The following is a 71273-nucleotide window of genomic DNA, read 5'->3' on the forward strand; positions in this document are numbered from 1 at the left end:
TTGTATGTTGGTGGAGGATATTCTTGCCACATTCTCGTTATCCTTAATCCCCATTGTAGTCGATATAATGAGTGGGGTGTCGGTTGGGTCTCTATTGCTTAGTGCTGGGCATAGAAAAATTACGTTGTTGCCTCGTTCATTAACAATTGGTCATTGACATTCATGGAACACCAATAATGCAATGTTTTGCAAATCCTTAATGAAGGATTAACTGTCATTTATTGAAAAGGAATACAGCACTGTGTTTGTAGAGGGTTGGAGGTGGCTCCCATATATATGTTTCATCCGATTTCATCCTGACATGCTTAATATGCACTCCAGAACAAGGATATTTGATACCGGATATCAGATACGGTTTGAAAATACCTCTGCCAAATTTTATCGAGATCGGTTGAGATCGAATATACCTTCGATATATATTTTCATCCGTTTTTATTTTCCATTTGATGAAACTCGGAGCGATAAATAGCTCCAATAAATATATATTAAGTTTGTCATTCCGTTTGTAACACCTCGAAATATACATTGTAGACCCCACAAAGTATATATGTTCTTGATCAGCATAAAGTTCTATGTCGATTTAACGATGTCTGTCCCAAAGTCCTTCTGTGGAAATCACTCTAGCTTCCTAACGAAATAAAGAAGGTTGATACAATTTTACTCAAATGTATATTATGTCTGCAGGACTTTTGGTATTGAAATGGGTCATGAAGGTCCTCGTTTTGGTATAGCCCCATATGATGGCACCTCCCTATTTTCGGTATTTTGTTTATTTAAGCAACATTATTCACCGGAACTGTTTCAAATTTGGTATTTGAAGTTCGTAATAGACACTACAGCCTATGACAGGCTGTATAGCCCTATGACGATGCCTCCCGATATTCGGTATTTTGATGATTTTAGAGACATTATTTACTGGAATTGTTTCAAATTTGGTCTTCGTCTTCGTATAACCCCAATATAAAGGTACCTCCCTATTCGGTATTTTGATGATTTTAGCGACATTATTCACCGATTTTTTTTTAGTTTCGCATTTGAATATTGTAATGACTTATGACAAAAGCTGCCCTTGCAGGTCCACGTCATCGTATAGACCTTAATATAACGGCTACATTCGGTATTATTAAGATTTTAACAGAATTTTTCATATATTTTATTTTATTTATTTATTTTTTTTCAGAAATTGCTTAATTCATTGCAAATGGTGGAGAATATTCAAAGTTCGGAACTTACAGCTTTTTTACATGTTCAATATAATTCTTATCGAAATCATATCATGCACTATGCAGCAATCTTCTTTAATATTAGAGGTACAAAAGCTTTCGTCAAATTTGTTGAAACCCGATTCTGAGTTGGATAGCGTTCCCAAATTGTGACTACTCTAAAGCCATGATAGGCATTCAAATAAGGTTCATAGTTGGAATGATCTACTTCACATAAATTCTTAATATAAACATTTTTTATTACGGGAGCTCTACTAAATACGCACTGTGGTGTAGGGTATCATTATACCCTACACCACAAGGTGGTCAGTGTATTATGTCTTTGTGCATTTGTTTGTAACAGGCAGAAAGAAACGAGATAGACCCATAGTTCCTTTTGATGATCTGCATAGAATCACATTCTGAGTCGATTTATGCATGTCCGTCCGTCCGTCTGTCCATGTATTTTTGTAAACAAAGTACAGGTCGCATTTATTGCCCGATCCAGATGAAATTTTGCACAGATCATTTGTTTGACCCAAGGACGAACCCTATTGGAGATAATCGGTCAAAATTTAGATATAGCTCCCATATATATATTCGTCCGATTTGCTTTTTATTGTGCACCAAACGTGTAATATCAGCCCGAATTGTATGGAATTTTGCATATACACCCAAATTAGGCCTGGAAATATGTATGCCAAATTTGATCGAAATCGGTTCAGATATAGCTATAGCTCCCATATATATTGTTCATCCGATTTGTTATTTTTGTCCACCGCCGCCGTAATATGCACTCTGCAACAACAATATTTGTGGAAATATATCAAATACAGCTCAGAAATACATTTGCTAAATTTTATCGAGATCGGTTCAGATTTGGATATAGCTCCCATATATAACTTCGTCCGATTTGCCTTTTATTGTGCACCAAACGTCGAATATTTGTCCAAATGGGATGGAATTTGGCACATACGAACAAATTGAGTTTAGAAGCTAGTATGCCAAATTTGGTGAAGATCGGTTCAGATATAGCTATAGCTTCCATATATATTATTCATCCGATTTGTTATATTTGTTACCCACAACCATAATATGCACTCCGTAACAACGATATTCAGGGAAATATATCAAATACAGCTCAGAAATATTTTTGCCAAATTTATCGAGATCGGTTCAGATTTGGATATAGCTCCCATATATATATTTATCCGATTTCAAATTAATTGTGCACCAAATGGGCAATACAATTCCGAATTTAAAAGATACAAATGCTTCGGCATACTTAGTCCTTTGAACTTTAAAATATAATTATAATCATAGTGTGTATGATTGAATTCTCCCATAGAAACTTTTAATTGTTATGTGGAGCTCTACTTAATTAGCAAAGTTGTGTAGGGTATCATAAAGTCGCCCCCCCCCCCCCCCCCCCCCCCCCCGACTTTAAGACTTTCTTTACTTGTTTTTAGTTGCGATCTGTAGATTGATTACAAATTAGCATGGACAGACGGATGTACATAATTGAATCGATTCAGTTTATCTTGATATGATAGTAGTGAACATGATTGGTCAAGGATCAATATTTCGAGATACTACAATCTTTTTGGCCCAATCAAAGTTTCCACAGGGTGGTGTACGATACACCCAGATTGGAAATAATAACTCTTTGTACTAAAACCACCTTTTTATAAAAATTAAAAACAAAACATTATGTATTGGCAAGTTTAGTTTTCACATTATATATTTTACCGATCTTTCAAAATACATGTGTTCCCATAATTCAATTAATTCGACCTTTCACATTTGAATTATAACATTCCTGAAAATATTTCTAAACCTCAAAGTTTAAGTTTTCCCATTTAATTAGCTTTTCTTCGCTGTTTGCCGCAAATAACTAATGCTGGAGGCGCTGACAGTGGTGGCTATGATACTGCAATGGCTGTCAATATCGTGTGAAACTTTAAATGAATTACTTCGGTTCGGAACACTTTTTTCTCCATCTCCATCCACTTTGCTACCGTTCGATGCCAAAGACTCCGATTTTCCTTGTGCGTGTGTGAGGTTGTGTGTTATATGATACTTGTGGGCGTAACAGCTGTAGTGTGCACTTCAATTAATACATGTCAAAGAGGCGCTGTGTGTGTGTAGTGGTTGGTGGGTGTGTATGTGGAAGCTGTGGTCTGGCAATTGATATCTGTGGCCCAAGTTCATTATTTATATATTTTATTTAGAATTTATTGATTCAGTAATTAAGCAATTACCCTTAATTATTATTCATCCTTGGGGTCTTTCTGTTTTCCGATATGAATATTGATTCCATGTGACACAAGCAGAAACGAATGTGAGTGTGCGTGTGTGTGTCACATACAGACATCCTTGTGTGCAGAGACTTTTAGGAAAAGAACATCAATTGTAGAAGAAAGTCTGTGTTCGATTTTTATTATCCATCCATGGGATAGTCCACACAAATCATCTGACAAATTCTTGGCTACATCTATGTTTGGCCATCTTGTCTGGCTGTCTGTCTGCCAGCATATCTCCATGTGTACAACAGATCATAGATAGTGTTTAAGTAAATGTACGTACATATGTACCTACATATGGATGAGGTTAAGTCGATGCGTTCATTTGGGATTTCTTGTGGATTTAATTTGATATCGAATTGAATATTCGGTAGAATCAATGCCTTCCGGTCGGTCATATGTTCTAGTTCTGAACAGCTTTAATGCCAACACACAAACGTAGAGAGTAATCTTGTACTTTGCGTAAAGCAAATCAAAATATTCGATTATTTTAATTTGTGTTCGAATGATTCCCAGATTGTGTCAAGGAACAGTTGACAAAAACAAAATAAAATAAATGAAGTTCAAATTATTTTCTTTGCTCCGAAACCAACCAACGAACATGGTGTTAGTATTTGATGTTTATCTACGCAAATCTGTATGGGAAAAATTGATATATATTCCAATCTTTAGTATACCACCAAATAACAGGGTACTTTATCAATTTGTTCTTTAGTTTAAATTGAAATTTAAAAAAAAATGTGTTTTACAAATCCTATATAGATTAGAAGTCAGACACGTCCTGATATTTGCCTTTTTTTATTTTTCAAGAAAGAAGCTGGAGTATATCTCGCACTTCTTCGCAGTTTTGAGAAAATCATGATTTTTTCATTAAAAATAATATAATACCTAACTTCTTTTATGAGATATATATATATTTTCTAATGTCAACCCTAATGTTGACCTTGTACTGGATGGAGTGGTCTGGCATTACTCATTTTCAAATATAAATATTATATTAATTGCAAAGTTTGGTCTTAACAGAAGTGTGAAAAGACTTATCATGCGCACAAACTAGGCAAACAAAATCTGCAACAAAGTCAAACGCCATAATTTTTACCTTTTTTAATTTTATTGAATTAAAGCAAAAATTTCGGAAATAGCATCAAATATTAGAAGTTTAGATTTGTTTGAATTGGTCACCTTTGGCACCAATTATAGCCTTGGGCCTTATTTTGGCCCATTCCCGGCGAAGCGCTTGCTTGTGGTGATCGACACTTTGGTATTTTTTTAGTGCCAACCTTGCTTTCCAAAATACTCCAGGCAGAATAGTCGAACCGATTGGTATCCGGAGATCTTGGTGGCCATTGTGCACAGGAAATGAAGCGGGAAACCTCATTTTGTAACTATTCTTGGGTGGCGCATGCTGAGTGCGATGGTGCTGAATCCTGTTGGAATGTCCAAGGTCTGCGGACAAAATGTTTGCGTGCCAAAGGCTTTAATACACCCTCCAGAATATTTTCGCGATACTATTCGGCATTTATTCTGATGCCACGGTCGATTAATACGAGCGGAGAGCGATCATCGGCTGTTATGACGGCCCACAACATCACCATGACCGGCGCTTGAGTTCTGGTGGACAACCGAAGGTGCACATTTTCAGCTGACCTCTTTGGAAGTAAAAACGATCGGTTTGTTTGTTTACAAACTGCTGGACAACGAATGTCTTCTCATCGAAGAAAATTAAATTCGGCAGTTCACCACTTTCGGCCAAGTAAAGCTACTCTTTAGCTCTTTTGAGTCTATTTTATTTTTGTTGCGTTGTAAGTTAAGCACTTTTTGGAATTTCAATGGCTTTACCCCGAGCTCATTTTTCAATATTCGCCGAATGGAATATTGCGATATGTTCAGCTCACGAGCCATTTTTCGCCACTGCGACGCGGGTTTCGATCAAGTCGCTTCTTTACTTTTCGAACCATTTCTGCTGATGTTGCTGTTTTCTTCCGTCCACTTCCTTGACGTCGGGCTACGCTACCACTATCACGGTAACGAGCGATGGTACGAGACACAAAAGATTTATTCACATTTAAATGCTGGAGTGCTCTAACGATAGCCACTTGTGGTTTTCCGATATTGACCATTTTACACTCCTAAGCTAAGCCTGATAAAAATATTGCGATATACCAAATTTGAACAGAATCCTACACTCCCTTTACGTTCTGTATACATTTTTATACCCTCCTCCACGTTTGAAACTCCTCGAAATGTTTATAATAAAACCTTAAGTATTTATATTCTGGATCAGCGTAAAATTCTAAGGCGATCGAGGGATGTCCGTCTGTCTGTCTGTCAGTCCGCCTGTCTGTCGTAATCACGCTATCTTTTGAACGAATTGAGAAGAAGGCTAAAAATTTGCAGTAGGCAGGTTAAGTCCGTAAATCGGTCCACGTTTTCGTATAGCCCTCATAAAACGACAGTATTTACCAGAATTATTTCAAATTTCATATTTAAAGTTCTTAATGGGTACTACAGCCTATGACAAAAATTTTTGGTTTCTAAAGTTAGTAATGGGTAGTACAGCCTTTGACAAAAATTTCCTAAGTAGGTCCACGTCTTTGTATAGTCTCCATATAATAGTTATCATTTAAGTGACAATTTCTGGAAGTTTTTTGAAATTTTTTAAGTTCCTTCCAAATGGTGGAGGGTATTAAAAGTTTGGCCCGGCCGAACTTAGCCGCTTTTTTACTGGTTAGTATATATGGGGGTTCTAAAATGAGAGGAGTGGTTCGATATTACCCATCGTAGAAGTTGATATAAGTTTGACAAAAAGCTTGGACCTTCTTTCAAGAGTAATCATGCTCTCAAGAGTAATCGTGCTCGCAAGCTAGTCAGACAAACATTTTTTTCTAGTCATTAGACTGAGGGTATAAAAATATGACTTTTACATATGGCGCCGATAAAAAAAATCTACCTTATTTCAGTACACAAGAAACACCAAAAAGGTATAACATCTAACCGGAGTGTGTGGGGAGCAATCCAAAACAAATCACTTAAAGTCATTGCTATTTTCCTCCATTTCATTCTCTTCTTGGCTTATGTAAAGAAAGTCATGACTTTTAGCAATGAATCACTGCAAGGCAGCAGAAACTCCACCCTAACACGAATAACATTCTGCAGCATCAGCCACTGACTTCTTCCTCATCAGAATAATGGCTGTCAGTTGATGGCTGCTGCTTTTTAAAATTTCACTTAACGCCATCATCGAGTTAAGGCGTTAAGCCGTGACAACAGTTGGGGTGGGAACCGGGGGTTGGTGGAAAAACGAAGGGAGACTGTAACCACGTAATGAAAATTGCATGGCAACAAATTTGGCCAAAATTGCAGCAAATTGCATCTTCAAATATGTCATTGGCCATTTTTGTGCACTTCTTTCGTCATCTCCTTCGTAGAGCTTATATGACTTTAAGTAAACTCTGAACATTTAGGTCCCCCAAAACATGTATATACATGAATGTATTTATTGTGTGTTGGTATTGAAAGGATTGCCCAAATGCCGAACCGAGCACATCTCACACTTGCAAACAACATTAAAGGGCTACAGTTATGACAATTACCAGTCAGGCAAGTCAAGTTCACTTGACTGGAGTCGGATCAAGTCAGTGTTGAAGGTTACCCAAACAGAATGCGAAATGACTTTGAATGACTCCGTTGACTTATGGACAAGTGAAATCATAGCAAACTACAATGGTGTCATAGTTTGCATATCTCGTAGATTTATTTTCACACTAGAATTACAGCGATACCGATGCAACAGACATATCTAGTCATATGGTGAAGCTAAACATGGGTGGATTGACATAGGGTGTTCCAAGGATAATTATTTCAAATAAATCTGATATCAGTACTTGGTACATTTGCTTAAAACTAGGAGTTGTTTCGAAAAGCTTTTTCACATGACAAAGGATGGCTACTGTAAGCTCTGCTACACAACCATCATTTATTATTAGCTATACTCATCTAGTCTCATATAAACAAAAAAAAATACAAAACTACATTCCCTACAACCTAATACATTTTGGTACAAAGAAAATACATATGTACAAATAAATACATATGTATGTGTCTCTTATTTATGGAGTTAGCATGACCTGGCACAATGGCATTCGAGTTAACCCCCATCTCTAAGTGGCTTTCATTGAAGAAATATTCTGCATGCCAGCTCGGAGTTTACTTCCAAACAGTACTTAGCCAACATGCTTGGCTATTGTTTCTCCCACCAAGGGACGATGAGAATTCCAACACTTCGTTAGCCCTATTTTTCACATATCTAAGTATATTTATCGTTGTGGACCAGCAAGATGTGCAGCATATGTTGATTCAGACATGTCCATGCAACAGAGATATTCTCTACATGACATTTGTGTGTACAAGAATAGACTTGGAGAACATCCTCATTTGGATGATGCACAAGCATTGAGTGGGCCAGAGCCCTAACCACCACATCAGACCAAATGAAAGTAAAGATTTCCACAGCAATTTTGTGGGTGATTATGCAGATGGATATAGTGGCCATGATGATGATGAGGATGTTGTTGAGGATGTTGCAGTGTTTGGTTAGTTGTCTCTGTTTCGTCGTCTACGTCGTCTACGACTGATGAACTTATAACTTTAGAAACGGGTTATATGTGGAATATGTACAAACACAGTTAAGGACCTACAAATATCTGATGCTGTTATGTCAGGCCTCAACAAAATGTTGTCTGATATATAATTTAGGTCGATCCCTCTAAAAGTTAGACTTATAACAACAAACCGACAGACCGAGATGTGTAAGTCATCTTATGATTTAGCTCTGATAAAGAATACAGAGTCAGATGGAAATCTGCAACCAACTTCAGACTGCTGTCATTTTTAAGCCACTCGTACGACAGCTGTTAAAATTATTCCAGTGACGGCTCATTATATTTTTTACAAGCTTACAAAAGCATTTTAGTGAATTTCCAGAAAAAAAGTTATTCGTGATGGAATTCAAGCGTGAAGAAAATAAACTCAAAAGATCTAAAGAGTTGCTTCGCTTGGCCGGAAGAGGTGAACTGCCGAATTTGGTTTTCTCCGATGAGAAAACATTCGTTGTCCAGCAGTTTGTAAACAAAAAAAGTGATCGTGTTTACTTGCCAAAGAGGTCAGCTGAAAATGTGCACCTTCGGTTGGCCACCAGAACTCAAGGGCCAGCCATGGAGATGGTGTGGGATATAACAGCCGATGGCATCAGAATAAATGCCGATTATTATCGCGAAAATATTCTGGAGGGTGTATTAAAGCCTTGGGCACGCAAACATTTTGGCCGCAGATCTTGGATATACCAACACAACTCAGCACGCGCCACCAAAGAATGGTTACAAAATGAGGTTCCTCGCTTCATTTCCAACGCACAATCTCCGGATACCAATCCGATGGACTATTGTGTCTGGAGTATTTTGGAAAGCAAGGTTGGCACTAAAAAATACCAAAGTGTCGATTACTTCAAGCAAGTTTTTCGCCGGGACTGGGCCAAAATACCGCAAAGCAACATTCGGGCAGCGTGTGACGGTTTCGTTGGCTGTTTGAAGGCAATAATTTTGCCAAAGGTGACCAATTCGAACAAACCTAAACATATTCTAAAATTTGTTGCTATTTCCGACATTCTTTGCTATCATTCAATAAAATTTAAAAAAAAAATAAAAATTAAGGCGTTTGAAGTTGTCATTCTTCCATTCAAAATTTCAATTTTGAGAAAATAATATTAAATTCACAACTCGTCATTCTGGTATGCTTTGACCCCAATGAACCGATTTCCACCTTCATCCAACGGCGTATTGAACACAACCAATCCGAAACTTTTTCCCAGAACAATAGCAACAAACAACTTAAATCAACAACAACAACGGCAGCAACGAAACGGGAATTAAGTTAGAAATATTAGATGTAAACAGTTCATTCGTGCAAATATCGTAAATCACCGTAAAATCAAATAATACGAACGAAAGCAAAACCAACAAAACGAGAAGACGTGTCGAAAATCAACAAAAAGGTGTGACCGACGACCGTACCCACGGTAATCCTAATCCTGCTGTTGTTAGCAGTTTAAACTTTTCGTTCTAATTATGTGCAAACAAAAGTGAACGATAAACGTTGAACGCAGGCGATGCCAAGGCGTTGTGCGGCAAATCGAGAGTGTAAAAATAATAATAATTTTGAGACAAGATTCTTTTGAGACATATTTTGGTCTAATATTTTATTTATCGAGTAGAACATTTATATTGGGCATCCTCGAAAATTGTGACATCACAAATTGATAACTGAAGGCCTCAAAACGCATGGCCAAAACCACAATTTTTGGGCAGTTTCAGCTTGACCTATGTATATTCAAATAATTTCAATTACTTCGGCTGGAAAATATGGTCTACAAACCCCTTAAAACATGCCACTTGAGCCGACATCAAAAATTATTGTGGCTAAAAATCAGTTAAAATTTCTCATAAAATTCTAAGTCGATGTCCATGCCCAAATGCAGAATCGACCCCATCTCACACTTGCAGATAACATTAAAAACTACATTTATGACAAATACCAGTCAGGCAAGTCATAGTAGGTCATTCCTTGTGTATTTTGTCAGTAGGCAGATTAAATGGGTCTTGTAGGTCCATGTTTTCGAATATCGGTCATATAACAGTACGTCTCAATATTCGGTATTTTGAAGATTTAGAATAAATTATTCTAAGAGAATTGTTTAAAAATCGGTATTTGAAGTTCATAATGGGTTCTACCTCATGTGGCACAATATTGTTTATATAGGTCCATATTTTCTTATAGCCCCCATATAACGGTTCCTCTCCATGCTCAGTATTCTATTGATATTAGACGCACTTTCTAATGGAATAGTTTGAAAATCGATATATAGAGTTTATAGTGGTTCTACCCCCTATGAAAGAACATTGTCTATATAGATCCACGTTTTCCTATAAACCCCATATAACTGCACCCACTAATATTCGGAATTTTTATTTGGATTTCTGTGATAGAAAATTTTCGAAATAGGTTCATAGGTTCTCAGTTTCTAACGTAATGGTATACAAGTCGCTAGTCACTGCTCAATCATGTTTTCGTATTGTCACTGTTCATTCATGTTTTCCGATATTTCTTGTTATTCGATATTTTGGCGATTTTAGTCAGATTTTCTAACGAAATTATTTAGAACTCCTTATTTGGATTTTGTAAATGGTTATTTACTCTTGAAGAAACAATTTCTATGTAGGTCAACAATTTTTCATTACATCCTCCTGATTTTCGGTATTTTGATCATTTTCGGCCACGTTTTTATAGAATTGTTTGAATTTTGAATTGTGTGTTTTTACTGACTGAAGTGACGCATACCCCTCGAATACTGGAATGTCGGCATTGACTGACTTATTTTTACATGAGTTAGTTTTGTGGAGGGCATTGTTTTCTCCTTGCATCAGGTGATGAATATAGCTAAACCCATAATCACCAAAGTATCGTAGATAGGTATCGTATGAATAAAAAATTCCGGTTTTACATTTGAGGTAAAAATGTTTCTATATTTCAGTATTTTAACTTTATGTGTAACTTATAACCTCCGGCAAAAAGGGGACCCCCAAAAGCCCACCCAACAATGGCTATTCTCGAAGTCTTATTCTTATTTCTAGTATATAAGTACAATGCTAGTTTTTTTTATATCCGTATAAATTTACCTCAACGTTTCGTACGTTTCTCTCTATCAGAAACAAAACAATGCAGGCAACAATTCCAAACCAACTTTGTACAAAATTTGGCGATTGCGGCACAGTGTCAGGTCTTGTCGACCGTTGTAATGAAAAGTTGACCAATATTCCGGTGCTCAAACAAATTGATAACAAAAATCCAATTCTCCGGGACCATCAACATTTCGTCATTACCATTGAAATTGCCATTGTGTCCGTTACTTGTCAATGGCATCTTTGAAATCCAAAAACACGCCACCATCAGCATTATCGTCCGTCAACCGCCAACGACAACATCATCGCTGTCATTATTGCTTCAAATGAATTCATTGTCGTTTGGCAGTCATCATTGGTTTCCAATTGAAAAATTCTGAAATTGCGTTGAACGTTTCTCTTTGATTTTTAATCTCCGTTGCGAACAGGGTCGTAGTCGTCGTCGTCTGAAACTCACAAGAAACTTTTCGTGGCTGTTGGGGTGTGGCACCCCGAGGTGATTCCAAATACCAAGAAAACCCCGAACTACTATCTACGTCGCTGATACATCCCATTTGCAATAAGCAGTTGACGTTAATTTGCTTTTATTTGTCATTGCAATTACAGTTACAACGAGAGTGACTCTTACAGTCACAGTCATAGCTCTTGCAGGAATCGTCAGTCGTTCGGTCGCTCCGTCTCCGGTATTATACAAAGCTTCCATTGTAATCGATTTCCATTGCCATCGCCAGGGTGGTTCAGCTTCTTCTGCTGTTGGCTTCTGTGCAAATATTTACATACATAAAACGGCAGTCAAGGGAAACATCTTCATGGCACGGAGCTGAATCCAACTGCTGCCTGCTGAAGGAAGAACAAAAAGGCTACGCTGGAATAATTGCAGACTTGAGAAAAGAAAACATTTCAATAAATTTTGTAAATACTTTTGAATTAAATCTGGAAAGTCTTCTTCGATACTTGCCCTCGCTCAGTTTGCTCAGCGAGCACAGCAAATACATAAACAATTACTTTTCATTTTCCATTCACTGCAGTACTGCTATCACAATTATTGTCTATCTCTCTGTCTGTCTGTCTGTCCGACTGTCTGTCTGTCGGGCTGTCTGGCTATATTGGCGTTGTTTACTCTTCAAAAAGATTATGGTTGCAGGGACGACAGCCAACATTGTCGCTGTCCTGGTTCGCTATCAAAGAGAAGGAGGACTACAGCCAAGGAGAAATTTCGAGGAGATCCCTTGAAGAAAATTTAATTATGGACAAACAGCAGCGAAGGAATCGAAGGAGACTTCGTAGGGAAATTTTGACACACACACACACGGACGACGAGAAACTACTTAATACTGCGATGCAGAAAAACTTAAGAACTGAAGGTGGGGGCTGTGTAAAATCCATAAATTATTTGCATTGATTTTGGACAGCAAACAGAAAAATTATGAAATAGTCTTTCAATTGTGACCCAGTGGGGAAAGGATCTAAAAGTGATGTACCAGAGCTTTATACACATTATTGAAATATCATTAATGCGAGTTAAGTAGGTTGCAAAACACTTAAAATCTGGGATTGCGGGATGAAATAAGTATAGAAATTGTCACTTTAAATGTAGCATTTTATGCAGCTGTTGGGGAGTACCTGAGGCGGGATTTTTAGAGATTCGTACAAAAGATATTAAAAATACTAACAACTGTCTTTTCTGGGATTAAGTTTCATACCTTAAACTATAGACTCTTTAACTTTCTATTGGTCTTAAAGATGAGATAAAATTTTGTTTTTAGGTATGCAAAATGCAATATATGATACCACATTTATTTTATACTAGTAGGAAACCATTGAACTGTTATTATAAGGCCACAATTTATTTCAACAATATTCCAAAAAGGGATTTGAATGAAGACATGTTATTGCAGAAATAAACATTAAATGCTGCAAACAAATATATAGCGATATTTCATTATGCATCGTATCAATTAGGTAAGCATGGGCTAGAGTTTGACGATTTCTGCACTTTTTGAATAATCATCATTGATCTGTAACCGATATTTTCCAAAAACATACGATTGGATCGAAACCACGAAGTCATGCACATCTACGTAGCATTTGCCCTATACAGGGTGAGATGAAAGAACTGCATCCAACTTCAGACTGCTGTAATTTCTAAGCTACTCGTCCGACAGCTATTAAAATTATTCCAGTGACAGCTCATTACATTGGTTACAAGCGTACGAAAGCATTTTGGTGAGAATTTTCCATAGAAAAGGTTATTCGTGATGGAATTCGAACGTGATAGTGTGATTTCTTAATATTTGGCTGGAAAACCTCGTACCATCGTTACCGTGATACTGGTAGTGTAGCCCGACATCAAGGAAGTGGACGGAAGAAAACAGCAACATCAGCAAAAATGGTGCGAAAAGTAAAGAAGCGACTTGATCGAAACCCGCGTCGTAGTGGCCGAAAATGGATCGGGTTTACTTGCCAAAGTGGTCGGCTGAAAATGTGCACCTTCGGTTGGCCACCAGAACTCAAGCGCCGGCCATTGTGATTTTGTGGGCCGCCATAACAGCCGATGGTCGCTCTCCGCTCGTATTAATCGACCGTGGCATCAGAATAAATGCCGAATATTTTCACGAAAATATTCTGGAGGGTGTATAAAAGCCTTGGGCACGCAAACATTTTGGCCGCAGACCTTGGACATTCCAACAGGACTCAGCACCACCGCCACCCAAGAATGGTTAGAAAATGAGGTTCCTCGCATCATTTGCAGAGCACAATGTCCACCAAAATTTCCGGATACCAATCCGTTGAACTATTGTGTCTGGAGTCTTTTGGAAAGCAAGGTTTACACCAAAAAATACCAAAGTGTCGATCACTTCAAGCAAGCGCTTCGCCGGGAATGGGCCAAAATATCGCAGAGCAACATTCGGGCAGCGTTTGACAGTTTCATTGGTCGTTTGAAGGCCATAATTGGTGACAAAGGTGACCAATTCGAACAAATCTAAACTTATTGTAAAATTTGATGCTATTTCCGAAAATTTTTGCTTTCATTCAATAAAATTTAAAAAAATGTAATAATTATGACGTTTGACTTTGTTGCAGTTTTTTTTATCCCACCCTGTATAGTTTTCTATGTTTTAGTTTAATATTTGGCATTATGTTGTTCGATATTTCTTGATTTAAATCTTTTTGGCCAAGAGGTCATTCTGAATTGGTAAGAATTATCAAAATCCGTCCAACTGTTCTTGAGTTATAAGAGGTCTAATTAACATCCCCTTCTTTGATATATGAGATTGTATATATTTTGCTATATATGCGTATATTTGTGATTCCGCAGAAATTTAAAATATTCGCGTATTTCTCACATAAAAGTTATGGTCACATAAAAGTTATGGTCACATAAAAGTTATGGAATTTTCTGACCAATATATACAATCAAGGATTTTCATCCCAAAAAAAAAATGATTTTCCGTCCCCCAAATATTCGGCACTCCAAAAGCTCAGAATTAAAAGGTTTCAACAATTTCATCCTAGTTCCTAGTTATATCATCAGTAGTCAAAAAATAGTATTCTTTAATTATCAACATCTTCAGAAAACATCCCTAGTTTCAGATTAATTTAAGACCGTTAACATATAACATATGCAAATAGAAAAACACACCATAAAACACATAACCAAATGAAAACGCGCAACAGATTAGGCCAATTTGAACGTTCCAAAGTTAACGTCTTTGTTAGCATAATTCGCTTACGCATCCATTCGCTTTTGTATTTGTTATCCCTCACAGCGAGCAATGTCGTTTCACGTTTTCCTTTTTTTTTCGCTTCACTACATTTACATCACAGAACACGTCTGCATCAGGACTGCAACGTTTTCAAGGAGAAACAAAGAAAAGAAGAAAAAAACACAAAAATGCTTTGACATGCACAAATGACCATTGGATTATTCTGTTGCAAATCTAAATCCCCCAGCAACTTGAGGCAACATCTGAAACTATGTCGCTGGAATACAACAACAAAAAATTAGTCTAACGTGATGTTGTACAAAACGGAAGCCCGGCTTTCTCCTCCAACCTGCGTTGCCATTTTCAACCCTTCCGCTCGGAACAAGTGTTTGTCTGCACTCGACGAAGTGTGATTGAAGCAATACAGCCATTCCGGCTATTGTGAACGTAAAATCTGGAAGTGAATGTTTCCCGGCAGGCAGCGTCGTGTGAAACAACAAATCTGTTGGGTAACCTCCAAATGTCACTAACACGGGAACAAAGAAAGAAAGAAAGAAGGAGAGGGGGAGTGGGGCATGACAGCCATGGTTGCAGTTTGAATGCCACGGCCAAAGTGCCAGGATATTCTGGGGTGGGGTGTTCAATGTGCTTGTTTGCTGCATGATTTGTTGTTTACGTGCTAAGGGAGGCTTTCTTCCCGACAGTCGTTAACTTAACGTTTTCAAAGCCGACATTGTAACGTTCAAAATAGAACAAAACAACATCGAGAATTAATGGGACTGTGAATGGGAAACGTTACAACTATCAGGTGAGCCATTCAGTCGATAGACGGACACACCGTTTTATCTGCAACAATTTCTATAACATTAATTGTAAATCTAAATGAAATCTAGGTATTAAACAAATCTATGGTGGTAATCCGGAGAGAACCCTCTTGGAATAAATTCTATCAATCATCTGCCCAGAATTTTTTAAAATGTTGTGATTTTTAAATGTAATCCTGTTATGGCCGACCAACTGTATAGAACTCAATGAATACTTTACTAACTTGAGTTATTTGTCACGCTTATAAATTCCAGACCTACACCTACAATCTATGTGTGTTTGTGTATTCAAATACAAGGTTATTTAGGCGAAATTCCCGTAGGCGATCAATAAAATCGAATAAAGAAAACTTTAAATTTATTACAAACTTTTTGGCAAAACACACACACACACACACCACCGCCGCATCGCTGCACCAAACACAAGCTACACACAAAGACTTGCTACAAGTTGGCTACAGCACACAACTGAAACCTAATTCATCCAACAAATCAATGAATGGAAATGCAGCCTTTACATTTGTTGAAATAAAATTTAAGGACATTGCCCAGAAGGCCAAACAAACCGGGATCGAAGTGACCTTTAGATGCCAGTCAATTGAATAGAATTCCGTAGGAATCGAGTGACCTTTTTGAAAAGTGAAACTTTTACTCTGCTAGCTCACGACTAGCTCACTTGAGGTTGGTTGACACCGCCGCACAAATAAAATGCTCATTAAATGACAATGTAAGCCGCAGACAGTAAATACGACCACTTTTTGAGGATTCTGTTGAAAGTCCGTTTTTTTCTTATTTTCAGACTTCTACGAATGGAAAATATTTCATGGCTCGATTGTCATCGCTGTCTAAGAGGATATTTAACGAAACGAATGGAAAACCATTGATGTGTATCGGACAGTTCAAAATCGTCGTGTTAGAGAAATGCGTTTCTATTGAAAATCTCCATTTTCCCTGAAATTAGTTGTTGTTTACAGAATGATTTATAAACCAAAGTAGGTATTTGGAACGGTGATTTGGCCAGAGATTAGCATGTGTTATTATTGCTCATGTGTTGAAAAGAAATAAGCGTTACAATTTCCAACTTTTATAACACTCTAACATAATAAACAGTCACATTTAATTTTTAACAAGTAAAAAAGCTGTAAGTACGGTCGGGCCGAACTTTGAATACCCTCCACCAATTGTAAAGAATTTGGCCATTTAAAAAAAAATAAAATGTGTTAAAAGTTCTGTTAAAATCTTAAAATTACCGAATGTAGCCGTTATATTAGGGTCTATACGACGACGTGGACCTATATAGGCAACTTTTGTCATAAGGCATTACAATATTCAAATGCGAAACTTGAAAAAATAGGTGAATAACGTAGCTAAAATCATAAAAAACCGAATATAGGGAAGTACCATTATATGGGGGCTATTCCAAAACGAGGACGCGCACAGACAATTTTCTGTCTTAGGCTGTAGTATCCATCACGAACTTCAAATACCATATTTGAAACAAGTCCGGTGAATAATGTCGCTAAAATCATCAAAATACCGAATATCGGGAGGTACCGTTGTATGGAAGCTATACGAAGACGTGGACCTGCATGGCCCATTTTCAATACCAAAAGTGCTGCAGACATAATATACATTTCAGTAAAATTTTGTCAACCTGCTTCATTTATTTTATTTATTTATTAGGATGTATATAATATATAAATAATATATATAATATATACTTTTTTTATTAAATAGACAATGGTTTTTAATAAACCGTCTGTCGTATCTGATTACAAGTTAATTTATGTTTATACTGAGTTGTATTCAAATATTAGAAATTCTCTATAATTTAAACATATTTTTAAATATATGACCAGCTGTCTCCAATAATGTGCTTCACGACCATCCAGAATGTTAATCACATCTTCTTCGGATAGTATTGCGGATTGGAAAAAACTCGTCCTAAATTCTGCCAGGATAGGGCACTCTCCAATGAAATGCTGCAATGTTTCATCACGAATCAGATTACATAACGTACATTTACGTTCTGCATTTTCAGTGTTAAATCTGGTTGCATTCAAATTGATAAGTCCACATCGTGCTTTAAAGATCCATGAAATCTGATCGCTAGTAAAAGAGTCAGTAAAGTACATTTCTCCCATTCTATAGTCTAAATGTTTATAAATTCTATCTTGGCTTTGTTGTTTTAGCCTCAAGTTTTCCTGTAATAAATATGTTTTTTCTTTACCAATAATGCATTTGCTAAATAATGTCCATTCATCTTCATTTGCGGTATTTGGCCATTGAACGTTTAACCGATGAGCCATACTTTTAATATTTGCTACCCAGAATCCTTCTTTTTCTAGCAATATATTGGTTAATATTGTCGGTAACCGATGTTCTTGGTATCTGTACAATACTTGATGTATATACTTTAGATTTAGTTTGAGTGTATATAAGTGACAATTTTCGACATTGGTCTCAAGCATAAGAGCGTAGTTAGGTGTAAAACTTGGTACTTTGAGGATTTTCTTTAAAAAGTAACGCTGCAACTTATCGACCTCGTCAAAATACGAATATCCCCATACTTGTGCAGCATAAGTTTGTACTGATCTACAAACAGCCTCATAGACCTTCCATTTCATTTTCATATTTACATCTTTCTTCCCCAGGAAATCAATCCATGTAGAGTTTATTGCCATCTTTGACTGGCTAGTTCGTTTCTCAATGTGTTTTGAAAATGAAAGTTTCGGGGTAAAGGTGACTCCTAAGTATTTGTACTCATTTACATTTTTAATTTCATTTCCATTAAACTTCCATTTCTCATTTCTGCCCAGCCTTCCTCCTTTTCTGAATATGAGTATTTCAGACTTGCTCATATTGACTTTCAGATTCCACTTTTCACAATAGCTTTCCAGGTTTGAGATCATTTGTTGTAGCGTTTTTATATCATCTGACAAAATCACAATATCATCTGCATAGAGCAAAAGCCTAATGTTTATATTGTGAATATCAATACCTCCTTCTAGATGTTCGTGTAGATCATTTATATAGAGCGAGAATAACAATGGCGACAGGAGGCAACCTTGTTTCACTCCTGAACTGGTTTCAAAGTAGTCTGACAGTTCTTCGCCTGTCCAAACCGCATACTCTGTGTTGTTGTATACACTTTCAATCAGTTTTAGAAATTTATTCGAAACACCAAGTCGAGCTAGTTTATATATTAAGGATTTTCTGAAGACATTATCGAAAGCGGCTTTAAAGTCCACAAAGAAAGCATATACTTTCTTATTTTCGTTTTGTTTAATATTCACAATTGATGCCAGGTTATATATATTATCCACCGTCGAATAGCCCTTTCGGAAACCTGCCTGGTATTCGCATAGCACTTGATGATAGTCTACCCAATCATATAGTCTCTGATTTAAAATTCCCATCATTATTTTAGCAATACTATTCATAAAAGCAATTCCTCGGTAGTTTGATGGTTCTGACATATCTCCTTTTTTGTGGATTGGGAAAATTATGGTTTTCTTAAAAGCATTATCAATACATCCTTTATTTAAAATTGCGTTATATCTCCTGATCAATTGTTTGTGAAAATCATCAGTTGCGTATATAATGTGTTCATATGAAATTCTATCCTCTCCTGGCGCTTTGTTTATTTTCAATTTTCTCAATATACTTTTTAGCTCGCACATGGTTATTTCACTGTCTAGAATTGGATCAGTTATAAAATTTTGAGCATAGCTTATCTCAAGAGCTTGATGCGGGGGATTCAACAGACCTTCAAAGTAATTTTTAAAACTACTTGAGGATATTGACGTACTGATTTGATATCTTTGGTTCCTTATCGTTTTCACTGCTTTCCACCACTGTTTTGAGTCATTAACATTGTTGATTGTATCTAACAGGTATCTGTTGTAACTTTGTTTGTTGGACGTGCATATAGTTTTGTATTTCTTTGTTGATTCTATGTATTTTTTCCTAGTCTCAAGTGTGTTGCTTTTCTTATATTTTTTTAGTAAAGAAAACATAATTTTACGCGCATTATGACATTTGAAATCATACCATGGCTGCTTTGGCGTGAACACTTTTCTGTTCACTTTAGATTTTACTGATGCTTTTATTATGTTTCCAAGCTCGTCTAAGGTAACTTCATTTTTCCTACTCAGAGTTTTATTCAAATTCTCTTGGATACATTCTTGGTATCTGTTTATATTATGTTTATCCCATAAGAGCTTAGGCAACAGGTTAAGATTTTTGATGTTAGTGTTTTCTGTAGTAAATTTGAGTTTGAGTTTTATTGGTAAATGATCTGACCATGTTTGATTCTCTACTACAAATTCCTCCACAAGGCTTAAAATTTCCTGGGATACTGCGCATATATCATTTACGGATTCTCCTGTTCCGCTTATGTATGTAAGATGGCCATCTTCGTCTCCACGAGTTCTGCCATTTAGAATGAGAAGGTTATTGTTGGTGCATAATTCTATTAGGAGGTTCCCTTTTCTATTTGTAAGTTTGTCCCGAGATTTTCGTGTGGCCATACCTGCAGCAAATAGTTCTCTATAAATTCCACTCAAATCTTGTGTCAATTCACCAATCCTTGAATTAAGGTCTCCGATTAGTATTGCATATAATATATCATTTTCTTCGAGAAGTTTACGGATCTTTTTGTACTCGTTGTCCCATTGAGCGGGCCTCCAGTATTGAGGAATAATGGTAAATAATGGTCCTTGTTTGGAGTGAAACTGATAGCAATTGGTATTATCATACTGTATGACTCTATGCGTTATGCCCAATTTTGTAGTTCTTTCGTTGACCTGCTTCATTTCGTTCGGAGCTAGTGTGATAGAATTTTATGCTAATCAAGAATATATATACTATGCCTCCAGAAATTTGGAATAGGGGCGATATTTGGAGTGCAGATATGAGAAAAATTACCAAATAAACTCACAATTAACATTGATCGATCACGATATTGAATCTCGAAGGTCAGTCGTGTTTTAGAAAATTCGTACTAAAACTGTATGAAAAGTCCTAAAAATTAAATACTTTGGTTTGTGCAAACAGAAGGAAAATTAGGAATTTAGAACTTTCGAAGGTTACGAAAAGTTCTAAAATGGTACTAAACTCTTAAAATGGAACCATTTGGTATTATATGAACGAATATAGCTAAAAATTTAAATTTGTATGAGAATCAAGGTTAAAAAGTAAGTTTAACAGTGGTTTTGAAAATCTGTAACAGCTTGCTTTAGGATAAAAGGATAAATCTGGAATTTTGAAACGTTGTGTCGAGGTCCCTGTTTGTGGTATTTTTGTGATTGATAGGTGGATTGGGAATGTGTTCTATAAGTGTACGGAAAATGCTATATTTGGTACAATTTGGGATTGGGTGAACAAATAGTGCTTGAAATGCGTAATTTGGTATTAGGGTACTGTTCATGTGTAGCCTGGACATAAGAGGTGGTTTCGGAAATGTGTACCATAATTATAAAAAAGTACTAAATGGTACTATATTTGATATTAAGAGAGGGGACATAGATGAAATTCTGAAATATAATATTTAGATTAGTGATGGTATCTATTTTTTGAGATTTGGCGGTGATTTGAAAATGCACCCTTTATTTGTATGAAAAGTACTGAATCGTACTAAATTTGGTATTGGGTGAAGGGATAGGCTGTAAACCTCAAATTTGATATTAAAGTTCCCCTTTGTATCTAATGGTAAGATATGGTGTTTAGAGCACAACATTTTTAGCCACCAAATGCTGCAAAACGAAATTAATGTATCTCTTCAAATTGATGTCACTTTCAATAGATTTTGGTTGAAATTGATGTGTATGTATTTGCAAAAAGGACTCTATACACATATGTGCTTATTTAAGAAACATGTATATTTATGTCTCTCTTCGATGTAATTGTGCAATTAAATTTACCAAAGGCCAGAGTCCATTCACCGAATGAATGCATTGTTGTTTATTTTGTCAACATAATAAACGTCTAATTACTCAGTTCAAGAAATTAAATACAAACAATTTTGAAAGGATTTCAATGTTGACATACTAACAAGTGGCCGCAAGAATGCCGTCACCAAAAAGAAGCAATGTTGAAAATAGAAATAATTTTTGTTTTGTTACAAAGTACCAAATGTCAGCAACAAATTTGAAGGCCATTGTCCCCTGGTAAACAGAACCACAACGGCTGCCTTGAGGTTTAAAAGTTTTCACGAAACATCCACAGGCAACAAATTTAATCTACAGCTGATAGACGCCGAGACTTCTTCGAAGTGTTTGCCAGAGTTTGATTTTGAGAGTGACACCAATGAAATACAAAGTCGATTATTAATTTTCGCAGACAGCAAATAGAAATAGCTGTTTGCAGATTTCATTGACATTAATGGTTTTTGCATTCATGGTGATGGAGCGCGCCCAAGCTAACACAACTCCATCTAGTGTGTCAACTGCAAACGATGAGTGGATTTTATAGCATAAAAACACCCCCGTACTAAAATGATAGATTATAGCAGAGACACATTTCCACGTGGGGGTGGAAATGCTGCCATAAAGTTCATTCAAGCTTCGACCAGACGTAGCGGTATTAATATTATTACAAGTTCCTTCCAGTTTCATACTAAAAGCTTTACACATTAAAGCTTTATTATAAATGTTATGTATTTGTCTGTGCTAACAGAAAAATTCGTATGGCGAAAAAAGGAAAAGCTTCTGAAAGAAAAAGTGTGTGTTTCCCTTGTAAAATAAGTGTGAAAATTAGTCAAAATTCAACACGTTCTCATTTACGGAAAAAATCTGTTATTAAGTTCGGAACATTGAATTATTTTGAGGGTTCATATACTGTAGGCATTTCGTGGAGTTGTTTCAAAAATCTATGATTGAGGTCTCGTTATATAAAAAAAAAGGTATAGACGAGATATGAAGAACCTACGAGCAATATTGTATGAGTTATAGACTGTTTATACTCTCAGTCATATGGCTACAGACGGTATACAGTCGACATTTTGAATAATTTTAACTCTTATAAAAAGTGAAATGTGAAAGTCCGATTGGCTTCAAAATTCGCAAATCCGGTATGAAGTAATAATAGAAAAGACCATTCCTTCTGGTAACTTCCCCACAACGGGTCAAAATTTTGAATAAACATAAAGCTCATAAAACGTGAAGTGAACATCCAATTCCTTTCTTCCAACACAAGATCTGATGTGAAGATGGATTATATCGAATAATTATTCTGGTACCTCCCCCAAATAGGGTCAAAATGAATAAAATATAACTCATAAATGCGCAATAAGCTTCCGATTCTTTACAAATTTCACAGATACCAATATTTTTATTAACACCAGATATGTTTTGAAGATGGGATATATCGATCCACCTCACAACGGACAAAAAATGCGAATAACCATAAAGCTTAAAGAACACGAAATGAGCATCCAAATCTTTTAAATTCCGCACATCCCTATATTTATTCCAAGATCTACTATGAAAATGTGATATAGCGTTCATAAAATGCGAAATAAGTATCTGATTCTTTCTAAATTTCACACATATCAATATTTCTACTACCACAAAATCTGTTCGGAAATGGAATTTATCGGAACACTTCTTTTGGTATCTCTCTCAAAACACTTCCCAATATTTCTGCCCTTCTACACAAAAATGTTGAATAATTTTAACCTTTATACATGTTAAAAAATCAGACCTCGTGTATCTTAATATAGATCTGATTTTAACATTTAGTTCAGTATTATCAAAAAACAAACAATTTTTATACCATCCACCTTAGTATGGAGGGTATATTAATTATGTCATCCCGTTTGTAACACAAATTACAGTGTGAGATGAAAAACTGCAACCATCTTCAGACTGCTGTCATTCCTAAGCCACCCGTCCGACAGTTTTTATAATTATTCCAGTGACAGGTCATTATAATGTTAAGAAGCGTACAAAAGAATTTTGGTGTGCATTTTCCAGATAAAAGTTATTCGTGATTCAATTCAAGCGTGATAGTGTGATTTCTTTACATTTGGCTGAAAACCACAAGCTATAGTTAGAGCCCTACAGCATTTAAATGTGAACAAATCGTTTGTTTCTCGTACCATCGCTCGTTACCGTGATACTGGTAGCGTAGCCCGACGTCAAGGAAGTGGACGGAAGAAAACAGAAACATCAGCAGAAATGCTTCGAAAAGTACAGAAGGGTCTTGATCAAAACCCGGTCGCAGTGGTCGAAAAATGGCTTGTGAGCTTACATTCGGCCATTGAAATTCCAAAAAGTGTAAGAACTTACACCGCAACAGAAAGAAAATAGACTCAAAAGAGTTGCTTCGTTTGGCCGAAAGTGGTGAACTGCCGAATTTGGTTTTCTCCGATGAGAGAACATTCGTTGTCCAGCAGTTTATAAACAAACAAAATTATCGTGTTTACTTGCCAAAGAGGTCAGCCGAAAATGTGCACATTTTGTTAGCCACCAGAACTCAATCGCCGGCCATGGTGATAGTGTGGTCCGCCATAACTTAATTGGCATTCAAAAAAATTTACATGCAATTCAAATTAGAAGACAAATTGAAAAAAATTATAAAAAAAATGGCAAAAATAAAAAAATATATGACAAAATGTAAAAAAATTATTCACATATTTTTCTGCATATTTTTATGCGATTTTTTCTGCCAGCAGCACTTTCCGTATTGGTGCGAATTGTCATAGTCAGTACAGCCGTTCCTTAGTTATAAGTGTAGTAAATAAAGTGGTCGTGTTCAATTTTTGTTTCCATAAAAGCATTAGTTGGGGAATGACGAACATTTGCAAAAAAATATCCAGATATGTCAGAACGACTTTTTTATACAATTCGATCAAAAAAAGTATGGCTTTAGAATTATTATTTATAAAAAATTAAAAAAAATAACTTATCTTTTATATATTTATTACGAATTTGGGCACCCTTTTGTTCGATTTCCCAAAAACTAATATTCTCATGCCTTGCACAGTATCCTAGCCATGAAGTTAACTGAATATCAGGTGGTACCATAATATGAAGATTTAATGACACCGTATTGCTATCAAGACATGAAAGGTTAACAATATTTTTCCGTGATATTGCTTTAAGTTTTTTTTTCAATTTGTTTTTCGATTATTCAAAAGCCGTGTCATGTCGTTTCTTATAACAGAGAAAAAGTATTTACATTGCAACTTAAAATTAACTCTTAAAGAAGTTGAAAATATGCCAAGAAAAAGTTGAAATACATATAAAAAAATTAGTTATATTTATTTTATTGTTGTAACACTGTCCGAATCAGCCCGCTGGTAACGAATTATAAAAATAATTAAAAAAGAAATACGATCAAAACAACATAAATTTATTTTACCTCCCATGCCATGCATAAAACTTTATGGGAACTATTTGATGTTGTTTCACGTGTTCGGAATCAAAGGCCGTCACGCCCACATTGTTTTTGACTGTAGCACAGTGTGGTCGATTGGAACATAAAGAGATTGCTTCACACTCGTGTCTCGTGATCCGCACTATGTATTCACTGCTCTCTGCCGATATGCTGTTATTTTTTGTTTTCGTCAAGAAAATTGTTGGCAATAACCTATTGTGACATGAAAATTAAATGGAAAATTTGGCCTTCAAACCGATAATTGCTTAACATGTTCTATAAATATCCGGGTGGCCAAAAGTTCGTTCCGAACAACACATATATTTTTGAAAAACAAACAATAGGAGATCGTTAAAAGAATTTATGACAGGAATATTGAAATCGAAATTTCAAAGTCTATGATGTTTTTGCCAGAACCATCCACATGACATAAAGAATGACACAAAAAAAAAACACTTGTCTTTGATCCGTTGTAGGTATTTAGAACAGGTCTGAACATAAGTACATTCAAACTGTCTGGAACTTTATTCCACAATCTTGTATGAACACTACATATATTGCTTCAAGATATAATTTAGATACACCACGACAGACACCTAGGTGCTCGTGCTAATTAATACTAAAGTTAATGTCTATGTATGTATGTATGTATATATATTTTTCTATCCTCGTTCACTCGTTAACATAATTAACTAGGTCTAAATTTACTAATGTATATTTAATAAATATAACTATTCTAGGTCCATAAGATCGAAACAAGTTAGCTCTGATAAAAGAAAACTCTTTCCCATCGGGTTTCACTTGCGACTTACAAATATAGTTCTTAACACTGTACAGTGATAGATAGGTAGGTAGATAGATAGATAGAGAGATATAGTTGAAAGTAAACATAAATATTCTTGATATACACTTGTATGTATGTATGTCTCTTTGTTTGTTTGTCTGTCGGTTTTGTTTGTATGAGTATGAGTATATAGGTTGTCAATTTCGCTACTTTTTATCACATGAGTTTCTGTTATTCCTGTTAATACTTTTAGATCTTGTATTGCCAGTAGATTTTGTCGATTTGTTTGAAGCCCAACTTTTCAAACATGGCGCTCGAAGCAACATTTCCATCCACGACAGTGGCCGTTACTTCCAAATCGTTTTCGGCCAAGAACTTTGCCATCAATCTCACAGCCAGCGAACCAAAGCCTTTGCGTTGGTGAGTGTTCTCGACCTGAAGTAGGCCAAGTGATCCCAAGGGTCGTCTGTGAAAAAGAGAGTTGTATTTAGTTTTGTTTTTAGTTTTTAGAATTAACCCTTACCTCAAACACCAAGCCACCAGATTGTCGCCCTCAAAGAGACCCACACTTTTGTGCAGCCGTATTAGCATTTTGACAAAATTCTCTGATCCGTCACATTTGTGAGGCCACACATTGTTAACTTGTTCGGCATGACTTTCATCTAAATCTTTGGTAGTTATATTATCAGGTAGCCTGTAACGGAATTAGAAACCATTACTATGAAGTTAAGATGCAACTACAACAACTGTCATACTTAATGTCAAACTTTAAGGCTTCTTCTCTAGGAATGTGGTACCAAATGGTGCAATATTTCTCAAACTGTTCCCGACTCAAACCTGAGTCAAGGAAGTGTTTGTCTACGGCCGGTATGAGGCGTTCCTCAAAGCCGGCAACAATATTTTCATTGTCAAAACAGTTCAATATGACAATCAGGTCGTCTAAATTATCCTTCAGGGTATTACAGAATAACTGTTTGTAGGCCTGTTGAGAGAATAGAAGATATGACAATAAATACAATTTGGTAGATGGTTATGGTTACACCAGGTACTCACACTTAAATGGGCCACATAAGTTCCATTGGTTTGCCATTCATCGTTGAGGGAATAAATCCGCAACGGCAATTCCGGTTCTTGAGTGATCCAATGGATAAACGACTGCAGCGTGCTGTAGCATGATGCCCGATTTTTGTGATCCACATACAAGTCACGCAGCTGGGGCCATTTCTCCGGGGGTATCTCTAATAATTTGTCCATTGTTTCCCGTGTCGTTGGATCGCCACCAAAATCGCCAGAGCTCCTCACCTTGCAAAATCTAAAACAGTACTGGACAAAATAACACATATGCATAATGTATTGGGGTGCGTGCATGCGTGCGTGTGTGTGTGTGTGTAGGAGTAGTATTTTTCCTATCTATTTTTCTTTAGATGCTTTATTCTCTCTCTCACTCTCTCTGTCGCTGTGATCAAGAAATATATGCATTGGCATTTGAATTTTACTCTCTAGGGACTTCTAATGTCCGGTACGGATCTTAACAATATCATCTGCAGCTGTTTGAAAATTGTCTTCAATATGAAATATTAGCCCAACACATATAGCCGAAGACACTCAAAGAAAAATGTATGAAGTTTTTTCCTTTTTTTTCGGTTCAACATAAATTAAATGCTATCCGATGTTGGAGTGGCATAGATTTTTATTTCTTATTTAAATAAGATGAAGAAGCAATTAACACTCTGGAGTCTACCAATAGAGGCCTAATCTAAGCTTAGGATGACAATAATTCTGCGAATTGTTTGTTAATGTTTTTCTAAAAATTCCAGTATATTTGAGTCCGTGTTATTCAAATTCCAATACCACAACTCTGAACACCAAACGGCAAAAAAAAAAGAAAATAATTCCCAGAATTTGAAGGTCTCCCTGGAATATATAGTATTCATTGGGTACTATTGTAGGTCAACCAAATCATGATCCATAAATAAATTGAGATGTTTAGCTTCTGATGATCGAAATTATTTTTAGGTTGATGATATTGAATGTTATACAAAGTAAAATAATATTGAATATAAATATATTCTTTTATAAAAGGAGTCTGGTTAATTAGAAAATGATATCACTGATAAAATGGAAAACTGGTGAAAACTTTTTTAAAAAATGAGAAAAAGTTTTGAATTGAACTACCAAAAATATTAAGGACTAATAATGTCGACTGCTGAGAGACAACTGACTCTTTTGACATCGAATGCAAAACTTTTCGAGTGTAATATCTTAAATAATAACGATATTATTTTTTTTTTTGAAAAATGTCCAAAACACAGACGCACGTTTATATGTTGTTTTGACTTGGTTGTTGACACACCTCCTTGACAACAATTTCTTTTGTATTTTTCATTCGTTCATCGTCATTTGTGTATGTAATTATATACTTGTAGCATACATATGTACGTACATGTGTCCCCGGTGGAATATTTAATAGACGAAATGCTGCCAGTTTCGTCATTGTCGATTCGTAGTGACGATATATTTGTTGAGGCTTGTACACAACCAGGCAGACGTCTAGACAAACAAATTATATTTGTGTGCGTCATCGAAAACTCAAAACAAGAAGATATTCTATCATTATATTCTACATTGGAAAGAGTAGGGTAAAGATGGATCATTATATAGTGTCCAAAGTCCACATTTCAATGTCCTCAAACTGGGAATCTAACGGAGTTTTTTTAATAGGAAAGAGACTCATTTAGATGTTATGTAGGTGTATAGAGAGACTTGTTCTCTGTGACAAGAACAACCTCCTAGAAAAATGTGTTTGGAAAAAATTGTATCTGATATGAATATCAAAAAAAATCCGAATTCCGAGTAGTTTTCAATGTTTGTGGATTTTTGTAATAACCTCGGGTTAATCAAAATATATCAAAAACCGTATCATTACAATTTCTAGGATGTATTACTATTAAAAGATTGAGCTATTAATTTTCAAGCTGAAAATAGCATAGTAAGGTTTTGTCAGAGGTAACTATGATATTGTCACCAAATAAAGTCTTTATCAAATTTTGAAGATCTTTCTTTGGCCCAAAAGTAAAAGTCCACACCTTGTGGGTGTTTCCTTAACAGAATGTCTCATTTTCATGGAACTTCCGAAATGTTTTTGGGGAGCCTTAACTCTAAACACATTCATCATTGTCTTTTCCAATAAATAACATTTATCTTAAAATGTTATTTAGATTTGGGAATATTTCCAATGACATTGATAGACAAAGGAAGCAATAAATTAATATACACTCACACACACAAATACATTCAATTCAAGTTATTACAAAAAAAACTATTAATTAACAAAGGTCAATTAAAGTCAAGAACATTAATGTGAAATTTATTAATTTCACATCATGGAAAAAAACAATATTTGAATAACAAGGCGATGGCAGACACTTTGTTTGGGCAACAAATTATAGGGCTCGGGGATATTACTTGACATTCAGGCAAGAATTTAACTAAAATCTTTAAAATAACTAGATTCTGAGGTATAATAACGTCAAAACATATTCAAAAATAAAAAACGGTATATTTTTTAATTCAATCTGGCAAAAAATGGAATTTTTCTTAAACATTTGAATTTTGTAAATTGTATGGAAGTTGTTTGGAAATGATATGTCACCATTTGAAAAAGATTTTGATATCGTTTTGTGTTTTATAATTTCCTTTAATTTTATTTCATGTGGTGCAGCCCATGCACTTTCACAGGTATTCCAAATTACTCAAATTAGCCTGTAGTAAAAAAGGACCTGTAATTTTGGCTTAAAATGGAAAATATTAATTTACATGGCAGACAATTATTATTATACTTTTTAACCTCGAAATAGAAAAAATAAAAGACAAAAAATACTGGTAAAGATTTCAAAATTTAAAAATCCCTTTATGGGTATCTCTAATAAGAGTTGATATAGATTTTTGCTTTAAGAAAGTGGGAGGAAACGTCGGGGAAAAAATTTAAATAGATAACAAAAAATTCATATTAATTTTTGTAAGTAAACACTAAAAAAACATTAAGTTCGATATGAATCGGATTTGCCGACAGTTGTATAACACCAGTCGATGATACATATCATTCCACCTTTGTCATATAAACATATAAAGTATTAAGATATTCGAAGCGTAAAGAAAGAAAATCGGGACTCGTTTTATATTTTATTAGAATTAGGATTATTAAGCATTTTTTCATAAAAAAGCTGCAAGTTCGGCCCGGCCACAATTTGAAACGAATTTGGCTGTAGTACCCATTGCAAACTTCAAATACCAAATTTGAAACAATTCCGGTAAATAATGTCGCTAAAATCATCAAAATACTGAATATAGTGGGGTGCCATTATATGGGGACTATACCAAAACGTGGACCTACATGGCCTATTTCCAAAAGTCCTGCAGACTTGAGCATTTGAGTAACATTTTATCAAACTTCTTCATTTCGTGCGGAAGAGTGATTTCCACAGACAGATAGAAGGACAGACGGACGGACATCGCTACATCGACATAGAATTTTGTGCTGATCAAGAATATTTATACTTTGTGGGGTCTACAATGTATATTTCGAGATGTTACAAATGGAATGACAAACTTAATATGCCCTCCATACTATGGTGGAGGGTATAAAAAGGTAACAAAAAAAGTATTATATTAAAATTATGATCTTTGACTTTGTGGTACCTCCTAAGGAGTGGACTTACATATTCCATCTTTACACTAGATTTAACGTTGTGAACTAATTGTAAATGTTGATTCCACAATGTAAAAAATCCAACCAAATCGGATAATGACTTTCTATGAGAAATATGATTTTCCGTTAGTTGGTAAGTAAACTTAATTTGATTTTAAAAATAGCTAAATTCGGCCAGGTCGAACTTTTAATACCCTCCACCCCTTGGAAGGAACTTGTAAACTGGAATAAATCCTGTTGTAATTATTATTTTTTGGGGGCTATGCGAAAACGTGGAAAATTGAAAAATGTAGCTAAATACTTCAAAATACAGAATATAGGGAGATACCGTTATATGGGGACTATTCGAAAGTGGGGATTTATGCAGACATTAGGAACTCTAAATTCCAAATGTTAAACAATCCCGGTAAAAACTGTGACAATAATCCTACAAGTAAAGTTATATAGGATCTATACCAAAACTTTGACTTTTATGCAAGGATGTTTCCTACTAACTGGAAACAAATATCTCCAACTTACAGCAAATTCGATTTGGAAATTGGACTTTACCATACAAAAAAAATTAATTCTGTTGCTACACTTATATGGGGTTCATACCAATATATAGCTCGTTTTCAATACTAAAAGTGCAGACATAAAACATATCTGAGTAAAGTTTTATCAACCTACTTCGTTTTGTTTGGAAGCTAGAATGATTTCCACAGACATAGCTACATCGACATGAAATTGTATGCTGATCAAAAATATACTTTGGGGTATTTAAAAAATATTCCAAAGCAGCCTAATCGGATGGAAATTTTAGCCGGGACTAAAGCACATTAAATCGGCCAGTACCATTAGAAGCGTCATAGACCAATTAACTTTTCGTAGAGTGGATCACATCCAATGAAACCACAAAATCTTTGAAATGTCAGGAGGCACAGCCATATGGGTACCAATGATAAACATTGTTGGCAGGGACGGTTTATATCCCCTGAGAACCTAAAATACCATATTACAACAAATTTGGAAAAATATATGTCTGAAATCTTCAAAATACTTAAAAAATCAAACAATGGACATATAATGACAATTTTCTGATATTTTCAGCGCCAAATATTATACGAGTTCAATAGAAGTCTATACCAAATTTCATTAATTTATCCTAAATTTTTTGACCTATCTATTATTACGAAAAAAGGCCGTGCAGATATCGTTAACTCGATTCAGAATTGTATACACTTAATGGGGTTGTCGACGAATATTTCAAGGTGTTGCAAATGTCATCTTATGGTGGAGGATAAAAACATGTGTTAGTCTCGATATATACTTCAAAAAACGATAAATTAAAATTCAATGTAGCACTGGTGGACACTGTGTTCCCAGAGATTAACTATATGCGTTGCACTCATTCGGATTTGGTTCCTATTAAATAGTTTAGACAATTGTTTCCAAAATATAAAAATATTCAGCATTCGAATGGTTTTGAATTCCCTGACAACGCATTTTATATATAGTGTATTTTTAAAAAAAAAAAGCCACACTCAGAATTGGAATCATTCCGCTTTATATGCCAAATTGTATTAGCAAATGTCGATTAAAAGAGCCAAATTGATTTCAGACCATTTTTGCGTACCTTCTTCTAATTAACGTATCGATTAACTAAAACAAATGTTGTTCTTTTTTTCTCCTGTTTCAATTTCACTTATGCTGCATTCACTGTGGTGTTTGTAGTTTGCGCCTTGGCTGCGAGCATATCTACAAACATGCATACATACATACATCTTTTGGAATGTCATATATTTTGATAGTGTGCACGTTTAAGGCTACGTGTTTTTTTCTGGACTGCAACATACACAATATGGTCAATTTGTCTAGTTTCTTATATAATTTTCATAAAAAACACACATTTCTACACCCACCAATACAGAATCGTGCCAATAACGGTAAAATTTACATACAAACTAGCCTTGTTGGGGGTCAGGTTATCATCGATATCATAATTTTTGTTTATTTATGTCTGCCGATATTTACCAAAATCCATTCAAAAATTAATATTTGAATTAAAATTTCCAAATTATTTTGTTTAAAATAATCTGTGACATTTCCGTAGAATGGGAGCCATTCCTGAGGGGCGTTCTTTCACGTTTGCACTTGACATTCAAAAATCCAGTTTATGCTCTTTGCCCTAGAAACGTGTGTTTTGCACTGTGTGTATTTGCACGGAATCTTCGCAAATGGTGTTTATTTTCTTTTTAAAAAACGAATTTGTGAATAAGTTTTTCACTCTGTCTCCACTCACCAGCAACGGTTAAAGGAAAAATCACCATCACCGAAATTAATTTTCCAAAATAAACATTGATTAATTCAAACTTGGGGTAAACAACAAAAAAAGCACTTGTCTCCTGTGGAACGAACTGCCAATTGACAAGGGAAAATCATTCGGGTGGCAAAGAAACCTCACAGGCGCTAATATCGACCGCTCGAAAATAAGGGATGGAAAATGGAAAATGTACTTTTCTTTTCCTGTACATTTATTTACACCCATAAAAGTAACCCTTATTCGCCGAGTTGCCGGAACCGCGTGCACTGCAAGTGGGGTGGAACGTATGAGAGATACATGAATCCGTATCGCTTATACGCATCTGTCAAACAGCCAGGCATTCACAGCATACAAACTCAACATGTTTATAAACGATGTTGATGTTTAACATGTACACATTTTGTGGGAAAAAAGTAGCTAGTCTTTGTGTCACAAAATATAGATGGCATTGCAATCAGTCCTGAAAATGCGTATACATATGTTTACTGCCTTGCGTCATTTTGTTAGCGTTACGTTTACGAAACTTTTTAATTTTGATTTATTCACAAGCAAGATTCCAGCCCCTGATCTTTACACAGCTATCGAAAAGAAACTATATTGCCCAACATACGGTTTGTGTTGATTCCACCCTCTCATATTATCCTATGTTTATTTATTTTACTCATAATTCCTGTGAATAATTTGAATGATTTTAGCAATCATCAAAATACCGAATATCGGGAGGTAACGTTATGTGAGGACTATACGAAAACATGGACATTTCAATACCAAAAGTCCTGCACTCATAATATACATTTGAGTAAAATTTTATCAACCTACTTCATTTCGTTCGGAAGCTATATATATTTGTGGGGTCAAAAATGTATAATTCGAGTTGTTATAAACGGAATGACAAAACTAATATACCCTCCATATTATGGTGGAGGGTATAATAGAAAATACTGGATTATCCTAAACATCCATTGTAATGGCCGCCTTACATTTCATTTCATTAGATAGTAATATCAAGTGCAATCTATATGTTATGCAATAAGTTTGACATGTTCAAAAGGTTCCCATTGACATGTAAAATGTCAATTTTCTTGAAATAAAATGGGTTCTTAAAACAAAAAAAGTGATAATGTTATGTTTTTGTCATAAACCTTTGCACATCCCCTATCTAGATGAATAAAGTAAAACAACAACAAAGCACATTCAAATCATTTACTGAAAATTATTATTTTCCGCTTCTGGATTTTTTTTTTCATAATTTAAATTGCCAATAAACTTTGTCGACTTCTTTGAAGCCTAATTTTTCAAACATAGAACGTGAAGCAACATTTTTAACGACAACTGGAGCTGTCACTTCGATATTATTCTCTGCTAGGAATTTTGACAACAGTTTTACAACAAGTGATCCAAACCCTTTACGTTTATGAGTATTTTCAACTTGCAATAGACCAAGGGCTCCAAGGGGCAGTCTGTTTTTGTCAAAAGAAACATTAGTCAGACATCTAAATATACCAAATATGATACTTACAACAAACACCATGCCACCAATTTGCCATCTTCGAAAAGGCCCACGCTTTTGTTCAGTCGTATGAGCATTTTGACAAAGTTCACCGAACCCTCGCTGCGATGAGGCCACACATTGTTTATTTGTTCGGCGTAACTCTCGTTCAAATCTTTAGCTGTTATATTCTCAGGTAACCTATGGGGAAGAGAATTTATTGTTTTTTTTCCTAGCAAATGTAAATTAAATTTATTACTTGGTGTCAAAATTTAGAGCTTCATCTCTAGAAATGTGGTACCAAATGGTGCAAGTATTTCCAAACTGATCCTTGCTCAGCCCCGAATCAAGAAAATATTTATCAACAGCCGGCAAGACCCGCTCTTGAAAGCCAGCTATCAAATGACCGTTATCAAAACAGTTTAAAATTTCAGTCAACTCATATAAATCATCTTTCAGCGTATTGCAGAACACTTGATTAAAAGCCTTAAAAATAATAAAAATATTCATTGAATAAATGTTAACTTCAGTCGCTTCATGCTTACCATTAAGTGGGCCACATATGTTCCAGTCATCTGCCATTCACTGTTTAGAGAATAAATCTTGAGGGGTAAGGAAGGTTCCTGTCTGATCCAATCAATGAATGTCTGTATGGTGTTATAGCATGAAGCTTTATCTTTATGTCCAGCATATAAATCACGTAGCTGAGGCCAATTCTCTGTTGGTATCTCAATTAATTTATTCATATTTTCTCTTAAAAAAATCCAACCGCAAAATGTCAGAGTTCCACACGTTACAACATCTAGAAGGAAACTAAATTTTTGCACTAAAGCTCTCATATTCAGTGCAAAAAACAGAGCGGGAAAGAGAGTGTCTAATCACCTCTGTTTTTGTTGTTAGTTTTAATAAAAAAAACTTTTATTGTCTACAAGTGGCGGAGTGTAATCTTTGGTGACGGCACATTAACAAGGTAGCCGAAAATTATTCGACAAGACATTGTATTAAATTTTCATTTACATAAAAATCATTATCTGTGAAATGTTGATAATTAATCAATCACAATAAATTTGACTGTGGAAAACATATGTTAATTTTTTAGAATTAGACAATTATGAAAACGCTCTATAGTGATGTTTTTCCCTCGAAATACGCAACGAGACGTTCCGTCGAACTTCTCTATAACGTAGCAGTTGGGACCGACAAATTACTACTTTACTAACGTAGGGAGACAAAAACATATGAAAATTAAAAGATTGAACTTTTTTGAATTTTATTCTTTATAAGAAAGTTGTTGAAGATAAGTTCGACCAGATCAATATTTGTATTGTAAATGTTTAATTTTTTTAATAAAATGTGTTGTTTTATTATCATTTTTCTAAATTTACTGTTAACATTTTAAAGTCACATGTTGAAAAAATATTATACCCAACATGTGAACTTTATCCCACCACCATATTAATATTGAAAGCCAGACATAACATTGAATGACTACTTTTTTTACCATTTCAGATGACATGCATGTTTTAAAAAAGTTAAACAAATTATAAAGCATTAAAAATCATTTAACATTTTTCTCTTTAATTATCTCTTTATCTGATTTGTTCACCTCTGTTTAAAAAAACAAAAACATATACAAAGTTTACTATATCTTTGAGAGAACATAACCCAACAAACGTGTTATTTAATAGAGTGGGTCATCGATATGAAATATTCATGTTTTCAGTGAAAATATATTGCACGATAATTTAGCCGTATTGTTACTTTTTTGTTGTTTTTTTTTTTTAATAACTGAGGGATAAAATTTAAACATTAATGTAACTTTAAAAAGTTTAAAAATAGTTTTGTATTATATATTTTATTTTTTAAAATATTTAAAAGAAAACTTTTTTTAATAAATATAAGTTTTTTTGGATACCTTATGACAACTTTCGTTGGCTAAATTTCTTGAAATTTAAAAACATGTGATAATAGCAAGTTCAAAACATTATAAAAAGGGGTTGTGTTACATATGTATATATGTATGTATATCCTAGCTGATAAACAATGTGTTCTAGCGCACCAGTTCAATTATTCTTTGTTGTCATTAACCCGGCAACAAATCAATATTTATGTATTATTTATTTAATTCTTCCAATAATTGATTTATACAAAATGTAAGACAAGATTCATATTTAAATTTGGTTGAAATAAATACAGCTAAAAACGTAATTCAAGTTTTCTCTTAACTAATCTCTTTTTTATTTAGGATTTTGCTCAGCTCTGATGTACATCCCCCTTAATTTTTTGTATTATCGGATACAAAAAAGATACAACAACAATATTAACATTGCTTGGCAACTCTAAATCGTCGTATATTTCTCACATGGAGAACAAGCTAAAATTTGAAATTGTTTTAGTTTCCATTATCTGGTCTCTCAAGCAAGATCTACGCTTGATACGCTCAGTCCTAACCGTACTTCGTTTATTTTTGATTACAAGAATGTCTGCCATAGAAAATGATAAGAAACTAATCGAAGTTAACGATCTTGAGAATATTTGCAAATTGAGAGATCTGTATTTGAAAGATTGGCCCCAACACTGCGTTGGCTATTATTGTTTAGATAATTTTTACAAATGGAAGAGATTGGATGGCAACATAAAAAACTTGAAGATCTACACGATGAGAGAGGAGAGCGATCATGTGGAAGCTCTCTATGTTGTTGTCGATCGATATCAAGTGTTTCTTGGTTCTCTTAATACCACCAGCTGTGAGAATCTCTACCGGGCATTGGAACAATTGGATTGGTCGATTGGCCTGAAAGTAAGTTCTTTTCGTGAGTGCCACCGACAGTCGGTGCTGAATATTGTGCACAACAAAGGTCTGCAGTGTGAATACGATAGTCTGACGCTAATGTACTATATGCCGCACAATGTGGCGAAGAAACTGAAAATAAGGTAAATGTTTCTTTTAAACATACAAATGAAAACTATTTAAAACGGCCAGCATGTGAAAACTAAAATTATGACCAATTGGGTCATCTCGAAAATTTCTAAAAGTGGGAATTTTGTACTGATATTGGATATCTTTTGAGTAATTTAAGACTTGGTGCGGGTTGTATCTTTATTTCGTGGACTTTAACAAGTATCTAGGATACGCTTGTTATAAGTGGACCCACTTTCAGATTCTCCCCTATTTGAAATTAGAAATACATATCAATATTTGTTTTTAAGAAATTTTAACTAAAATATTTCTTAAACATGCATACGTATTTATTTTACTCCCAATTCCAGTTGTCCGAAAGGTTTTTATGTTAAACCCCTTACCTCTACCACTGATGCTGAAACAATCGACAAGCTATGGCCCAATCGCCACAATGGCTCGTTGTTTCTGATAAAACGACTCATTGATTGGAATGTAAACATGGGCGTCTATGCTGATGGAACGGATGAATTGGTGGCATGGTGTTTACGGTAAGAAAAAGCCTCTAATACGGCAAACAATATTTATACATTTATTTTCCACATAGCCTACAGGGTGGCTTTTTGGGCGCACTACAAGTCAAAAACGAATATAAGCGCCAGGGCTTGGGAAGCGTTGTAACCCGTGCCATAGCTCGCTCTTTGGGTGAACAGGGCGAGGATGTTATGGCACTTGTCAACGAGGATAATAAAGCATCGCGAGGCATGTTCGAAAAGATTGGTTTTACCGTAACCGATCGTTGCTATTGGCTACGTACTTTACCCACAGCGGAGAATTTCACCTGGCCAGATGGAGAATAATGTTTAAAGAGAAAAAAATACGTTCTCTCACACTCTTTATTGTTTAAACTCAGTGTAGAAAACAATTACATCGTTTAGTTGTAGTTTATACATCGTCCAGTATGTGTCATCAGGAAACGCATTTTTATAACTCGGAATAAAACAATACCAATAAAAACTGAAAATATAAAAAATGAGTAAATTTGAATTACTACAAACAGTTGAAGATTTGAAAGTACTCCGTGGCTTGTATGAAGAAAAATCATTAAAAACTCGCCATGGCTATTATACACTTACAAATTATGTTCAGTGGTTTGAATCAAATCCACAATTGGATTTTGTAAAAGCATATGTCGTTAGTAATTCTTGGCGGAAAAGTGGGCTCTTTATCATCGAGGTAGATAAACGAAAACAAGTAAAACAAAACAATATGAGTGAATATCTACTCTAAAGTTCAACTTAATTTGATTTTGAAGGATATGTATCAGTACTATATAAACTGTGTGACGTACGACGAGGAGGAGGTATCCACGGCACTCCGGTCAATCAACTGGGATCCCAACTTTAAAATAACAGCTCTGCCGGCATCACTAATTGACATAGTGGAGAAAACCTTTCAGGAAATTGGATTACAATACCGAAAGGTTAATCTACAAATATATGAACACGATCCGAATGCTGCTATGTATTCCCATATTAGGTAAGTTCAATGTATTATCAAAGCGACATAATTAATTTAAAAAACTGTTTGTGAATTAAAGCTGTATATCAGAACAAACGAATTTTGTAATTGTTTTGTTTGTAAAAGGTACACGTGCATGATGCACGTGTATACTATGAGCGTAAAAATAAAGTAAACGTGACCATTGCTCAACACTTTCATTTTACTACCTTTGCATTTTATGAGAAATTTGATAATTTTTGTAAAATGTAGAAATATAGCGGACCGAAGTATACCACTTAATCTAATACAGATGAAAGTATAAGTATGCTCAAAATTTAAAGAAAATCGAACATTTATTTCGAATTTTTATATTTTTGAAATTTTGTGGAGTAGGTACCAAAAGGAGTTGGTCGCAAAATTCCATATTCACATCAGATCTCTGGCTGAGGAAAAAATGTTTAGACTTACTAAGTTTGAAAGGATCGTTAACTTGTTTCGCAAGTTATGAGAGATATCAGTTTGAAAATGTTTGATCATTTGTGGGGAGGTATCAGAAGTAGTGGGTCGATATATCCCATCTTCACAGCAGATCTTGTGTTAGAATAAATATTGAAATGTGTGAAGTTTAGAATGAATCAGATGTTAATTTCGAATCTTATGAGAGATATAATTATTCAAATTTTTGACCCATTGTGGGGAAGTACCCGAAGTAATGGACCGACTTTCACACCAGATCTTGTGTTGGTAAAAATATTGATATGCGCGAAATGCAAAGACATTTTATAAGAGCTATAATTATTCAAAAATTTTACACTTTTTCTCAACTGACCTAGCAATGATACAAATACTATGATTTGCAGACCTTTGTGAGGGAGGTACCAGAAGGAGTGGGCCGATATTGCCCATCTCATAGCTCGATCTAAGTTTGATAATTATGCTACGATGTACCACAATGTCATTTAATAACTGACTGTCATTAAAATAACTGAACTTATACTTTCATTATACCCTACAACACTATGTGTTGAGGGTATTATAAGTTTGATTGGGCCAAAAATTATGTAACACCACGAAATATTGATTTCCCACATAGGAAAGTATATATGGATCTTCCTATCTCGCCGAGCTGAGCCGATCTAGCTATGTATGTCCGTCCGTCCGTCTGTCCGTCTGTCCGTCTGTCCATGTTAATTTGTAATCACTCTACAGGTCGCAATTATGGCCCGATCTTCACGAAATTTAAAATGTAGGTGGGGTTAAGGTCAGAATAGAACCCTATTTCTTTTGGAGAGGATTGCATAATATTTAGGGGTTGAAATGGACCAAAAACTGAAAAATTTGCTGATTTTGCAGTTGCTCTACAGGTCACAATTATAGACCAATCGACGCGGAATTTCGCATGTAGCTAGAGTTTAGGGCGGGGAAGAAGCCTACCAATTTGGGTGGTCATCGGATAATATTTAGCGGGTAAAATAGACCATATCTTTTTTGTTGAAAAAATTCAAAATTTTTCATTAAACCGCGAATATTTTAAATCGCGGCGAAATCACAAAGCCATGACAAGGTTACTCCTGATCTTTACATTGATGTTAACATCCAACAAAACGGATATATAGCAATATATGTGCGATATATATGTCTACCAAAGAAGATATGCTTAAAAGATGTCTTATATGTCGAGAACGGCTGAACTGATTTCGACAGTTCTCATTAATTCAGAATGGCCTATTGGCAGGAAAGAAAAAAACGTCTAAAAAAATCGCATAAAAACATCTCTTAAAGGTGAAAATATTGATTTTTTAAAATTTTCTCATATTTTTTCAATTTTGTCATATTTTTGGCATATTTTAATTTTGAATTAAATATTTGGTAATATTTCTGCAGCTAACAAAACTAAGTAGTTAGGATATCAGGATATCATATACAGATCGCATTTATGGCCCGATCCTAACGAAATTTTGCATGGGGATCAGATGAGGGTCAGAATAGGAGCCTACTCTTTTTGGAGATGATCGCCATATATTTAGGGGTTGAAATGGACCAAAAAAAACTGCAAAATTGTTAGCAGGATCTTCACTCACATTTGAATGGGGGTTACGGGCATTGCAAAAGCCAAGCAGTTTTGGATGGCCATCCAAAAATATTCAATGTGTGAAATAGTTTGCCAACTTTAGGAAGACCATTTATGTGCAACATCTTCCAATAAATTGGAAATGAGCAAATCAGTTTAAGTTGCTATTATTCGAAAATTAGAGAACGAAACCTGATGGTTTTCTTTTATTATTTGTCACAATATCTTGTGGAATTCTTTCGAGTATCTCGCCTATATAAACTGTATCGTTTATTATAGTGTTGTAGGGTATTCAACGGTCGGCCCCGCTCGACTGTAGCCTTTGCTTACTTGTTTTAATATATCCTTGTTATATTTATAATCATTCGCAAATTGTAATGTATATTGATATTTTTCATTATTATTATTATTATTTTAAGATGTCCCGATGAATTTGTCGTCGAGCCCTTGAATATTTCAGATGCCGCAATTGTTAATGACATTTGGTATTCTCGTCAAGAAGGTTCTTTAGAATTTATCCGATCCTTAATTCAATACAATATAAGTCTTGGCGTGTATCGCAAGGACAACAAAGAACTAGTGGCTTGGTGTACAAGGTTTGTCCTAAACAGAACTATTTAAAATATTTAACAATTGTTTTTATATATTTTACATTTAGATGTCAATGCGGATTTTTGGGAACCCTACATGTTCGAGAAGGCTACAGAAGACATGGCCTTGCATCAGTGCTCATCAAGGAATTTTTTAAACGAGTTTCACAAGAAGGCCATGCCTTGCGTACCATGATCAATGCGTCGAACGAAATATCGAAAAATCTTTTTACAAAATTCGGTTTCCATTCACAGGAAGAAGTCTTCATCGTACGTTGTCCCTCAAAACAAACATAGACAATTAACAGATTGTCATTACAATTTTATTATGTATATAAATATGTGTCAAATGTATACACTTATGTATGTAAAAATATAACGTCTTACAGCTATAATTAAAAGTATTTCTTAATTTGTATTTTGTCAATCTAATCCATGTTTTGGTGGCGTTCCTCGGCTTTGCTCCGAGCGAAGTAATTCAGTGTTCTTAAACGATCTCGGCCGTTGGCTGCATTTCTTCTTCCGCCGGTGTTGGTTTTGTAATCTATTTTAACATGTCCATCAATAAATAGGATTAATAACTGTTTTATAGATTCGAATAATTCGTTCTATGTGATATACCCATTTTATTAGTTGCATGCAGAGTTTTTAACCCATATTATTTTGAATTGCTTCCTGAATGATTGACAGATTATTTTCTTTTTTTCGATTGATATTTTTCTTCTTCGATATTTTCGATATTGCTGAGCTCAGTCTTGTGATATTTTTCCATAGGAAAATTCAATCTACCAAGTGTTAAAGGCAAATACAATTCCGTCTATTTAATTTTTAAATCTAAAAAGTCCTTTTCAGATTTATAAATCGAATTACATTTGCATTTTCAAATCCTAATGATTTATTTTCTCTTATTATTTCTTTTATATCTTTCTAAAATACGCTTATGGAAATAGATATACACTAATTGAATAAATAAGATTTAGAATATTGTTATATTTGTATATTTACAATTCTGACGTTGCTACCGACATGATATATTAAATTGACATTTAATCTATTTATTTATTATGTTCACCAAATCAAACGATGCATACACTTACGTATTAGAGATACATGACGGATAACGGGCAATGTGTCTCTTAACATGGTTCAAGTTGAGACCCAAAAATAATTGAGATAAAGAGGCTACTTTCTGAGAATTAAATTCGTTTTTCCATTTTTCCTTTTTTTTTTTTCAATTACATACCTAACACACATAGATTTCATTACATGCACACACATACACATAAGCCTAAGTTAGAATATATTTTCATAAGAAAAACTACTTTTAAATTTATGATCACATTCCGCTTATCCACACACACACGCACAAACATACAAACACAAATAAGAAAAAAACTGTGACACGTTTACAGTTTGTCATTGACACCATTGCGACAACACAACATAAATACAAGAAGGATAACCGAAAATATATCCATGTTCTGTAACAATCACACATTTTGCTTTACTTGGCCCCAATGGTTGTTAGTGCTTGGAAAAAAATACCCCTCAATGATTTGGGTAGTTGAGATGTGTTTTATTCGGCATGCTTTAAACCCTTACGAACTGCTGTCGTTACGGGACGATCTCTTACTTTGAAGCAGCGTATTTTGAAATGGCTACACATTTCCCGAACCTGCAAAATAGAAAGAAATGCATTATAAAAAACGTCGGAATGGCCGTCAGCAAAACCCACCAATCCATGTCCATAGTGCAAATGAGCTATGGTCACAAATATTGTCAGACCCTGAACAATCCACCTTTCGACATTTGCTTCAATTTCACTGCCCATCACCTGCTCATACCATGGAAAACAGCTCACAGCCACAGTGGCTACCAGGGGCCACATGAGTATATTGAAACCGTCACAACGGGTATCAGACATTTGCGCTACAATTAAACGACACTGCGAAATATTTTTTAAATAAATATTTTTTTCCAGCTTTGATTTTTTGGTTACTCACCGCAATATTCGAGAACAACGTTCCGAATAAAATGAACATAATTCGTGGTTCCAGGCTCAGAACGTTATTGCGAGAATAGAAGGCCCAAATTGTGGTGAAGAAAAAGAGCCACAGGAAGGGGAACATTGGACGAACTGCTTCCAAAAATGGCCTCATTTTGCCAGTCTTATTTTTGTAGGACCTAAAAAAAGAATCATGTTTAATAACAGCCTGGAAGGTAAACGAAAAGTCAGACAGAACCGACATTACGCCAAATTTAAGTATACGCCAAATTTAAGTATACCCTCGGGCCGTGCATAGGTTTTATGAGAAATCGTACGAAATATCAAATTGAATATAATTCTGAACAAGTGAAAAAGCTGTAGATTCGGCCGGGCCGATCTTTGAATACTCTCCACCATTTGGAACAATTTTGGCAATTTTCACAAAATAAAAAAAAAATAAAATCCCTTAAAAATTCCATTAAAATCTTAAAAATACCGAATGTTGCCGTTATATTAGGGCCTATACGACGACGTGGACCGGCATAGCCATAGGCACATTCATAAACTATTACAATATTCAAATGCGAAACTTGAATAAAAAAATCGGTGAATAATGTAGCTAAAATTATCAAAATACCGAATATAGGGAGGTACCGTTATAATGGAGCTATACGAAGACGTGAACCTGCAAAGTCACTTTTCTGTCTTAGGCTGTAGTATCATTACGAAATTCAAAACACCAAATTTGAAACAATTCCGGTGAATAATGTCGGTAAAATCATCAAAATACTAAATATCGGGGGGTACCGTTTTATGGGGGCTATACGAAAACGTGAACCTGAACAGGCAGTTTTCTGTCATGTATATTGGATTTTTAGAAGAACTGGCGAACGAATATGCATAAATCCCGAAAAATTTGATTATTTGAGTCATCAGTATAAATACTCTAAATTATATTATATACCCTACTTTGAGCGACGTTAACAGAACCTTTCATTCTGAACAGGCTGTTCGGAACTCTTTCACGGGTGCACAACAAAAAGTTAAGGACCTGAAACACACTTTGAGCAAGCTTGTTCAATGAAATGAAAAATATTTCCTTTATATATTTTTTTAAAAAATCACATTTTTTTAAAACAGGTCACACATAAGCTTGTCCAATATTGCAAATGTAAAATGTACAAAAATGCCCGAAAATTAATTATTTCGGAGCACTCCTGCCTACATCATTGTTTTTTTATTTCCTTCAAAAGAAAATTTCGAAATGGTGAGCTTAAACCAACGCCGGATTACCCTAACCAACATTATGTCAATACTTACATATAAATATTTTTGATGATGATTGGATGGCTTGTGACAATGCCCGAGCCGATTAAGATGATTTCAAACACATTGGCCATTGATAGATTGAAAATTGTTCGGGCACGCCAAATACCTGGCCCTATTACCGTAGTCAAAAACAGTGTTATGCTTACGCCCTAAAATAAAACAAAAAGCATTATGTCTGTGAGATGAAAACATCAAATCTGCGTTGTTCTACCTACCCACATCGTGAAGTCGTAGCCCCAAGGTAAAAACATTACACCGGTATTGTATTTCTCCACATGGGTCAAATAGAAGTTCAAAAACACATTCCAGATGACGAAAAACATACGAATAGGTGGCAAATCGTCCGATCCAAACAACGAAAACATATAGATGGGTATCAGAACAGCCGAATATGAATCTAAGCCATGGTCGAACAGTTCACCAAGCGGCCCACTTGTACCGGTACGCCGTGCCTGTTTGCCATCCATGCCATCTGTGAGCAACGCATTGGTCAGCAAAGCAATATTTCACAACACACGCACACACAACTTACCTAGATTATAATATATCAGTATATTTAAGGCCGCCACTGACCACACCCACCGCGGTACTGTATTCTCTGCAGGATTTGCTGCCTCAAAGTCCCAGTCGTAGTAAGATAGCAGAAGAAAATTAACCACCGTCATAAGAAATCCCACAAATGTTAGAATATTCGGCGCCAACCACATCGGAAGAAACTAAATGGGATAGTTTAAATAGCTGGACACAGTTGTTAGGGTTTATAAGCACTTACCTCTACACATTTATTCCAAAACGGGTGCATAACATAAACACTGAGAAATCCTATGTCAATACTGTTATACTGAAAAGGGAAAAGAGTGATTAATTAAGTACATTTCTTTATTATTATCTTGTCTATATTACTATTTTCATAATTGTTAATAAACATTATAAATATTAAAACAAAAAAAAGTTCTAAAATTGCTCATAAGGCGAGGAAATTACTTTAGACCCTAGTCAATGCGCGAAGATCTCTACTCCACGAAAGGACTGAGAAAAGCAGACATAATTTGACATATTTACTAAATTCATGTTTCTTTCTTTTATTAGTTTTGCCATTGGGAGAACCCAGAAAAGTTTAACATACCCTCGGTCACATAGAAGAGAGTATGAATATGAATGAATAACACATCTTCCATCTATGGAATCTGCCTACAGAGATGTCGAAAAATGTCTTTCATCGCAAGAACATTTACCAAGTGTCTCTTCACAGAAGGAATATAAAAAGTCGAAAGGCATCGGAATATGTATTATATTTTTATGTTATATTTTTTACAATTTTGAAATAAAACCAAAAAAGATTAAAGTTAAAAAGTAAAATTAAAGTTACGGTGTTGGGTGTTAATTAGGGCAAAGAAAAATAATATAAACAACAATTGCCCGATAAGCAATGGCGAATGATAATGACTTACTAAGATTAAGGTAAACGTGATATTCAAAATCAAACATCGTCTAATCATATAATTTACTTTTGATTATTAGTTATAAAACATGATTGATAACAAATATCGATGCATTATCATGGGTCAGGAATGCCCCGAAGTTAACGTTGTCCCAATAATGTACCGAATTTACTCCTAATAGGATCGATTTTAAATATTTGGTTCCTTAAATCGTATAAATACATATTTATTATGGCTACATCGTATTCTAATTAAAAAAAAAAAAAGATGAATAAAATATGGCGTATCAATTAGACATAAGAAGCTACTTGAACATTAAACACAATAAAATTTACTAAAGGATCAATAAGCCAGTAAAGAAAAGTCAAAAATCGAGCGGGGCCGACTATATTATACCCGACACCACTATGCGTATTTAGTAGAGCTCCCGTAACAAAAGAGGTTTATATTGGGAACTTATGGGAATCGATCGTACCAACTATGAACCTTATTTGAATGCGTATCATGGCTTTAGAGTAGTCACAATTGGGGAACTATATCGAACCTTAAATCGATTTTTAACAAATGAGACGGAGGATTTTGTACCTCTAGTACCAAATAACATTGCTGTAAAGTACATAATATGACTTCGATAAGAATTATATTTAAAACAAGTAAGCAAAGGCTACAGTCGAACGGGGCCGACCGTTGAATACCCTACAACACTATAATAAACGATACAGTTTATATAGGCGAGAAACTCGAACGAATTCCACAAGATATTGTGACAAATAATAAAAGAAAACCATCAGGTTTCGTTCTCTAATTTTCAAATAATAGCAACTTAAACAAATTTGCTCATTTCCAATTTATTGGCAGATTTTGTACGTAAATGGTCTTCCTAGATCTGGAACCAGTATTTCCCAAAGACCTATAATCTCTCAGAAGTGGCAAAAGATTAACATTTATCATTGGTTTTTGACTAAAATGCATCTATATGAGATACAGACATTTGAATATATTCTTCAATGAAATCAGCGTTAACGAAATAGTCAAAAGTGCGTCTTTCCTGTATTTGTGAATTCTCCAAAAAGTCACTGGAATGGTCATTTTCGTATTTTGTCTACAAAAGTTGGCAAACTATTTCGCACATTGAATATTTTTGGATGGCCATCCAAAACTGCTTGGCTTTTGCAATGACCGGTAACCCCCATTCAAATGTGCGTGAGTATCGGGCGATAATTACGACCTGCTGACAATTTTGCAATTTTGTTGGTCCATTTCAACAGCTAAATATATGGCGATCATCTCCAAAAAGAATAGGGTTCTATTCTGACCTTCATCTTATCCCCATGCAAAATTTCGTAAGAATCGGGCCATAAAAGCGATCTGTATATCATATATCAGGATATCCTAACTACTTAGTTTTGTTAACTGTAGAAATATTACCGAATGTTTAATTCAAAATGAAAATATGCCAAAAATATGACAAAATTGAAAAAATATGAGAAAATGTTACAAAATCAATATTTTCATCTTTAGAGAGATATTTCTATGCGATTTTTTAGACGTTTTTTCTTTCCTGCCAAGAGGCCATTCTGAATTAATGAGAACTGTCGAAATCAGTTCAGCCGTTCTCGACATATATGAGATCTTTCAAGCTATCTTCTTTGATAGACATATATATCGCACATATTTTGCTATATATCCGATTTGATGGATGTTAACATGAATGTAAAGATCAGAAGTAACCTTGTCATGGCTTTTGATTTCGCCGGGATTTAAAATATTCGCGGTTTAATGAAAAATTTTGAATTTTTTCAATACAAAAGATATGGTCTATTTTACCCGCTAAATATTATCCGATGACCACCCAAATTGGTAGGCTTCTTCCCCGCCCAAAACTCTAGCTACATGCGCAAATCCGCGTCGATTGGTCTATAATTGCGACCTGTAGAGCAACTGCAAAATCAGGCATTTTTTCAGTTTTTGGTCCTAAATATTATGCGATCATCTCCAAAAGAAATAGGGTTCTATTCTGGCCTTAACCCCACCTACATTCTAAATTTCGTGAAGATCGGGCCATAATTGCGACCTGTAGAGTGATTACAAATTAACATGGACAGACGGACAGACGGACAGACGGACAGACGGACGGACATACATAGCTAGATCGACTCAGCTCGGCGAGCTAGGAAGATCCATATATACTTTCCTATATTGGAAACCAATATTTCGAGGTGTTACATAATTTTTGGCCCAATCAAACTTATAATACCCCCAACACATAGTGTTGTAGGGTATAAAAATTATTGGAGAAATTTATGTACCGGACCTAGTTTCATCAAATGGAAAATTCGGTTGAATATTAAAAAATCTTCCCAATTTGGTTTGATATTGCATATATGGTGGACAATAACCATAAAATCGTATGAAGATATATATCGAATGTTTATATAAATCTGAACCGATCTCGATAAAATTTGACAGAGGTATTTCTGGGCTGTATCCGATGTCTGGTAACAAGTATCATTATGGTGGGATACATATTACAAATTTGAGCGACTTAAACACCAAATAGGGTGAAACATATATGTATATGGGAGTTATAGCTATATCTAAAATATATGTTTTCACCAAATTTGATGTACTTTCTTCTAGACTGAATCAGGTCGGATGTACCAAAATATAGGTCATTTGGACTAATATTGGTCATTACTTGCACAATTAACCCGAAATCGGTTGAAGATATATATGGAAGCTATATCTAAATTTAAACCAATTCTCACCAATTACAATAGGGTTCGTTCTTGGACCAAATAAATATTGTTTGGAAAATTTAATCTCAATCGGATAATAAATGCGACCTGTATTTTGTTCACAAAAATACATGGACGGACAGACGGACTGACATGCATAAATCGACTCAGAAAGGGATTCTATGGAGATTCTCAATAGCAATTATGGGTCTGTTTCGCTTCCTTCTGCATGTTACAAACAAATGCACAAAGACATAATACTCTTACCACTATGTGATGTAGGGTACACAAGATGAATAAAAGCTGGCGTATCAATTTGACATAAGAAGCTACTTGACCATTGTACACACTAAAATTTAGTAAAGGATCAATAAAGAGGATTATCCGTCGGTTTTTACGACATATGTATACCCTCAACCTTGCGTTATGATTGTTCAAACTGTTCACCATTTATGGGGTGTTCCGAAAGTGTGGGCCAATATCGTCCATTTCATATCTGACCTAAGTCTTATATAAATATTATAACGTACCAGCTTTGAACCACACCGACTACTTCCTTTACATTTTATGAAATGCGGTATAATTATACCCTCAACCATATGGCTAGTTATACCCTCAGCAATATGGCTAGAGAGGGTATATATCATTTGATACGGTCAAAACGTGCCTAGTCGAAATAACCGTTTTAGACCCTAGGTCTCTTTGGACTAAATCCATTTCAGGACATTTGGAGTCGATCTAGCGGTGTCCGTCCGTCTGTCTGACTGGCTGGGAGTATCCGATTTGGTCCAAACTTGGTACATCGTAATATTTTTGTCAAATTTAGTTCGAGTTCATAGATGGGCCATATGGGTCCACTCCTTCTGGTACCTCCCCCACAAAAGTTCGAAATTTTCAAAAAATATTTTTTCTGCACAGAAAGAGAAACGATAATCCGATTTTGCTCCAACTTTGCAAATCCAAATATTTGCGTTAGTGCTACGTCAGGCGGAAAAATGGACAATATCGGTCCACTCTATCAAGTACCTCCCAGCCAAAGGGTCAAAATTTTGAGTAATTAAAGCTCTTATAAAAAGTGATGTAAGAGTCCGATTGTCTTCAAATGTCACACATCCTAATAATTTTATTAACCCAAGGCCTGGTGTTAAGATGGAATATATCGGTCCACTCCTTCTGGTACCTCCCCCACAAAAATTAAATATTCATTAAGCACATAAAACAGAAAAAAACCATCCGACACCAGAAGGAGTTGACCGATTTGAAACGGATTTGTTCCAAAAGACGTAGGGTCTTAAACCGATATTTCAGTGAGGCACGTTTTGGTCGTCGATATATACCCTCAGAGGGTTTTTGCATAAAATGGACAAAAATTGGCGGAAACAAATGTAACAGGAAGTTTAGTTTTTCGTGATAGTATAATTTAAATTCAAATCTGAACACCGAAAACATCGAAGTATAGTTTTCTCGCCCATGAGAACCACATTAATATCATAATCTCTTCTTGTGATCATCGTCTTCCGGTTTAAGAAATGAAGACATAAGCTGTAGTAATGATATACTGCGACTTTATGATGCACTTCAGGGTCACAAGCAAAAAAAAAATACCAACTACATACATCATAAAAGTGCAACTTACGGCCTCTATCTCCTTATGGTTTTTAATATTCTTACCAACTAGTTTTTCCCCCAAAGGGAATTTTCAATTCCCAGACTTAGATTCCCATTAATATATCAGTTTAACTGATATTTTTATATACGCAGAGACATCAAAACAACGACATCCAATTTAATACTAAAACTTCGCTAAAAATACATACAATAATTGCAATTATTTTTTTCAATAAAATCAATACCTTGCAAACAGCCGAGTATGATATGAATGACAGGTGTTCGATTTTTTATACATTTTTTAATTGAGTCGTTTTAGACTTCATGTTAGTGTTGGCCGGGATTTATATAAGATTGGTTGGAACACACATTGAAAACTAGATCTTAAAGAGTTTCATAGTTGTACCCTGTACTTCATATATGTACTTGATAGATGTCGCTATTGAACCCATAAATTGCGACTACCGAAAACTTTTAATCAATTACATTAAGCAGCTAATCTGAACAGATTTGGGTTTATATTTGAGAAGTGACCCATATTGGTGATTTTTGTTACGAAGATATTCTATTCTATATTACTGTACTTATATAAGTTAATCTCAAAAAATTCAAAAACATTTATTGAAAACTGTTCAAAGTTATACTCAGAAGAATTTCCCCTTTGCACTGAACACACATGTTGCGGATGAGCCTATATGTAAATGTAAATGTTATTTACTGATTTCTTCGTGGGGAATATATACTATCGTGTCCTTGCTAATTCTTGTTAATTAAATAAGAACTTGCTTGCAATGGCCAGACAGCATTCTATGCAACAATTAATTAATTATTATTGTATGACGTATCTATGTATGCATGTTCACACGTGTATTAAATTACTTCAATTACATCTTGGTGTAAGGAAATTTAGACAAAAAATTTCATTAACCTGTTTTTTATATCCCTCTTAAGTTTCCTCATGTTTCTCATAATTTTTGACCGAATTTCATTTGTGAGATTTCGCACGCGAATCCTCAGATTAAGATCACAAAAGTTTATTGTCGACAAAAACAACAACTCAACAACAAATCTCTATTTTAGACCGCAGGCACAACATGTTCGCTCCACCAAACAGACACCCGTTTGTGACGATGATAACACACCAGCCCGCTTATCGCTGTCGGTACGCACAACCCTCTGGTTCTTCCATTGCCCTAGTGAGTTCAGCAAAAACAATGTCTCATTCCATTTTAAGAAATCAATTTACAATTCCATTGAGAAAAATTCATTTGCAAAACTGGACACTCGACGCTTCACTTGGTCAATGCCCCCCACAATCGGGACGCTAACGGAATTAGACGGACGGAGAACGAAATGAAATTGAAAGATCACTCTCCGCCAATGAGCACAACAAAATCTCAGAATAAAGAAACGAAGCAGATAAGCGAGCATGATCAGTGGAGGGGTAATGCGAACGGATGAACGGTCACAGAAAGGTGGTGATATATATTTTTTTTATAACAACAATTGACCAACAAAAATCCAATTAAACGAATAAATCAAGAAACAGTGTCACTGTCTTGGTTTGTCATTTTAATGATGTTGATCCGGTTTGAAGACTATTTTTGGAAATGTGGGGGGCTTGATTGGGGATGGTTGTGAGGATGGTCAGTGAACAATAGGCATTATTATGCTGTTAGAAACTCCTTGAAAGTCAAGCTTTGAGGACCTACGTATGTATGTTGCATAGGTAACTGACAGATTTTGCATTTCATAAAAATTATATGCAGTATAATTTTATAAAATTTAGAGCCCCTCCTAGTCGAACATAAACAAATTTTAGCAACAACGTGGAAATAATCAAATGCAATTAAATTGTAATCTAAGGTCAGCAATGTGAGAGTGTGTGGGTGTTTTAATCTATTCTTTGAATTCATGTGGAACAAATTGCTTTCACAAAAAAATAAATAATTTCAAGGCAATAGAAATATTTGAAAAACAAACAATCGATGACATTTTAAAAGAACACAATAATCTGCAAACAAATGTAGCGTTCGAGTACGTTTGATTCAATTTGTTAGGTGTCCAGCCCATTTTTGCCGGTGTCGTCAACTCTAATTAAATTATTGCACTCTTTGGGGGTTTGTTCACGTTTCTTACCTTGTATTTTTCGAAGCCCTTCAAATGGGCTTCTGTTAAATATTTGACGCCCAACATGTTGTCACTGTCAGCGGTAATGGTGTCCTCTTGCTTGTCTCCGGGGAAATGATTTAGTTTGTCGGGGCTTTAAAAAGCCTAACCTTAACTGTGGGCAAATTTTCGTTCGCTTCTGTTTAATTGGAGAAATTTCAAATCAACTTTTGTTACTTTTTCACGTCTTTGTTACAACTATTCGCGCGGCACACTATCGACCGACTGTCGCAAAATATGTATCGCATTCCAAATGCTCATCACTCTACACGCAAAAAGCTACAGAATAGGCGTTATCAACCGTTTTTGACTTTAATCAGCTGAAAATTGTTTCATGGCTATCGCAAGATTCCAAATTAGTGGGGAACTGATTATGAGAAGACACACATACGGCACAGTGGAAGATTTTTATACAGCTATTTATTGCAATGTAGTTTCATTTCGAATTGTCACAAAAATTTGAAGTTTGTTAATTTCTAACTTTGGAAAAAGATTTTATTGTTTTATCAACTTTTCTTACCGAGTAGTACCGAGTTAGGAAAATTAAAAACAAATATCACAATCAGTGTCTAGATAAAGATGACCAAGAAAACTTTTTTGACAACAATTCGACAATGAACTCAGTAGGTTTTGCACTATTGTGATGTGATTTTCTTTGAATTGAATTTTAATTAATATTTACAACTTTTGGGGAAAATAAATGATTGTGTTTTGGGGTGAAAAATCATTGTATTTGAATAAGGAACTCGATATTGTGAAGAAATTTGCGGCTTGTTGCATTTGCTATTAGTAAATTTGGCCCTACCTTGAAATTATTGTACTATGATCCCGATTCCCCTCTGAGCAAAAACTGTGAATATGTGGTACGACCGTAAGACCCAAATACACAAACACTATTTAATTTCAATATTTATAAATTATTAAATATAAATTTAAAAAAGTCACATATTGTATTTAAGCAAAGTTGTGGAAATTAAACCATTTTTTTTTCACATTATAAAAACTTAATAAAAATCACCCACTGTGCATCACCAATCGAGAGTGGAGAGTGTCAACAGCTATTCCTACTTCCTTTAGAATGCTTTCGTTATTTTTATTTGCAGCAGCGTGTACTTCAACGAACATGTCATACGAATGTAGGTAAATACATAGTTATGTTGTTCTATATGTAAAAGGACAGTGAGTGTAGAAAATGGGTCTAAAGCAGGAACAAAGAGCATTTGGAAGGACCAAATGTCCCTACAAACCTTCGAGCGTCGTTCCATTACGCCATATTTTTATGTTGGGGAAAACTATGTAGATCACTTTCAATCTGGCATTACATTAGCCGAATATTATAAATCTAATTAAATACTATCTTTTCAAAAAAAATAAATAAATAAATAAATAAAACTAATTTCAGCCAGTGGAAAGTGTATAGAATTTCCAACAACAATTTGGAAGACAGATTACAAGGCAATGTAAACAAAACTTTCCAGCAGAAACTTGGGAGCTGTATGGGCCGAATAACAATTAAAAGACAATCTAAACAGTAGCATTGTCATTAGGTTGATGGCAATTAATTATTCATTAAAAAATAAAAAGACAAAATAACTTACTTTACTCATTTCCAAGTAATGAGTAACCTTAGCACAGAGTGCGCCCGTCAGACTACAATTCCCCGGTTTGTAAGTTCGATTTTGTGAATGAAAACTATGAGCTCTGCATGTAAAGGTGTAGGTACATACGTAGCTTGACGTTTTCGCATGGTATATTTTGTGACATAAAGGGATGCCAGAGCAGAACCCGAATCCTGCCATCGTTTCCCCTTAAAGGGTGAGATGTAAAAACTGCAACCAAATTCAGACTGCTGTCATTTTTAAGAAACCCCAGAAAAAAGTTATTCGTGAAGGAATTTAAGCCTGATAGTGTGATTTCTGAAAAATGACTGGTGAGCTGAACATATCGAAATATTCCATTAGATTCCAAAAGTGCAAGAACTTAACAGAAAGGAAATAGACTCAAAACTTTGTAAACAAACAAAATTATCGTGTTTACTTGCCAAAGAGGTCGGCTAAAAATGGGCACCTTCGGTTAGCCACCAGAACTCAAGCGCCAGCCATGGTGACGGTGTGGGCCGCCATAACTGTAGTATTTTGGAAAGCAAGGTTGGCACTAAAAAATACCAAAGTGTAGTTCACCTCAAGCGCTTCGCCGGGAATGGGCCAAAATACCGCAGAGCACTATTCGGACAGCGTTAGACGGTTTCATTAGACGGCCATAATTCGTGCCAAAGGTAACCAATTCGAACAAAACTAAATGTATTCTAAAATATAGCATTGCCTGAAATTAACATAGGCTATATAAATTTTTGAAATTCCACTTGGAACTGGAATCGGATGTACCTCAATAATTTTAGATTTTGTATGCAAATATCTTTTGATCGGTTAAATATACAGTTTTAAAATTAGTAATGCGTACGCAATTTGGTATAAAAATAAATTTACCTAATAATATTGAAATCGGTTCAGATTTGCATATAGCTCCCATATATTTTTTTGGCCGATTTCATGTATTTGATGTACCAACCACGCTATGCATCTCCAATTTCAGTGAAATTTGGAATGTGAAACGGAATTTGGTCTACAAAAAAATTTGTCAAATTACATTGATATTGATTCAGATTTCAATATAGTTCCAATATAAATGATTTGGAGTATTTGACGCTATGTATGTCAAATTTCAATGATGTTTGGAATGTGTGAGGGAAGTTGATCTAAAATTCATACAGTGAAAACACACGGCGATTATTACGGGGAATCCCACGAATAGTGGTTTCCACTACATTTGGCATTTCTTATGACAATTAACAAATCACAAATCACACAACTTTACGTGTACACGGGCTAAATTTAGCATGTTTTTATTTTAACATTTTTTATGTTACAATAAATACGTTTTTTTTAGTTCTTGAATTTGTTTTTTTAGAACTACAAAACATTTGTATATACAATTTTGAATATAAAACGAAAGGCGAACGGAACACATAGTGTTTCTTATACAAAACCCTTTGATGGTACAAAGTACTTTTTACGACGCTCTTTGTATATCATATATTGTTGATTATATTTTTCTATGTTACAAAAGAGCTGGCTTTATACCCCAGTAATCTTGTGGGGAAAACATACAAACATACGTAATCATGTATTGACACTAATTATAGAAAATACGGCAGCTGGGTTTAAGTTCAATGAAATGTGAATTTTAAAATCAAAGTCAAAAACCTATGCATTGATATACCAATGCCAAAAACGACCATAAATTCTGAATCGTTCTGTTTTCACTTCTCATTCCGGTTGGATAGAAACCGTAATTATCATTAGATTCAAGGCTTGCTTCCCGCATTTATTAATTTTAAGTTGTTTTTTGGAACACGTTTTAATAAACTGCAGCCGAATAATAAATATTCTCTTTTATCCCCTTATTAATTATTATGAACTTTGCTGTTACTCCATTAAATAGTTGGTTTAAAAAACAATTAAAAATAAAATTGAGATTTTACGAGTAACATTCAGAGTAGCAGTGAGATGCGGTACATATGCACTTAAGTCTTTTGCGTCCGCGGAATTACGTTTATTTGGTGAAAATAATAACGGTTAAATTCGCTTATGGGTCATACTCGTATGTTGGAACGCAATTCGCGGGTCTACTTTTTAAGATAAAACACAAGGCTAGCACTTTTACACGGCGAAACCTCGACCAAATCTTGTTTTGTCCCCGACTAACAAAAACACTTTCGGCACGTCTGTTCCGGTCGATTCTTGAGAGTTAACTGAAAGTGCAAACATCGAGAGTGCAGAATAATAAGTGGTCAATTGTGTTGGTGAGCTTTCTTTTATACCCTATTAGCCGGCCATGCGGCATTGTCGGTTAAAGCAATGATACGTAACAAATCGATTTGTATAAACGAAATAACTGTTTTAGGACGCTTGGAGTCGATCTAGCCATGCAAGTCTATATGTATGTGTGCACGATGACTCTCGAAGCGAGTATCCGACTATGATACAAACTTGGCACATCGTAGACTTTAGATAAGAATTAAATTAGGTTTTAAACAATATTTGCCTACTCTTCTTATACCCTGCCAAAAATGATCAAAACTTTGAATAATAATGATAATAAAATGTGAAATCAGTGTCCGATTTTTATTAAACTTATCACATCTTAATATTAATTCCTATTTTAGGCAAAGTTTTGAGAAATGAATACTGAATACTGAAGTTCAAAATGAAGTTCTATGAATACTGACGTTCAAAATTTGAGCCGAGGAAGTACCCGATATATGTTAAACTTGGTATATCGTTACATTTAGATGAGACTTAGATCAGATGTGAAAATGGACAATAATATCTCACTCTTTCTAGTACCTCCCCCACCAAAGGTAAACGTTTTGAATAATAACTGTAGGATATGTGAAAACAATTTTTTATACTTAGAGAAGACATAGGTCAGGGACAATTATGTAATATCTCAATTTTATATCCAACCGACTAGGTCGCTCCTCTGCGAATCAAAATGTCTCATAACCTGGTTAAAACGAATTAATTAATAACATTTCAATTTAACGCTTTGCCAAAAAGAAAACGCTTAAAAACATTGCTAATATCGAAAATATAGCCGATGTGTAGGGTGTTAAGTAATGTGCTTTGAATGTTTCTAAGCATTTTATCTAGCATCTCAACTGGCCTATTATATTTTTATCTAAATTGTATATTTTTATAATATCAACACCCATACACAAATTTAGTTTAGGTGATAGTCAAGGTATTTGTTAATTTAATGCCAAACCATTATTCTCATCATTCGAATTATTGTTACGATAAATAGTGGATGATGGGAGAATGTCTGTGGCAAAATTTCATTCAAACCAGTTTCATATGAATACACTAAAACGGAAGGCGCACGACCTGCACTTTGAACTGAAAAACTTAATATATAAACATCTGTGATATGTAACCCCTACAAATCGGCTAGGAAAATATTATTCTAATTATAAATTTACACGCGCAATAAATGTTATTGCAAACACAGGTAGATGACAGCATGTTAAAACATGTCTGAAATAGAATAGATCAAATCTCAAAATCAATCACAATGAAAACTCGCTAGGTATACATATTTAGAGGAGATGAGAGTGCACACTATGAAGCAAAAACGGATTGTACAAAACAAAGCTATTTCATTATCTACCAACACAGAATCGTAGAGGATATCAGCAACATGTCCTTTGTGTTTGTGTATGTTCTTTGTTTAGCGTGTCTTACTTCCCTAAAAATGTATGTTTGTCTGTCTTGAACAATGTTTAAAATGATGAACTGTCTGAGACCTAAATATGTATGTGTTTACTGTTGTCGCACAAATGTGCAGAGTACAATTCAGGATTAATTCGCCGTATTCTATGGCCTGGCTATGTCTACGTCTGTTTATTGTGTGTTTTCAGAAAAAAAGAAACGAAAATTCAAGGTTCTTGTCTTCCATCTTATTAATTGTGCAGACTGTAAAGTAACAAAAGAAAACCGCAGAACGAACCATAAGAAGGTCTTCTATTAGCATCAATGCAAATTTCGCATGATTTAAACTCTTATTTTCTATCTTTGAACACCAAAGTAAAAATTATTCCACAATTTTTGTACGCGGTTTGAAAGTGTACATCGGGAAGTAACCCAAATAAGGGCGAAATACCCCTGTTTAACCCTCCTTGATATTAGGATGTAGCATGGCACAAGAATACAGGTAGTTGCATCAAAGCTTGGGAGCATTGATATATCAAAAAATTGTAAATATTTTTTCAAATATATGTAGAAATTTATATGTTTTCTTATACGACGTCATTCGGAGGTTATTATAATCCGCTTTTATCAACAATTGCAAATTTAAATAATTTTTCATTCAACATTTTCAATTCCAAAATTGGTTTGACAGTTCATTGTCCCAGCAGCTGTGTCGATGCGTCTACCTATATTCTTCTACCATGGGATGTAGTATGTCACATATTACTTTACACACTCTAAACAATTGGTATTTTTTAAGTTATTTTATACGTTCCACCATAATATGGAGGGTATATGTGGTATGTCATTCCGTTTGTAACACATCGAAATATACATTTTAGACACCACAAAGTATGTATATTCTTGATCAGCATAAAATTCTATGTTGATTTTGCGATGTCCGTCCGTCTGTCCGTCTCTGAAAATCACTCTAGCTTCCGAACGAAATTAAGTAGGTTGAAAAATACTTACTCAAATTTTTATTATGTCTGCAGGACTTCTGATATTGGTATAAAATTGTCATCCACGTTTTGGTATAGGTATTTTAGTGATTGCATGTCACCGGAAATATTTTAAATTTGATATTTGAAGTTCGTAATGGATAGTACAGCCTAATACAAAAAATTTTCTGTGCAGGTCCACGTCTTCGTATAGCCCCCATATAACGGTACCTCCCGATATTCGGTACTTTGATGATTTTAGCGACATTGTTCACTGGAAATATCTCAAATTTTATACAGAAAATTGTCTGTGAAGGTCCACGTATTCGTATAGCCCCCATATAATGTTACAGTCGCGTTATTCGGTATTTTGATGATTTTAGCGACATTATTCACAGGAATTGTTTCAAATTTGGTGTTTGAAGTTCGAAATGAATACTACAGTCTAAGACAGAAAATTGTCTTCGTATAGCCCCCATGTTACGGTATCTCCCGATATTGGGTATTTTGATGATTTTAGCGACATTATTCACCGGAAATGTTTTAAATTTGGTATTTGAAGTTTGTAATGGATACTGCGGACAGAGGCAGAAAATTGTCTGTGCAGGTCCACATGTAATAGTACCTCCCCATGTTGATGATTTTAGCTACATTATTCACCGAATTTTTTTTTTTCATGTTTCGCATTTGAATATTGTAATGGACCTCTGCAGGTCCACGTCGTCATTTCGACTCTAATATGACGGTTACATCTGGTATTTTTATTTTATTTTTAACAGAATTTTTAACGGATTTTATAATTTACATAAATTGCCAAATTCCTTCTAAATGGTGGAGGGTATTCGAAGTTCGGCCCGGTCGAACATGAAGCTTTTTTACTTGTTTTTTCTTAAAATAGTCTGGTGTTTTGCATTATTTTAAATCTAAAGTAAAGTATACTGCAGGCATTTTTATTCAAATTATTGAATATTAGACTTAAAATAACAACTGCTACATTTTTTCAAGTGTCACATAATTCTTTACGCAAATCGCATTTTTCATTTTTTGGTAAATTGTCGTTGGATAACCTCTACAAAGCGAGACTTAATATTATAGTTTGCAGGAGTTTGCCATATAAATAGCAGCAACCCTGAAAGCAAAAGTTTCAAAAGTATATCGAGAATTTTTATCGGACATTCTTATATAACCGAATTAAAATAAGTCTGAAAATTATCAATTGTTTAGAGGGTGTAATGTTATGTGTGACATCCTCAAAAGACTCAATGAATGAATATATTTGGTTCCTTTTCCTCAATAGTATATAATAATATTTAAATGTGATAAAAATGTGGCCCCAAGATTGAGGGCCTAAACTGATTCGACACCTTAGTCATACACATGTATATGTGTCCATTTATCCTATAGGTATATCCTGACAGCCAAATGCACTGATACTCATACATGTTTTGTCCCATTGCACGGACAATTGAGGGTTTCTTTTCGGTTTCATATTACCTGTGGGTTTGTTCCCATTTATATTTGCAACGCTGACGCGGACTAACCCTTAAGTTTGTCGAAAAGAAATCGAAAAAACAACAACAACACCTGGCAAATGAACTGTAAAAGAATTGTTTCACTACTTGCTAACAATTTCATCTAATGCTTTTAAATAAATGGATTGGCGCAAATGAAAATATTGATTTCATTACAAATGTATTTTTTTTTTTAATTTTTTATTATTTTTTTATTTTTTTTTTTCAAAATTCTTACTCTACGTAGCTAATATTAAATACAATATTACAAAACATATAATTACACAAAGCCGGTGTTGCTATTTACTGGATCCATTTTGTGGTTTCGGTTGCCGTCAAACCTTCGGCACGTAAACGCTGAAGCATTGGTCGATAGATGTCTGGAGTGAAGGGAAGGACAACGCCACGTTCCTGGATCTCTCCATCCAAAATCATTTTGGCAGCAATGGCAGCTGGCTTGCCAACGGTCATGGCCATGGCGGAGTGACCATGTGGTTGACCGTATACGACAAAATTAATGCCACGTTCCTCACGACGGCCATCTTGCCAGCGAATGCCTACCTCGTGGCGCAAAATAACCAAATCGCGTTCGTTGCGTTCTGCAAAGCAAATGAATAATTAGAACCGATCTATATTGACCCAAAAAACTACATTCACAAATAGTACTTACCAAAGGCCAAACGATTAGCAAGATAATGGCTCAAAGTGTCCAAGGGAGTGTTCAACTTCACAACAGGAGTCTCATCCAACAATCCCAAACTTTCTAAGCAGTCAGCATCTCCAATACGTTCGACTAGTTTTTGTTTCAAATTTTCATAGAAAATACTGGTGTCCACCAGACCCAACATATGGATCACGAGCTGACGCCATGTTAGATCAGGTCCACTTGGATGCAACAGCGAATGGGGTTCAGGATCAATCAAACCCAACAGTTGCATGGGTTGAATTGATTCCGAGAAGCCCTTGTAGCGAATTGTACCCCTCAAGCAGGTGTGTATGTCACGTCCTAGACCGTAAAGCTCAGCATACTTGGTAGAGTCGCGATTGGGGAAACCTTCCAAGGCGAAACCAGGCAAAAAGTCTAAGCTCTTTGGATTTGACATGAGATCGCCACCACCGGAAATTTCCACAATTTGTCCCTTGCTCAAGTACTTGGCAGCGGACAGAGTGTTCAATAAGACACCGCGTGGGGACCAAGAGAATTTGTAACGCAGCGCGTTATCTGAATGCTCAGGAGCTGGTAGGCCACCGCAGAAACTTACAAAAGATTCAACAACGCCACCCTTTTCCTGGACCTCATGAATACATTCCAATGCCAAAAAGTGATCGATACCAGGATCCAAACCGACTTCATTCATAATTGTCACGCCATTGCGACGAGCCTCGTCGTGAAGAGCGCTGATTTCATCATTTACATAACTGGCAGTGACCATGTGAGTCTTCTCAGCTACGCAGTACTTGGCCACCATGCCATGTAAGCTGTAGGGCAACAAGGAAACCACCACATCGGCCTTACCGCAAAGTTCTTGCAGATGATCGGTGCTCTCGGTGACATTTAGGTAAAGACTGTCCACACCGGCATATTGGTTGGCCAAGCGGTCAGCTTCTTCTTTAACCTGCGAACAAACCGTGATCGAAACATCCTTTTCACGATGCAACCATTCAACTAAGGGGGCCGAGACCATACCGGCTCCTAAGACCAACACCTTTTTGTCGGCATCTGAACGACCTTCAATCTTGTGACGTGAACGATAACTGCAAGAAATGAATTATAAATGGAAAAATGAATTATAATAAATATTTATCAATTAGAATCACGTGATCAAATATGTGAAGATCAAGATGGCGATTTATCTATATAAGTCTGTTGTATACTCGATGTTTGGTATCAATTGTTTTTTAAGGTCACTACCTGCCGTCTGTTTACTCAAAAGTCTATGATAAGAGAGCAGAAAGAGAGAGAGAGAAAAAAATGTTGACAGTCCCAAACTTCCAATTTATTCGTTTTACTGGGAGAAATAACCTCGATCAGTTGTTTCAAAAATGTGAATTTGGTTTATCTCACAAAATTTTATAGGTTAGCCCCGCAATAGATTCTGAATTATCAATTCCATACCTCCCGTTTCTTTCTTTGCAATATTTATATTTGAGGGTGCTCACTCTCTGAGATGAAGTGACTGAGTAAATCTTGCTTTGAAAACAACTTATCCATGTACATTATTGTGAGTAATGTATCTCCATCCATTACAAACCTCGGGTTTAAGGCCACTGTATATCCCCTACCCTACACAGTGAATAGAAGAATACATCCCCTACCCTACTCAGTGAATATTGGCATCATTCCCATCTGTGGACCACAACAATTTCTTCTTGCAACAAAAAATACTCACTTGTTGGCTTCACGAAGCTCCTGAATGTACTGATAGTTATCTGTTAGTTTTCCATTGCTGGCAATAATAGCCTGTAAGCAGAAAGAAATTAATTAACTGAACAAAAAAACCGATTCCGTATCTGTTGGTCTTACCGATTTGATCGGATAGGCAAAGTTTTCCTCCTCCAGTGGTTTCTTGGCATCGCTCTTGATGATGTCACTAACGAATGGTGTTAACAATTCACCAAACATGTCGGTAGCTTCACGGGGTATCTGTGTGGGCATGTTGTCGATTGAGCACACCAAAACACCGGGGCCCTTGAAACTCTTGGTGTCCTTGTTGCGATCGGCATCATAAAGGCAGAAGGGTGTGTCAATTGTGGTGCATTCGTTCATGAACTCAATGGAACCGCCAGGATCAGCAGAAATATCACAGATGGCCAACATGCGATGAGGCAAGGAGGGGCTGCCCTTGCTGGTGGGTAACCAAGGAGTGTTGGCTGGTCGTAACAGATTTTTGGCATCGGGAATACTGATCAATTTAGGACTTCCCACAGCCCAATAAATGCCGTTCACAATAACCGAGGCGTATGGTGCAATCTTTTGGCTAAACGTGGAAATATAGCGTTCGGGAAATTCGTCATACTCCTTGGCATCAAAGCCACCTCCCTCGCGACGTTCCAAATGGTCCGATCGACTGACCTCACAGCCGTAAAGTTTATTTTGACCTGAAAAAAGAGATAGGGAATATTTCGCTATTAAAAATCGTCCCTTTTTTGTTGCCTCATTGTACTCACTTCCGTGCTCGGCAACTTTTCTCAACATTTCTGGAGGTACATACTCAATTGGCAGTTCCTGGAAAACTTCCTGAGCACCTTGGGAGACATTTCCGGAGCCAGTGAAGACAAAGGTGAGAGGACCAATTGACTTTGGCATCATGCCCAAAGCAATTTCGTAGCCACAATCTCTGATAGCTTGACGGGCCATGGACGAGTTGCGATAGTTGTGAGCTGGGCCAATGTGCATGAAAGGTGTGTGGTGACCCAGAGCCAACAGACGCAAGCCCAAGCCATGTAAAATGTTAACCATACCAGCAACACCGGCGTACTTGCCAAACGCCACCTGTCTGGCTCCGCGCTCGTCGATGATGCGTTCGTAGTCGATTAAGCGAATCTTCTTCTCCAGAATGGCATCCAACAGGGGCATATTCGACTCCTGCGCTTTGATGGTGTGCGAGAAGAAACAGTAGGTCTTGCCCGGTATGAGAGCATCGATGGGCACTTGCTTCACCCCAAATATAACGGAAGCCTCGCTGATGTCCTCTTGGATGATGGCACCAGCTTGCAGGTAGGCCTATAGGTAACAAAAGGGTTTTTAATATCTACCAAAACAGATTTAGATCAGCGTTTCAAGCGTTAATTTTTTTCTAAATTTAGTCACATGTGAACATAAAGGTGTCCTCATTGTCACGCTCTGAATTATCATGTACAGAGATACGCAATTCTAATTGTAGCTGATAAATCAGCTAGTCAAAGCATATTGTTATGTCGTTCATTCGTTAGCTTTTGTGTTTTTCGCCCCAATATCAGTCACCTTAATCAGCTGGATTTGAGAAATTTGAATTATGGCTGAGCGCAATTCTATTCTTATGAGTTTCGTTAGTTTTTACTTTCAATCTGCAAGCTTGCCGCCGCAGATAATGGTTCGACATATGTTCATAAAATCTTATTGTTAATGGTTCGGCTTTGTTCGGCTCGCATTGTGCGATATGATAAAAAAAGAAGTGCACAAATATTTAAATGGAAATTTCCACGACATTTTCTGAATACGGAATAAATCGACAACTTTAAATCTCTTGTGGTCCATAAGCTAGTTGTGGATATTTATTGTGTTTTCGCTAAAGTCTACACATGTTGAAAACAAGCTGCTTTTGGAAACATATCTAACTTTCTAAAAATACTTTCTCCCAATACTATGAAAATGTGTCCTCGAGAAGGCGAGTTTGTTGCGTACCCATTCAACGCACACATATAAATTATTTATTAACTATTTTCAAGATAACTAATGTTTTTACGAATGCTATTTTCAACTTGAATTGATAAACGTTCCAAATAGCTATTGAAGATCCTCCAAAGACAATTGCTGCTATTTTCCTTATCAGACCCCCAATATAAATCGTACGAGACTGGCCCCTTCAGATATGAATTATCTTGCAATTAACACATACACACACACAACTGCAATTGATTTCTTAGAAGCATTCAAGTGAAATAGAAAGTCCTATAGACATCGATGCACACACATATACATATATGTATAAACGGTTGTTAGACTGGCAATAATGTCAATGGAACTGATAAAAGGCTATCAACAGTAAACGAACTACATACTTTTTTTCTGAATGAAACAACAATTCTCTTTAGCTATTTTTCCTCATCTTCAGATTCTACGGAAGTACTTGAGTACTCCGGTACACCCTTATATTACTGTGTATATACCTTGCACAGAAACAAGAGAATTTGCAGTGGCTTTTCGTCTACTATTTGTGTGTGCCTGACATTTTTGCAATGTTGTATCATAATTTGTTGTTGCAAATATTTGAAGATGATAAGCATTGTGGGGCAGTCATAAGAATATCACCCTGAAATGAGTTGGTGGGTGTCATTTCAAGGACAATCTTTGGGTTGTTAAAATCTCCATAGAACACTTTTACTAAAATCTCATTTCGATCGGCATCACTTACCTGCATGGGATAGGCACGACGATTTGATGGTTGCACTATAACCTTTACACCTTGCTTAACCAGCTTCTGGACATGAGAGGGGCCAAGTGCAGCTCTACGCTCCCAAACTGATTGATCTTCACGACGTATGGCTATAACACGTCCATGCTAGATGGGAGACAATTTACAAATTATCAATGGGCTCTCCCCACTTCACACTTCAGACTCTCCGCTCTATACTTACATGGCGCCATCTACTGAATGACTTTGTAATTGTTTCTTTTGTGCAGCATGCTGCTGCACGAGACTGCAATAGTCGCATCATTTTGATTGCATACGTATTAAAGTCACTATGGCTATGGATTCGATTTCACTATAAAATAATTGCTGATATGGCCGATGTCGTTGCTCGTTTCCACTTTGAAATTCGTATCCGTTCGCTGGAGATCCGCTTGATTCGACAGCTGAAATAATTCTGACCAAAATCGTTTAGGAGCCAAGCCCCTATCAGATTTGAGTTTTTTGTTCTCAAGCACCAGTGCCTGCAACACTCTATGCTTGTGTGTGTGCCGGAGAAGTTTGTATTGGTAAGACGTTATTTTTTTGAATGAAAAATGGTGCAAAATTAAATCGGGGTTCCCGCGTTGTTGATATTACTGATTGTACCACAACTCTATTCGCATATGTGTGGTGCACATGGATGTGTTGTTTTGTTACACTGATAATGTCCAGACATAATCCCATGTGCACGACCCGACGAATTCTGATAATAATGTTCCTATGTAAACACGTACGCACACGCTGGCTGATGTTCCCTTACGCTTTGGATGTGTATTTATCCCAAATCGATGATAATTTCAAATAATTACGATTGTTTTTGTTGTGTTCTGCGATTATGGCCTGTCGTTTGGTTGGTGATAATCAGTAAACACCACACACACACCTACACTCATTTACACTCGTAGTTTCGATGTCACCAACTAACCAAGTTTTATGGCACAAAACCTCCTTATCTTGTCTCGAATGAATTTCGATTTGTACTGATATAAACAGTGTTAAAAATACTTGAAATCTCTAGCCATATAAGTGTTTACTAAATTTAAATAGCTACGTTTCGAAACGACAGCAGCCGTCATACATACTTACGTCTGAAAAGCTATACCGTAACCACAAATCTTCAAACATTTGTTTGGACGGAACTATGGTGGGTAGAGATCGAATTGATTTTAAAACTAATTCCTTAGACAACAAAACCATTATCGCTCCTAGTGACAGATTTTTATTTGCTTCATGAAAGAGAATGTTTATAACTTCTCTATATATTCGTCATCCTCCTATCTCGCCGAGCAAAGCTGGTCTAGCTATGTGCGTCCGTCCATCTGTCCATGTCAGTTTGCAAACACTCAGCACATCAAAATTATGGACCGAATTTCGAGTAAGGGCCGGCATCACAATGGAAGTCTATTCTTTATAGAGATGTTTGCAAAATATTTAGATGTTGAAATGATAGATAAATCAAAATTTATTGATTGATTTAAGACGCTCTTCATTTCACAATTATGCACCAATCAACGCAGGGGTGAAATGGGCCATGACTTTTGAAATACAGGACATTTGTCATGACAATTCGCATTGTCTCGTGGCTCCGATCATTTTGTCATTATTTCAAGAACAAAATGGACCAAAAACATACAGGAGCAGAAGATGCATCGTATTATGTTTTGAAAAAAGAATGGAGACATTTGCGGTGATATAAATAGCGATGCTTTAATTTTATTAGTTTTAAGAGATCGAAAGTCGTCGGAAATTATTGATTACAGATCTAGGAAGTTGTTGTTGGAAAGGGACGTAATCATACATATGAACCTATGAAATCTTAAACCCTATACTTCTTGTATCTTGTTTTTTGACATCTTGTTTTGAATGTAATTGATATGGAGATACTTAATTTGAAATCGGGTGAAATGTATACATGGGAACTATAGCTCTACGGATCCGATTTTCAACAAATTTAAAAAACATGTTTCAATGCTAAATTCGAGCGTATATGTCAATATATATTCCAAATGTTCAAATACTTAGAAGGTGATTGATGCTATGCAGACCGTCAAAACGCTATAATCAAATGCACAAAGACAAAATATTCTGTGCCACCGTTTCTATAAACGTGCATCCACGCTCCCAAGCAAATGACAGATAGATATCCGTTGCCTAACAAATGGTTTCAAAATGTTCATTTGGTCAAAATACTTTTGAGTTGTAGATGCCGATGTGTAATCACATATATAATATGAACCATGATACAATTATGTACAAGGTAGGATCTTCAAAGCTAGGATCATCACAGTGAACCGTTGAACTGGACAACGGTTTTGTCCGAGGCATCTGGTCAGGCATATGTCAGAACAGAACAAAGCATATATATTCTTAATCAGCATAAAATTCTATGTCGATTTAGCGGTGTCTGCCCGTCTGTAGAACGAAATATAGAGGTTGATAAAATTTTACTCAAATGTATATTGTGTCTGCATTGAAAATGGGCCATGAAGGTCCACCTTTTGGTATAGCCCCCAGATAATGGTACCTCCCTATTTTCGGTATTTTGGTGATTTAAGCGACATTATTCACCGGAATTGTTTCAAATGTGGCATTTGAAATTCGTAATGGATACTAAAGCCTTAGACAGAAAATTTTCTGTGCAGGTCCATGTCTTTCTATAGCCCCCATGCAATGGTACCTCCCTTTATTCGGTATTTTGATGATATTAGCGACATTATTCACAATTTTGTATTTAAATATCCGAATCGTTACTACAGCATATGACAAAAATATAGCTTTCATAAAAAAGGTTTTCATTTGTTTTCGGCGGTTTTTTTTTTTTTTTTTTTGAAAATTTTTAATTTCTTCCCTAACGGTGGAGGTTATGAAAAGTTCGGCCCGGCCGAACTTAGGTGCTTTTTTACTTGTTTATTTTGTTGTAGAGGTCTTACTCTTCTGCTTGGTAACATTTATTGTAAACAGCAAATTGAATTATTTCTCTCTATTTGAGATGTTTTTATGATTTCACATTGTGGATGAATTAGAACCGGATTTGTTATGAAATTTAGCAAAAATAAGTAAAAAAGCAGTATATTCGACCGGGACGAATTTTGAATACCTTCCACCATTTGGAACGTATTAGGAAATTTTCAAAAAAATAAAATCCATTAAAAATTTTATTAAAATCTTAAAAATACCGAATATTGGAAGGTGGTATATCAAAATACCGCATATCGGGGGGTACTGTTTAATGGGGGCTATACGATATCGTAGACATATGTAAACAATTCTATTTTAGAGACTAAAGTACTCACGAGGTACTCCCTGTGTGGAATTTCAGACAAGTCCATTGAAAAATGTGGCTAAAATCATCAAAATACAGAATATCAGGGCGTACTGTTATATGGGCTCGTATAGCCCGTGGAAATATATATAATTCTCTTCCAGGCGGTAAAGTACTACTGTCTTTATTAGTTTGAACTGTAGCGTCTAAATCGTCTTAAAATTTTACGCTGATCAAGAATATATATACATTGTTGTGTCTAAAATTATTATTTCGATGAGTTACAATCGGAATGACGAACTTAATATATCATCCATACTATGTATGGTGGAGGGTATAAAAATATTATTATTTTTGTTAAAAAAATATTTCCTGTGAAATCCATACGGGTTTTCTTCATTCCAAAAATCTGCTACATTTTCATAAATTCATAAGACAGTATTTCCAAAAACATAAGAATTGCATAAGACCTTTGCTTTAAATTTGGACCGAAATCACTTAGAAAGCCGGCAAATAATATCCTTATTATTTTGAGTTTGGTGGGAAAAGTGTATTGATGCATATAGATATAACCATAGAAGATAAAAGGTTTCCAAAGAATATACGAAAGCTACAGATTTGAGGGAAAATGTTATGGAACTATTTTGACCAAAATCGGAAACATGCATTCTTCTATTTACTTTGACAATCACGAAATCTTAATTAATAAACAAAACTCCTTCGTTTATAATAAATAATGGAAAAAATAATTTCGGCATTGGGGTCTTTATTGGTTTAAGAAATAACTGTTTTCTTCGGGCCGATTTGCCATTATTTTAAAATTTATTTTTAACCCATTTTAGTTTTTAGATATTCTAACAGCAAATGAAATTAGTTTAAGTATTCGTGAACATAAATTTTTCTTTAAGTTAATAGTCACCCCTATTACAGAATAAAAGGGAGTTCCCATTCACAAAGGGAATAAGAGTTCCCACTCACAAAATAAAATGTCGTGGGAATTGCCATTCACATTGATTTGCTATTACCAAATTATGGGAACAAACAAAATCAGCTGATATTTTCGAACATTAAATTATATTTGCTGATAACTGTGAAATGGTCTACGTATGTCATTTTAGACATTTTTCATTTTTTTTTTTTTTTCAAAAAAAAAAATCCCATGCAATTTCAAAGCGATAAATGTTACCAAAGGTATTCACATTATTCACAACAACAACAATGGGAAATTAGAACAAAATGTATGAGAATTTTTTTTTTCATAATTGGGGTGAGTAATAATTTTGTAATAATAAAACAGGGCCCGGGGCCAACAACGAAGACGAGTTTCAACCTTAATATTCTCTTGCTGTCAAGAGGTTTTTTACGGATAATCCATTAAAAAGACGAATACACTAACAAATGTTTTGTAAACATCAATAACTTTTAGTCTGCATAATTTGACTATATGCTTAAATTGCGCTTAAATGGTCTGCAGATAGAGACGAGCAACAGAGCGTCCAACCCTGGTTAAAAAAATCCTTAACAAACTTTCAGGACACCTTAAAGATATACTTAAAACAAATCTTTCGAGTCTAGGCTTTAGCTAATAGTAATGAAATAAGTACAAAATATCAGTCTTTAGATTTTTAAGCCTAATTACTATCTTTACGCTACACGGAATGTCGAAAATAAGAGCTCATTTATAAATGTTGTAAAATATGTCCCACATCTAACATAGGTGCTTTGGATGTGAATAAAAAACAAACTAAAAAGTCAAGTACCATATTAGATTGTGCAAATGAGACTCTATTCTTGTGTCAAGTGTCCAGCGTATACTAGTTTAAGTGTAAGTGTTAGTTAGGCAGTCTTTCTTTTTTCTACCCTTACGTATGTAGTAATGGCCTCTATGTTCTTGTAATTATATATCATGCAAATATTTCGACAAATTATTCTAATTTTTGTAATAATTTAATATCTTTATTTGTTTTGAAAAGTTAAAGCGAGTTATTAACTGCTTGAAATTAAAAACGTGAGATTTTTACATTCAGTTTTTTTATTAATATTTTTACATGTAGTTTTGATTTTTTTCTTTCAATATATTTATATTTAAAACTAATCTAAGAAAAATATATAATTATAAACACGTATACACTAAACAAAAAGGGGAAACAGTAATTTAAATAATAACATTCATATATAATAGTTTTCTCGCACTTATAAATTTCTATACACAGTATTAATAAAAATTTAATTGTAACGCAGGATTGATATAAACTGAAAAAGGAAAAACAAACAGTTTAATTTCGTCCACATGAACGAATAAATTTCCCGAATTGGAAAGTAAAGTTT

General features: G+C 35.3%; 8 protein-coding genes across 13 annotated transcripts in view; 2 read left to right on the top strand and 6 right to left on the bottom strand.

Annotated features, from left to right (window-relative positions):
• Nucleotides 1–17487: 17487 nt before the first annotated feature.
• LOC131802012 (uncharacterized) lies at nucleotides 17488–20153 on the bottom strand. Its single transcript, XM_059121328.1, has 2 exons — nucleotides 19846–20153; nucleotides 17488–18848 (listed from the first exon to the last, which is right to left on the bottom strand). The coding sequence occupies exon 2, from the start codon at nucleotides 18679–18681 to the stop codon at nucleotides 17560–17562; it is 1122 nt and encodes a 373-aa protein (XP_058977311.1). The 5' UTR covers nucleotides 18682–18848; nucleotides 19846–20153; the 3' UTR covers nucleotides 17488–17559.
• A 5463-nt stretch (nucleotides 20154–25616) lies between these two features.
• On the bottom strand, nucleotides 25617–33077 carry LOC131800534 (uncharacterized). 3 transcript variants are annotated; one of them, XM_059121329.1, is made up of 5 exons: nucleotides 32924–33077; nucleotides 26988–27246; nucleotides 26690–26916; nucleotides 26458–26628; nucleotides 25617–26400 (listed from the first exon to the last, which is right to left on the bottom strand). In XM_059121329.1, the coding sequence occupies exons 2-5, from the start codon at nucleotides 27186–27188 to the stop codon at nucleotides 26184–26186; spliced, it is 816 nt and encodes a 271-aa protein (XP_058977312.1). In that variant the 5' UTR covers nucleotides 27189–27246; nucleotides 32924–33077; the 3' UTR covers nucleotides 25617–26183. The 3 variants fall into 3 exon arrangements, with proteins under 3 accessions (XP_058977312.1, XP_058977313.1, XP_058977314.1); XM_059121330.1 differs by having other exon boundaries at nucleotides 26988–27257; nucleotides 32924–33061; XM_059121331.1 differs by lacking the exon at nucleotides 32924–33077 and adding an exon at nucleotides 28110–28131.
• Nucleotides 33078–34132: 1055 nt separating this feature from the next.
• Nucleotides 34133–35322, bottom strand: LOC101894486 (uncharacterized). The gene is made up of 4 exons (XM_005180914.4): nucleotides 34979–35322; nucleotides 34693–34919; nucleotides 34464–34634; nucleotides 34133–34404 (listed from the first exon to the last, which is right to left on the bottom strand). Exons 1-4 carry the CDS (start codon nucleotides 35270–35272, stop codon nucleotides 34188–34190), a joined length of 909 nt encoding a protein of 302 aa, XP_005180971.2. The 5' UTR covers nucleotides 35273–35322; the 3' UTR covers nucleotides 34133–34187.
• Nucleotides 35323–36364: 1042 nt separating this feature from the next.
• Nucleotides 36365–38365, top strand: LOC101899503 (uncharacterized). The gene is made up of 3 exons (XM_020039716.2): nucleotides 36365–37367; nucleotides 37704–37883; nucleotides 37940–38365. The coding sequence occupies exons 1-3, from the start codon at nucleotides 36796–36798 to the stop codon at nucleotides 38190–38192; spliced, it is 1005 nt and encodes a 334-aa protein (XP_019895275.2). The 5' UTR covers nucleotides 36365–36795; the 3' UTR covers nucleotides 38193–38365.
• On the top strand, nucleotides 38257–41837 carry LOC109612102 (uncharacterized). Its single transcript, XM_059121335.1, has 4 exons — nucleotides 38257–38568; nucleotides 38648–38871; nucleotides 41326–41502; nucleotides 41565–41837. The coding sequence occupies exons 1-4, from the start codon at nucleotides 38365–38367 to the stop codon at nucleotides 41791–41793; spliced, it is 834 nt and encodes a 277-aa protein (XP_058977318.1). The 5' UTR covers nucleotides 38257–38364; the 3' UTR covers nucleotides 41794–41837.
• LOC131802013 (ethanolaminephosphotransferase 1-like) lies at nucleotides 41798–56587 on the bottom strand. Of its 3 annotated transcripts, XM_059121332.1 has the most exons (10): nucleotides 56428–56587; nucleotides 52740–52908; nucleotides 45585–45653; nucleotides 45345–45528; nucleotides 45028–45284; nucleotides 44804–44961; nucleotides 43500–43680; nucleotides 43232–43441; nucleotides 43130–43171; nucleotides 41798–42040 (listed from the first exon to the last, which is right to left on the bottom strand). In XM_059121332.1, the coding sequence occupies exons 2-10, from the start codon at nucleotides 52794–52796 to the stop codon at nucleotides 41984–41986; spliced, it is 1215 nt and encodes a 404-aa protein (XP_058977315.1). In that variant the 5' UTR covers nucleotides 52797–52908; nucleotides 56428–56587; the 3' UTR covers nucleotides 41798–41983. The 3 variants fall into 3 exon arrangements, with proteins under 3 accessions (XP_058977315.1, XP_058977316.1, XP_058977317.1); XM_059121333.1 differs by having other exon boundaries at nucleotides 41798–43171; nucleotides 56311–56583; XM_059121334.1 differs by lacking the exon at nucleotides 56428–56587 and adding an exon at nucleotides 56380–56398 and having other exon boundaries at nucleotides 41798–43171.
• Nucleotides 56588–60732: 4145 nt separating this feature from the next.
• LOC101897193 (alpha-aminoadipic semialdehyde synthase, mitochondrial) lies at nucleotides 60733–66113 on the bottom strand. The gene is made up of 7 exons (XM_005190333.4): nucleotides 65868–66113; nucleotides 65645–65791; nucleotides 63699–64254; nucleotides 63055–63629; nucleotides 62921–62991; nucleotides 61201–62285; nucleotides 60733–61129 (listed from the first exon to the last, which is right to left on the bottom strand). Exons 1-7 carry the CDS (start codon nucleotides 65946–65948, stop codon nucleotides 60834–60836), a joined length of 2811 nt encoding a protein of 936 aa, XP_005190390.1. The 5' UTR covers nucleotides 65949–66113; the 3' UTR covers nucleotides 60733–60833.
• A 4757-nt stretch (nucleotides 66114–70870) lies between these two features.
• Nucleotides 70871–71273, bottom strand: part of LOC101897017 (homocysteine-responsive endoplasmic reticulum-resident ubiquitin-like domain member 2 protein) — a 4815-nt gene continuing 4412 nt past the window's right edge. For both annotated transcript variants that reach the window (XM_005190332.4, XM_059121336.1), the window contains exon 5: nucleotides 70871–71273. This exon is cut by the window's right edge and continues 531 nt beyond it. The gene's annotated coding sequence lies outside the window, so the exon portion shown is untranslated.

This window comes from Musca domestica, unplaced genomic scaffold (genome assembly GCF_030504385.1).
Source record: "Musca domestica strain aabys unplaced genomic scaffold, Musca_domestica.polishedcontigs.V.1.1 19, whole genome shotgun sequence".
NCBI lineage: Eukaryota > Metazoa > Arthropoda > Insecta > Diptera > Muscidae > Musca > Musca domestica.

Excerpts from the sequence above, each read along its gene's own strand:
- LOC109612102 (XM_059121335.1), top strand. The coding sequence starts at position 38,365 with ATGAGTAAATTTGAATTACTACAAACAGTTGAAGATTTGAAAGTACTC. Across the intron at positions 38,569-38,647 it reads GTGGGCTCTTTATCATCGAG|GATATGTATCAGTACTATAT; the intron begins GTAGATAAACGA and ends TTGATTTTGAAG. Across the intron at positions 41,503-41,564 it reads CTAGTGGCTTGGTGTACAAG|ATGTCAATGCGGATTTTTGG; the intron begins GTTTGTCCTAAA and ends TTTTACATTTAG.
- LOC131802013 (XM_059121332.1), bottom strand. The coding sequence starts at position 52,796 with ATGTTGGGCGTCAAATATTTAACAGAAGCCCATTTGAAGGGCTTCGAA. Across the intron at positions 45,529-45,584 it reads TTTGGAATAAATGTGTAGAG|TTTCTTCCGATGTGGTTGGC; the intron begins GTAAGTGCTTAT and ends TATCCCATTTAG. Across the intron at positions 45,285-45,344 it reads ACTGATATATTATAATCTAG|ATGGCATGGATGGCAAACAG; the intron begins GTAAGTTGTGTG and ends CGTTGCTCACAG.
- LOC101894486 (XM_005180914.4), bottom strand. The coding sequence starts at position 35,272 with ATGAGAGCTTTAGTGCAAAAATTTAGTTTCCTTCTAGATGTTGTAACG. Across the intron at positions 34,920-34,978 it reads CATATGTGGCCCACTTAATG|GCTTTTAATCAAGTGTTCTG; the intron begins GTAAGCATGAAG and ends ATTATTTTTAAG. Across the intron at positions 34,635-34,692 it reads GCTCTAAATTTTGACACCAA|GTTACCTGAGAATATAACAG; the intron begins GTAATAAATTTA and ends TCTTCCCCATAG.
- LOC101899503 (XM_020039716.2), top strand. The coding sequence starts at position 36,796 with ATGGAGAACAAGCTAAAATTTGAAATTGTTTTAGTTTCCATTATCTGG. Across the intron at positions 37,368-37,703 it reads GCGAAGAAACTGAAAATAAG|TTGTCCGAAAGGTTTTTATG; the intron begins GTAAATGTTTCT and ends TCCCAATTCCAG. Across the intron at positions 37,884-37,939 it reads TTGGTGGCATGGTGTTTACG|CCTACAGGGTGGCTTTTTGG; the intron begins GTAAGAAAAAGC and ends TTTTCCACATAG.
- LOC101897193 (XM_005190333.4), bottom strand. The coding sequence starts at position 65,948 with ATGATGCGACTATTGCAGTCTCGTGCAGCAGCATGCTGCACAAAAGAA. Across the intron at positions 63,630-63,698 it reads AAAAGTTGCCGAGCACGGAA|GTCAAAATAAACTTTACGGC; the intron begins GTGAGTACAATG and ends CTCTTTTTTCAG. Across the intron at positions 62,286-62,920 it reads GAGCTTCGTGAAGCCAACAA|TTATCGTTCACGTCACAAGA; the intron begins GTGAGTATTTTT and ends CATTTCTTGCAG.
- LOC131800534 (XM_059121329.1), bottom strand. The coding sequence starts at position 27,188 with ATGGACAAATTATTAGAGATACCCCCGGAGAAATGGCCCCAGCTGCGT. Across the intron at positions 26,629-26,689 it reads GCCTTAAAGTTTGACATTAA|GCTACCTGATAATATAACTA; the intron begins GTATGACAGTTG and ends ATTCCGTTACAG. Across the intron at positions 26,401-26,457 it reads CTGGTGGCTTGGTGTTTGAG|ACGACCCTTGGGATCACTTG; the intron begins GTAAGGGTTAAT and ends TCTTTTTCACAG.
- LOC131802012 (XM_059121328.1), bottom strand. The coding sequence starts at position 18,681 with ATGATCTCAAACCTGGAAAGCTATTGTGAAAAGTGGAATCTGAAAGTC.